Below are 60948 nucleotides of genomic sequence, written 5' to 3'. Positions count from 1 at the left end.
AAACGGGACCCTATTACTAAGCCTCTTCTGTCTGTCCGTCTGTCTGTCTGTCCTTCTGTCCGTCTGTCACCAGGCTGTGTTTCGAACGACAGTGATATATACCTACTTTTTATTTTTCCGTAAAATTATTAATGTTCCTCTTGTTGCAGGTGTTTGCAATTTCAATGGAAAACACGGTTGTTTGAAGTGCACAACGGTGGGTGAATACTCACACGTTTCCCACACGGTAGTTTTTTCTACTAAGGAAGACACTCCAAGAACAAACGAAAAATTTAGATTGAAAAGTTATGGCAACCACCATAAAGCAGATTCCCCATTACTGGAGTTACCGATTGATATGATAGAAGACTTTCCTGTTTCTGACTCATTACATTTAATTGATTTAGGCATTATGAAGAGACTCTTGATTGGTTGGAGGGATGGTAATTTCGGAACATACTTGACAAAGCTGCGGGCTCAAGAAATTGAAAATTTGAATACATTTTTAAAGAAGTGCAAATTACCAACTGAAATACACCGAGCAGTAAGGACCCTAGACTGCCTAGCTCATTGGAAAGCAAGTGAATATAGAACATTCTTACATTATTTAAGTGTTATTATATTACCAGATATATTACGTGAAGAGGTTGTTGAACATTTTTTGACCCTTTTTTGTGCCATCACTATATGTTCTTCGCAAAGTTATTGTAATTTTCTGCCACTTGCTCGAGAGATGCTTAAACATTTTGTGGAACAATATAAATACTTTTATGGCTCTCATTACATTACTAGTAATGTTCATAATTTGCTCCATTTAGTAGATGAAGTCAAAAAATTTGGGCCACTTCAAAACTTTAACGCGTATCCTTTTGAAAATCAATTATATTTAATAAAAAGAATGTTAAGACAGGGCAATAAACCATTGTCACAGATAGCCAAGAGGCTGTGCGAGAATAGCACAAGAAATCTTTCTACGATTGTAAAACAAACAAAAAATACTGTACCTACTGTAACTACAAACAAAAATGTCTCTGTGCTTCATTTTCAAGATTATATACTTTCTACAAAACCCAATGATAAATATTTCATGACACAAAGTGGTGATATTTTTGAACTGAAAAATATATCAAGCGGAGAAAACGATATAACTTTGTACGGTCAAAAAATAGTCAACAAAGATGTTATATTCGAAACGCCTATTAAATCGTCATATTTAAATATGTTCAAAGTTAAAAACCCTTCTGATTCCTTTAGAGTAATTGAAATAACCCCTGCTGAAATTAAGTGCAAATTAGTTAATATAACACATAACAATATAATGTACTTTCTGCCACTCCTTCATACAGTATAGACTTTAGGTAGATTAAGGCAATAAAAGATAAATTATTGATTCCGTATTTTTTATTTAAAAAATACTTTTCTAAAATCTAATAATTAATAAACAACTCCTATATATTATCTTAATTTTAAAATGTAAGCTGCTGAACTAGTTATTCATACAGTGAAAAAAACTATTTTCTAAAAACTTTCATATACAATGTTTGAAAGCCATAAAATAGAAATAATTAAGTAAATCAAATAAATCAACTTCTATTTAATCTCACAGGTGATTACCTATCATCATGTTTTTATTTTACGTACTGTGCTGTAACTGTAAGTAAGCGTACCTACTGTTATAATAATTATATGTTTTTTATGTAGTTTGCACTTTGTGTTGTAACATCATGATGGAACTCCATTGTAGTTACATTATTTTATTTTTATTTTTTACTAGTTCAACTAAACCTAAAACTAAACCTATTTATTGTTTATGTAATATCATAATTTATAAACAATAAATACTAGTGGATCTAGTGAAGAATAAAGAATTTTTAATTAAACAACAATGGATTTCCATCATGATGTTACAACACAAAGTGCAAACTACATAAAAAAAACATATAATTATTATCACAGTAGGTACGATATTTACAATAATATGTTTTTAAACTTATTGTAGGTAAACATCATGCTTCAAAAGCTAGTTAAAAAACAAACTAAATATCATATAAAAAACACAAAATAGATATTGTATAACGATTTCGAAACACAGAAAAACCTTACAATACCTAATATCAAAACGTTGTACCCGTATCAGTCACGTAGAAAATTTCGTTTCATCTCATAATACCAACTTCGCAAAATACCAACCACTCGCAAAATACTAACTTCTCAGAAGGACATCTTCTCAAAATACCAACCCCTTAATCCGTACTCCTATAAATTAAGCAATGAAACCCATGAAATTTTCATCTATTCTTAGTAGTATATAAGAGGTCGGGTGGGAGTTGGCATTTTGACAAGTTGTCATTTTGAGGAGTTGGAATTTTGCGAGGGGTTGGCATTTTGCAAAGATGGCATTGTGAGATAAGACGAAAAATCTTCAGTCTCAATACTACCTTACATACTAGAATAAACAGTGACTTAAGCTTAATCAACAAATACAATATATAATCAACAAATAGTATTTAAAGTATCAAAAACCATGATTGTTTCTGACTTTCCTGCTCTGTAAAATTTCTAGTTTTCTAGTCTTCTGTACCGTTTTTAGGTACGTCCTCTTCATCTTGTTCCTCTATTATTTCTTCATTGTTTGCATTGTCTTTCTGGTTTATTTCTTTTTCAGCATTTTCTGTTTCAGGTTTATCTGCTTCACAGTGTTTTTCATTTTCATTATTTATCTGATTTTCATTATTTATCTGATTTCCATTATTTATCTGATTTTCATTATTTATCTGATTTCCATTATTTATCTGATTTTCATTATTTATCTGATTTGCATTATTTACCTCATTTTCATTTTTAGCTTCTGCATTTTGAGATTCATCTTCTCCAGTATGTGTTTCATTTTTATCTGTTTCAGTGCTTCTTTCTTGTGATGTACGTCTATCATCATTTATCTCTTTCTTACTTGTTGATGTTTTTTTACGGTTTGTTGGGCATGGCTTTGATCGTTTTCTTGATGTTGAAGCTCTTTCACATTTAGCCAATTTTCTTTTGTGAGCATTTTTCAAAATAGTTTTAAAAAAGTTTTCATTATCCTTTAGTGTAAATGTTCCGTCCCAGAAATTAATCATCTCCCAAAAAAATGACAACACGTGTTTATAGCCCTTTAAGGGTACTTTTAACTCTTCACCTCGAGTTCCTCCACTCCATGAACATTGACATATGAATTTTTTTAGTAAACATGATGTCCACGAGTGCGTAAGCGCAATCTATTCCTTTTCCTCCTTTACAACATATTATGGAATAAGTGTGTTTTAAATTGTTTCTGTAGTTATTATCAGATAATTGTGTTTCTAGTGCATCGAGTTCTTTAGGACTGTCAATCGCTTTAATATGAAATGGACTATTGTCAATACTACCTAGTTTGGAATCTTTCAAATATTGTACTTCTTTGTCTGTACTACGCATTTCAGTAATTTGGAATACTGCATCTTCAAGTTGAACGGAAAAACTTGATAGTTTCTGTAGTACATTGTTCTGAACTTTGATTACAGTTTGTGTTTGCCCCAAGATTGCTGTGTTACTTTCTATAAGCTTCTTCTGATTTTCCAGCATCTGTTTTTGGTTATCCAAAATTTGGCTCTGGTATTCTAACATCTGTTTTTGGCTCACAGAAATGCTATCAATATCGATGCTAAAAGTTTCCTGCAATGCTGGGTTGTTGGTTTCGTAAGGAACATAAACATTTTGTGGTAATACTGTAGCTGAAGTAATTGTTGCATTTGTCAAATTTTCTTGAGTTTTCAAAGTAAAGCACGTTTTCGTTCTGAAAAAAAAATCATTCAGTAAGAAAAATTATATTTGTTTTAGACTTTCGCGCTTTGTACACATTATGTTTACATTCGGGTCTTAACGAGATACAATTTTTTTTTTAACCTTGAAATGAAAAAGAGATGCACTTATCTAGATTTGTAAGTGCGAGAGAGAATCGCGTCGGCCACGAGCGTTGATGCAGAGTATAATTAATTTTGTTTGTGTTTTGGAAAAAATAACATTTACAATATTTTGATTACGAAATAAGTCACTGAACGGGTTCTTATAAGTATTTATTTCTTACCACGATTTCTGCTACATCATTTAAATTGATAGTTGATGGTTTGTTTTCTGAACGTTTGGGTTTCACAATTTTGTCCGCCACAATATTTAAATTTAGGGCTGCTTGGTTCTCGTATCGCTTCTGGGGATAGTTATAGTTATCACCATCATCTGTGTCACTTCGATTTGTCATGTCTGTAATAATTTTTTCACCTTCGTCGTAACTTGAGATGTTGGACCTTTTTACGATGCACATCATTAAATCCCAATCAGGTTCTGGCTTGGAGTTTTCGTCATGTATGTACCTAAATAGTCCTTTTTTGGGATATTTCAGAATATTATTTTTTTCCCATCCCGATGGACATGTCATCAGTTTAATTTTTTTTCCTTCGACAGTCTGAACAATCTTGTATGGCATTTTGAACCTGAAATAACAATGAAAATAACTTTGGTATAAAGTAAGTAGGTATCTACGATTTTTTTTCCTTTTTCTTTCTTTCACTAGACAGGACATTAACCAGATAGTTAAATGATTATTTCACTAAGTTCCTATAAGTAGGTTACTTTAATTTAATATAAATAAACGATCACACTCACAGCCCCCAATAGGATTCTGTGTGTGGATGTGCCACGGACACATAAAAAGACAGACACAAATAATAGGTTTAAATAGTAACAGTTATCTACAAGTCAATGATCGTGATCGGAGTGCCTAAGTGAAGAATTAAATAACTTTTTATTTCTATCACATTCGTATACTTCTTATTTTAATATTGTACTTACGCTATAAAATCCTATTAGTTAAAGGCGTTAGGTGTCTATTCTAAACATTATAAACAATAAAAAATACTTACGAATGTTACATAAATAAAAAGTTATTTGAACTATAAGCAAAGACAGTGCCTATGATCTCATTTTAACTGTGACTAGAAATATGTAGAAAGGTACCTACTTATAAGAGATAAGGTAAACAATTCGAGTTAGCGGACAAAAAAAGGTACCTACTACCTTCGTTCAATCAGGGTGTCGGTGTCTTTGAACTACAAATCATCGCGTCTTTATTATTTTGTTACATAAACATTATCGAAGTACATTTTTGATTAGGTAAGAAATTTCTTAACAATTTCAAATATAAAAAGTTCAGTGGTAGGATCACTACCGCTGAACTATCAGGCCGGTCAAATATGCTTTAGAGATATTTCCCAATCTTAAAAGAATAGAATAATACAATAAAAGAATAGAATAATACAATTATTTGTTAATTAGGTAAAACAATCTACCTTATTATTATCGCTGATGTATGAAACAGAAGAGAAGAACTACAAATACATAGCAGCGTCCACGTGTGGTGTGCAGCAGGCGGGATGCGTCACGCGACAGCGTGCGTCGGCGCAAACGTCCCAGCGAGAACTGAAGACTGACTGAACTGACAGACAGCTGACCCGCGAGACGACCCAATATTACCGGCTGGCTGAAGTTTAGAAGGCGCCATTCGTGAAAACAAAAAATAACTAAAATTAATAATTAAAATTTTATATTGAGTTATTTTTGCTATGTTTATTTTTGTAAAAGAAAATAACACTATAGCCAAAGCATAGTGCAGAAAAAAAACTTGAAGCTAACAATTTAAGTTAAAACGGTATCTGTGATTTAAGTTTAAGTACCTAGGTACCAGCAGGTTACTTTGCGCCTGGGGTGACTTGAAGATTAGGGGTTTCATTACTTTGTAAGGAACCCTAATCCAAACATGTATAAATAAAGCTAAAATCAGTATTTTAGTCTCCACAGCAGGTAAATGTCTTCGATAAGTGTATAATTCCTCTCTTATATCAACCCAAGACCGTATAATACTCTTTACCACCGGCGTTGTAGTTCATCAAGTGTCATAATTGATTTAAGGGAAGACTGTAACTTTAAGAAAAAATCGCCATTTTGATTACTTTCTGTAAACATAACCTAAAAATTTATTGGTACAAAATCACTTTCTAATAACGATATATTTACATTTTTCTAATTATTTTTCTTAGTTTTATGTATATAATCACTAATAAAACCGAGCAACACTTGAAAATGACGTTTAAAACTATTTTAGGTTATTTGCATTTTCAAATGTTATCCTTTTATTCCTCTATGTCATAATTTTTTGAGGGCGCGTTAAAATTGAGATGAGAAACACGATACACTATCACAGTAAACTGGCAAGCGCACTAATAATTAACTTAACACTTCAAAAATACTTTAAATCCACAATACATTTTGTGATGAGAATATTGCAATGTCGGCACTGTCAGCAGATAAACGAAGCACTCATTTAGACAAATAATAACTTAATAAATTAATAGAATTCTTTTTACTTTAAAGCTTTTACAATCTGATTTTGACACAGAAAACTTTTCAAATGACTTATAAGGTATCAACGTACCGGTCTTAGTTCTAACTAACACCACTATAGATATGTTATATAACTCTAGGTTTCAACTTAACTCCATTCTAAAGGCGCTATAAAGTTTCAAACTAAAATTGACGTTCTTGTAACACCTCTTACACACTTCAACTAAAGGCTTTGTAGAACCACTATATAGGGATTCATACAGGCTTAGCCTGCAAAATTTTGTGCCAAAATCGAGGGTATAAAGGTGTTATTACACTCTATAACTCTCTTATAAGAAATACGCTACCTCTTAAATATCTAAGTAGAACCGAAATACATGTCTAATAAAGCTTGTCTTAACGCTAATATGTTTGTTGGGATGTCTCCACAGTTTCGCGAATCGTCAATAAAGTCACAAATGCCATAATACAGCTCAGAAATCGACATATAAAAATGCCTACAACAGCTAGAGGGATCCAAGAGAAGCAAAGTGCCTTTTACACCATAGCCAATTTTCCATCTGTTATTGGAACTATAGACTGCACCCATGTAAAAATACAGTCCCCGGGTAAGCGTTGCAAAGTAATTTCAGTAGGTATATTTAGTTACACTTGATTTGTCAGTTTTCCTACATTAAAATTACCTAGGTATAATTAATTCAGGTTCAGTCAGTTAGCTTTTGCCCTCAGCTTCGCCTGCATAGAATTTAGATTTATATTAGTATGTTCTACCATGAATTCCCATAGGAACTTTTTTCAACTGTTTTATGGAATAATGGGCCCCACACATTAACAGTTCGCCGGCAGGCCGTCGCCTGTCAGTTAACCGGAAAAGATCACAGACACACAGTTCCCCTGACGATTTTGTATCGACGGTCAATGCGAACCCAAAGTATGTGGCCGTTTGCCGTCACAGGTCTGCGTCGACAGGTATCGGCCGGACAGTCCGTGATCTCAAGGGCGAATCGAACACACACTAGCAGGTAGTCGGCCGGCGGCCTTTCGGTCCTAACCACGTGTCAGTTAACCGCCGACAGTTCTTTGTTTTTCGACATCGCGAAATTTATAGGCAAAATCAAGGCAAAATGGACAACAGGCCGCAATTTATTACACATTTTATAGAATTATACAGACGTTTTCCTTGTTTATGGAAAGTTAAGGACGATTCTTACCACAACAGGAGTTTGAAAGATGACGCTTACGCCAAATTATTAGCATATTATCAAACCACAGTACCTTCAGCCACAATTGATACGGTGAAAAAAAAAATTAATAATTTAAAAAGTACTTTCCGAAAAGAATTAAAAAAGGTAAGTGTGGCTTTTTTACCTATCTGGTTTATCGTGGGTTTATCCTGTCATATTTTGAATTTTTTTTGCACACTGGTAGCCCTGGGTACACAGTAGGAAATGTATTTGGAAAACTAATTTGGATCAACTTCGTATTTAGTTTAATTGTATCTATTTCTACATATTTTTAGTTTATTTTCTATCTAACTTTTTAGGTCAAGAACCAAAAGTCAGGATCGTCAGCTGACGACGTATATACATCAAATTTATGGTATTTTGACTTGTTGATGTTCACCGCAGATCAAGAAATGCCACGGAATAGTATAGGAAGCGACAGCATCGTTGATGAAAATGTAACAAATCAAAATGAAACAGTAAGCATTTTTTAAATATTTATTTTAATTTACAAAATTATATTGAAACGATACAGCTCCGTCATGCATAAAATATTCTTTGTATTTGTCACGATTTAATTTTGCGTTTTCACATACATTTCTGCTGTGCCCCTGTTGTAAACTGGTCAGGGGATTAACTTCGCTTAAATCTCCATGTACAACCCTACCAAAATCTAAATCTTCAGTAACCAGTGCTTGAGTAGGTAGGTAACCGGCTCTTTCTTTTTTCTTTAACAAATTGTGCAGGCAACATAAAGCTAAAACTATGTAATCAATTTTTTCTGGTTTCATATTGATTTCTGTATGTAAAACTCTAAATCGGCTAGATAATATGCCAAAAGCATTTTCTACTGTGCGTCGAGCTCTACACAAGCGGTAGTTAAAAATGCGCTCTTCACGAGTTAAATTTCTTTGTGGGTAGGGTTTAATAACATTTTCATGTAATGCAAAAGCATCATCGGCTACAAATACAAAGTTCATATTGTTTTTATTCATATTGTTAGGTGGTAAATTCAATTGCTCGTTTTGCAACTTGTTATAAAAACTAGTATATTCAATAACGCCTCCATCTGATACTCTTCCATTACAGCCGATATCAACATATAGAAATTCGTAATCTGCATTTACAATTGCCATCAACACAATACTAAAATAATGTTTGTAGTTATAATAGTAAGATCCACTGTTTGCTGGTTTTCGAATTCTGATGTGCTTACCATCAATAGCACCTCCACAATTAGGAAAATGCCATCGACTTTCATAACCTCTTGCAATCTCTTGCCATTCTTCGATAGACGATGGTAACTGAAAAAAGAACATAAAAACAAACTATTACTATTTTTCAGGTTTGCGAAGATTATACACAAATGCCATCGCCGTCTACTTCATCATCATCACAATCGCTGCTGCCGCCAAACTCGCCGCAGCCTTCCTTACAATCACGACAATCGACGCCTACAGTGTTATCCACAAATTCGTCAGCAAATAAAAGGAAAAGTGTATTACTTAATGAAGCTTATAAAGCCTTAAAGGATGACGATGAGTATGATGGCATAGGACTGAATGTAGCGTGTAAGTTGCGACGTATGAACGAAGAGCAAAGGTTATATGCAGAATTATTGATTAATAAAGTACTATTATACGGAATGAAACATAGGCTGCAAGAAGAAACTAGTCTTTCTGGTCTTGTGCCCACACAGTCGCAATTTACACGTTCTTCGTTTTTAACACAGGTGCCTTCAACATCTACTGAAACTATTTTACAGCGTCAACCAATAAACCCATCTTTGTCTCAGTCAATATTACAAGTATCTCCTGTGGATGTTGGAACTTCCGAGACGATTATGATTAATGAGCATTACAATGTACGTAATGACACTGATGATTTAACGCAGTATGTACTTTTTAAAAACCAGCAATAAATATTGCTGTATTTTTTTTGTCAATAAAGTGATTAACAATTTTTAATGTTGTTTTCTTACCTTTATACAATCCTTTAGCACTAAACAAATATATTTCGATGTTTCCGGGATAATTACACCCAGGGATTGAGGTGAAATTCTTGTAGGAAATTTTAAATCCTCAAAGCTTTGTCCTGTTGCCAAAAACCGTAAGGTTGCTATTAATCTCTCTTCTGCGTTTATAGACTGACGCATTTTTGTATTCATTTTACTGATGTATGGTTTAACCATGGTCAATAACATGTTAAAGGTCTCTGAAGACATTCGCAAGTAATTAAATAGATCTTCCTGATGCGATTGCCTCAGTTCACGTACTAACGTCATATGAGATCTTGATTCTCTTCCACGCAGCCAATTCTTCATCCAATATCTTCTTTCTGATGATGATAATAAAAGAAGTATTAAAATAGCACATCGTTTTTTTTTCATTATCACTTTATGAGCTGATACGATTTCAAAACTGTCGACAACTACGCGCAACTGTAAACGAACTGCCGACTGCCGTCTGCTAGTGTGTAGGTGATTTTTGCGAAGGGCGAACGATTGCCGGCACGCGACATTGCGGTGTGAAACTGTCGACTGCTGCCTGCTAGTGTGTAGACTCAGGGCCGTCGTTCGACCATTGCCGGCAGGCAATAATCGCTACAGTGAGTGAGCTATGCAGACCTTGGACGGCAGGCCGCCTGTTAGGACCAGAGACTGCAGGCGGACTGTAAGTGTGTGGGACCCTTAAAAAGTAGGTAACCCTAAATTGAATTCCAGACCATAAGATTTCTGGGTTCTTCTTACTCGATCACACACTCCCAAAAGCTTCCATAAAATTTTTTTTGTTTAAATATTCAATGTTGTATGTACACTGACAATTTTTATTTACTGCCTTATTTTTAAATGAATATTTCATACATTTTGAATAATATTTTAATGTATTAGGTGGTGATGATGCTGAGCTATTCCGAAACAGGAAAAGTTACTTTTCAATTAATTGCCAGACCATCTCGGGTCCAAATTTAAAAGTGCAGAATGTAGTAGCACGTTGGCCAGGGTCAACACACGATTCTGCAATATTTACAAACAGTCGAGTTTGTCAAGAATTTGAATCGGGCATATATGGGCAAGCGCTTCTGTTAGGTGACAATGGATATCCACTAAAGGTCAGTGACTTAATTTTATGTTACACTTTGTACTGTCACAAATCCATGATAGAACTCTACTAATATAATGTTTACACTAGTAAAACTATTATTTCAACACTACAAAAAGTCTCACTTATTTATTAAAAACATTATATATATTACGAGACGACCTCTGCGGTGTAGTGGCTTCCGCGGAACAAGTCCTTGTTTTTTAAGTCACCAAATAAGGTATAATATTTAGGTTACATAAGATATAATACTAGAAGGATTTTAGTATGAAACATAACTGAAAAAACTAATACAAGTCATAGTATTTATTTATTCTTTTTCCTATTTACATAATTATTCTAAAGATTGAAGCACAACTTGGGTAGCTACTGTTACTACATCCTTGGAGTCTGCATCTGAAATAAATTAATTTTAATTTAATTATTTTCCAGAACTATCTGATCACATCTTACTTAAACCCAGGGACTCCAGCACAAGAAAGATTTAACAAGAGCCAAATAAAGACACGTAACACAGTGGAGAGACAATATGGTGTAATTAAGCGGCGGTTTCCAGCTCTTGCAATGGGACTTAGGATAAAACTGGAAAGAGCTTGTAATGTAATTATAGCCTGCTGCATTCTTCACAACATCTGTGTAGATTTTGGAGAAGATGTGCCCCCTACCCCAGATGAACTAGATGAAGATACACTGAACAGGAGGATTCAGGATGGTCAAATTGAAAATCAAACATTGGACTTCGGTTCGGTGGCCATTGACAGAAGGAGTTTGATTACTCAAAACTATTTCTAACTATTATAAACTATGTAAAAAAGTTACTACCTGATACTTTATTTATTAAAGTTTTTAATAATTCCTGCTTCAGCCTTTCATTCTCCATTTTTATGTTGTGAAGCTCTGCACATTGCGTTTTCTGTTGCATTATTAAATTAGTTTTTTCTTGCTCCGCCCTCAGCCGCTCTGCTGCAAATCTGTTAGATGCTCTTTGACGATTTTTAATTTTCTCTGTCCTTTCATTAGCTATATTCATGTCTGGTCTTCTTCTATTAGCCCACGCCTTATGTTTAACATCGGTCACATTTTCTTTTATATCTATTACATTTTCGCTATTATTTTTTTTAAGTACCATTCTTGTTTCATTTATTTGCTTTAAATTTACAGCAATTTGTTGTGCTTCTTTTCCTGTTTTATCAGCCTCATTTGTTTTTTTTTGTATTGGTTGTTTTTGAGCTACAGCAGCAGTTTCTTGTGCTGTGTTTTTGTCTTCATCTACTAGATCTTCAATAGCAATAATCTGAAGCAAAAAAATAAGTATTTACTCATTGAAATCATTGAAATTGTCAGTGGATCAGGAGGTACTCTATTTCTAGGAATTGTGTTCATTACCAAGGTAAAGTATTTTTGCTGAGTGGATAAATGGATAAATTAATTAAATTCTATGAAAGAATAAAAAAAAGAAAATATAAGACACTTTAGATTCCCCAATAACTGGATGGAAGGTATGAAATATTACATATTTTACATACCTTGTCCTCTATAAGAAAACTTTCATCTAAATATTCAATTGTTGGTGAAGCGCTGGCAAACTGGTCATCTTCAGCTGAAAAAATATTGATGTAAATAAAATATTTGGTTGCCATAAGTATAGTACAGTTGTGGAATTTAATTGTTTAACAGGTAAACCATCATATTTGGGCGTGTAATCCAATTTGTGAAGAGAGCCGACGATCAATCGTATCCATTAGTATAACGCAATAAAATTAAAAAGCTGTTAACCTGCTAAACATTTAAATTCCACAACTAAACATTAAGGTGGCACACATATATAAGTCCATCTAAGCTACAAGCACATGCAAGACATTTGCATAGAATACACTGATAGAATGATAAACTTTTTTTAAATAAATGCCTACGGGGGCTCATCAAGACCTAAATTGAACTGCCCTGCTATAAGGTACTATCACCTAGCTATTTATTTATGAATGGAAAACTTACATAAAGTCTCGTTAGCAACAGCATCACAGTCATTAATGTTCATTATGCCAGTACTAGCTCGCCCTGTGATTTCTGCAACCAGCTCCAATATGGATTCTTCAAACTTTTTAGAAGGACCCCCGCCGGTGCCACTTACAGAATGTCTGTGGGCGGCTTTAAAAGTTTTGGCTTCAGACTTCAATTTTCCCCACAGCTTCTTTAAAGTCTCTGTTGTCCTGCAATTAGTATTTATCCCGAATAAAGTACTAAACTAACTTAAAGTGAAGGGAAAAAGATCATGTAGTGGATAGGAATTAAATGGGTTTGACTGACCTTATCATATCTCCACCAGAGTTGTGGATGTTGGTTATTTTTCTCCATGCAAGCTCTTTTTCTTTATTTGTAGCTGCATCGTGAGACGTCACCTTTGAGACGATGTATTGTCCCTCTTCGCGCAATAGTCGCACAAACCGTAATTTCTCCTCTGCCGTGAAATTGGGAGTTCTTTTGCGTTTTAAACTTTCCATTTTATTAAGGATAAACACTGACCTTTTACCTTTTAAAATTAAAAACCACACGATGACTATCTCTGTTGCCAAAAACACTAGACGATGACAAATTCAAACAGATTTTGTTTTTTTAAATAATATACCATAAACAATCTGTCATTACAATCGTTCGTCATTCATTTATCATTCACTTTACTAGGCAATTCCTTAATTTCGTCAAAGCTGAGACAAAACTGTTAGTGCAAACCAAATTTTATTTAGGCTGCTCTTAATCTTAGGTGTATCATAACTAGGACAAGCCTAACCCAAGTTTAGTGCAAACGGGCATAATTGGAACATGAGTTTTAATTATATTATAGAGAGTTTCATAGAAGTAATCCACTGCAGAATCGAGTGAGCTAAAACTCTGAAGCACAGACCAATCAACCTCACCAATGTCCCTATTAACAGCAGAGTAGTCAGCTTCTATAAAACGATATTTTGGTACCGGCAACGTAGCCATGGGCAGATAAGATAATTCGAAGGAGTTAATAATCACAAAGGGAGGTAATATGTCAATTGATATTAAAGGCAGTGGCGCAGGCAGACATTCACATAATTTATTTGAAAACAACAAGTCTAAAGTACGGTTTAAGTTATTTTTAATATTATTATACTGTTTACAGTTAATTGTTGATAAAAAATTTGTTAAAATCATGTTCAGTGAGCTGGTATTATTATGTAAATATAAAAAAAAAAGTCCTACCCAGTCAACATGTGGTAGATTAAAATCTCCAAATATATATATGTCAGCTACAGTAGAACAACAAAATTCTTGCTCAAGCGCATCAAATAAAGCTTGATAAGTGATAAGGGATTGATTGGGGGGCACGTATAAACCGCACAATATGTGATATCTGTTTAATGATTTAGAGTAAAACTTTAAAATGACATAATCAATGTTGGTTGGCATGCAACAACCATTAGGAAATAGTGTACTGTTTATGAGTATTCGCGACGCCTGTAAACCTCGGCGCACCGCTATTAACACGCCGCCACCGTCAGATTTGCCACTGAGTACACGATTCCTATCACAACGATACACGGTGTACCTCGTGTCAATAAACTCGCGATCTTCGATTTCGGGTATCAGCCATGTCTCCGATAGAATGATAATATCGTGAGAATCTGCCATTATGTTATTGTACAAAGTATTTAACTTTGTTCGTAACCCGCGATAATTTTGGTAGTAGAAGGATAGATTATTATTACTCATTTTTCAACACAAAATCAAATATCTGTTACCTACCACTACATTATCATGGGAGAAACTCGTCCTTAATCGCAACACGTAAAAAATCGAAGAAAAAGCTAACTGGATACCGTATTTAATTATTGTAAATAAAGGTACATTAGGAGTAGTTACTGTGTAATGTTTGCTATTATAATATAAAGTACAAATGAGAAGACACACTAAGAACAGCTATAACATAATATTTAATTTTTGTTTTTGTGCGCCGTAAGTCTGGACAAGTCTTTTTCTCCACGAATCGCGATGACAGGTGAGGAGACATCAGCCCTGGTGAGAATAACGCCATACTTGATCCATACAAATTTGACGCTATTGTCCCTGGCAATATCCCGGGCTCGGCGAAACAACATCTTGTTTTGCAGAGTTAAATGCTCATTGAGATAAATCCTCTGCGGTGATCCTTGTACTATATTGATTTGATCAGAGGTAATGCCTTTATTTAGGCGAACAGCTGATATAAAATTATCTCTGAGTATTTGAGAAGAGAATTTTACTATGACGTTCCTTGGCCGAGAGTTAGTGGGATTAGAATGAGGCACCCTATGGATTGCTGAGACATCGCCAGCAGAAAGTGGCTGTTTTATGATTTTTGCTATACACTCTAATATAGTTATTAAATTCTCCCCCCTTTTTTCAGGCAGATTACTTATTTCGAGATTACAGTTACGCGCCCTTTGTTCCATGGCATCAATTTTAGCTTGTAAGGCAGTAAGCTGGGGTTCGAATTTTAAGGAGTTTTGCTCTACTACATGGACACGGCTACTGAGTTTTTGAGTATCTTTCTCAAGGACATGGTATTTATCGCTAAGAAAGTTGATAGACTTTTTCATGTCTGTAAATTCATCTAGCATCTTAGCGAAATTTGCATCTTGTTTAGTAAACCATGTTTCCATCATTGATAACATATGATCTTGAAATAACTTGAGGTCACGCCGGACTTCTGAGGCCGTATCTTTCCGCATTGTGACATATTGAGGAGGAGATTCCTTGTCAATGAGTGATCCATCTACGCTCATATTTCTCTGCTCGGATCCGTCTTCATAATTAAAAGTGCTATTAGAAGAAGCCATCCTTGTGTTGCCTCTGATGCGTAACTACTCTGTACACCGCGCAGCGGGAGGGCTTGTACCGAGCGATAACACTAATTACTACGCGCACGCACACTACGATCGTATTATACACCTTTGCGTATTGAGACGGCGCGCGCGACAATGCAAAGCGACCGGTCTGCGCAAGCGCTTGCGACTGACTGTGATATATTTTTTAGTATCTGAATATTTTGTAATTACTATTACTATTATTTTTTACTATTTATATATATATATATATATTTAGAAGTAAATTTACCTTAAATAATTATTTTAATTAATTTTTTATTAATTATTAAGAGGCCGGGTGCCATCGAAATTCTCATACATACGTAATACCAAAATAATTTTCTCATACGAAAATAATTAACATGTTGGAGTTATTTTTCAGCTTAAAATAGTAATTACCTAGGTCCCTACGTAAAAATTTACTACAAAATATAACACTTAAATATTTTTCAGTATTTTTTACTCTTAAAAATATTTTTTAGTATCTGAATATTTTGTAATTATTGTTCATAACATAAAAAAATATTACAAAAATTCCTGTAACTATTTTCTTACGCCGGTTCTTCTCGCCGGGATAGTTCCCAAACCGGTAGTAGGCACCAGTGGTATCAACGTTCTGAAAGCATTTGTTACAAATCTATTCGGAAATCAAACAATTTTTATTTCCGAATAGATTTGTTTGTGTTTCAGGAAAATGGACACTCCGATCGCTCTAGTTATCGGGAAGGAGGTGACCCGTACGCCGGAGGGAACTCTGGTGGTCACTGATGATGTGGTCTTGCAAAGAAGTGCATCAGGGCGCATAATGGTATGTTATAAATAACACATTTTGAACATTTATCCCTCAGCATAGGCTACATTTTTAAAAGATAAGAAGTAATCATGGTGATCACGGCCTTTTATAGGTTAACATTCAAGTATGTAAATGTATTTTACAGAGTTATCGCCCTGAGCACCTCAGCGTCTCGGACGACTTGATGTTGTTTGACGCAATGCAGGAGGAGCCGTCCGAGGAACCTGTGAGCATGTTTCTTTTATTACTAAATTGACTAATCTTATTGTCTTTATTTCGCATGATCGGGCATGTGGGTTAATCCATACTAATATCTCATTCCTACTAAATATTGATTATTTAGTAGGAATGAAAATCAGCAATCATTTGAGTTGTGGGTTTAAGTTCTTATAAATGATTGTTAAGCAATTAACCGTTTTATGGGTGCTATGGGATAATGTGGTTGCATGTTTTGCTAGGATGTCGACGACGCACTTGCCGAGGCTTTTGCTGATTCGGGCAGTGAGGCGGAGGAGGATGAGGATATACCCGAGGAGTTCGAGGACGCAGAATCCGTCCAATCAAATGCTATATTTGATTGGACGGATGATTATTCCTTATTTCGGGGCGCTCAAGAGGAGTTCCATGAGAGTGATGGTCCCAAAATTGAGGGAACACGCTGTTAAGAATTGTAAAAGAGGTTGCCGCACTGGCCAGTAAGAATTGTGTTCTTAAAAAACGATTATTTTTGACATTGGTATATTGTCATATTTTTTCATTATTATTTCTGAGTCCAATGGCTTAACTTGTTTTTATTTTATTGCATTTTTATATTTAATATTTTCCAGTTCTAAATAAATATCCACAGTAAATTTTAGCCAGCATTTTAATTATTCCATTGACCCATTTAAGACTTTTACATGGTCGTATTCGAACCGGATTATTGTGGATAAAGATTGTATCCAAAAGGAGCCGATATTGAACGGCATATTGATTGGACCTGATTATGATTGGAAAAATATTACTAGAGAGCTGGAAGAATATTGATTTCACCACATTATTGGAGAATTATTGAAGAATTATCATTATTGTTGAACTGAAGACTATTGGACCAGGGTAATTCAGGGGTCTCAGCGGTATTTTTGATTGTATTATTATTATTAACCCGCTAATGTGGTAAGGCCTAATTTTTATTATTTTCTTTGTGAATAGGTAAGATACACATTATATTAATTGTATCGATAATTGTTATTTCATTGTAACTGTGACAACATAATATTTTCATTGAATTGATTATTACCATATTATTAGCACGGATGTAAAAAAAATACGGACGTAACCTTCTCTAATCACGAGTGAAGCCTAGTTATGGCCGCCCGTGTAGGACGTGTGCGTGATATGAGGGTTGCCATATAAATCATAAATTTCCCTACTTTTTAAATTTTGTATACTCAGACCAGTTAAATGTATTTTTTATACTGAAACATATTTTTATGTTTTTTTCGCTTCAGAAATGTACCTAAGCGGTTGTTAAAGATGTCATAATGAAAATATTATTTTTATGACACTATAGATAGAAAAATAACACATGTTACGTACAGAGAAGTATATTATTTACATAACATTATTAGTAATAATGATTATGTACAAACATTTACAATAATAAAATGATTACTAGCTATTTGACCTTTGCTCGGTATTCGATAAAACACGAATAAAATGACATGTTCTAAAAATAATTCCTAGCTAGATAGATTTATCGCCCCCGAAACCTTTAAACGAAACCTGTATACGAAAAGATATAAGATATTTAAGTCCCGTAACCCGTTTCATCAAACAATCAAGTAATGTTAAATAAACAATGGCTTGTTAAATTAGTTAACGGCCTGTTAGAGCTATCGAGAGTTCTACCATACCATGGTGTTAAATTTTATTCCTGGTCTAGAGGTCCATTCAATATTTTCATTCCTACTAGGTCTCAATGACGCTCGGGTGACTACACAAATAGAACCTTCCCTCCCCTACTACTGAAGGAAATCTAAGACAACAATTTTATCTATGGACGCTTCACACCACGTCAGTTTGACCCCGTGCTAAGTACCTGAAGGACTTGTGTTACGGGTACCAGACAACGGAAATATATTTAAGTAATACTGTTATACTATACATACTACACACCCATGACCCAGGAACTTTGAAAACTTTTTGTTCCGTCGGCAGGATTCGAACCCGCGACCCCCGGCTTGAGCTACCGACAGCCCACCCACTGAGCCACAGAGGTCGTCAAACAACTTTTGTATCCACTTTTGTAAATTAAGAAATAACAGGGGTGTAGACTATTTTTAGGAAATATATTTATTTTACAGATGTACTTACATAAGTATTTTGTTACACCTAAAAATATGTATAAAAAATAAATACACTCTTATTTCAATTAAAAAAACCACTTGTTAAATATAAAAAATATTATAAAGTTATTAAGTAAAATATGTCCATTTTCGGTAATTCTATAATACAAACTCTCAAAAAAACAATAATTTGTATTAGATTTTGCTTACTGTCTACACCCCTATTATTGTATTCCTGCCTAATTACTGGTCAATAGTATGCTAAATACTTACATGACACTAATAAAAGACAATAAAATTAATTATTTGATTATTTAAAAATAATTTAAAATTTTCCCCGGTTTGGGGAAAATTTCCCCACTTTGTTATGGACATTACTGACCTGTTGAAGTTGAATTAATATTTACATTATTTTATCAAAATACTTTAAAAATATGTTATCTTACCTATGAAAGGTTATTCCTTGATGTTTTTTGTGTAAGGTTGTATTGTTCTTGCACCATTTTACAACACAAGATGGCATATTTATTTTTATTTATGAATGACAAAGACGTGTCACCGCGATGCAGTCTATTTGCGTAATGGCGGTACGATCGGCTTATTACAGTGCGAGTGTGCGTGCAAGATGTGTACGTATGATCGCCTGGGCTTATTAAGGGTGCTTCACTCATTTCTTAATGGCGATCCGTCCGTATTTTTTTTACGTCCGTGATTATTAGGTAAAATATTACTAACTCGCTCGAGTTATAAATAAGTACATTGTAAATAATATTATTGTAAGTTGTCACAGAATTAATTGTTATTGGTTGTAGTATTAATTGCCAATTGTATATTTTCAGTATTTTGTTGATTTTATAACTACTCCCAAATGGCCGACGAGATGAAAACTTTAGTAAAGAAGCGCGCGGCGTATAAGGGCCGACTTACTATTTTCCGCAATTATGTGGAGCAGCACGCGGAGGTATCGCTAGACAGTAAGGGTAGGGCAGAGCTAGAGTTGCGTTTGCACAAAATTGAAGAGTTGTACAACCAATACGACGAAGTCCAGGTAAGTCTGGAATTATTATCCGAGAGCATGGAGGAACAACTGTCCGAGCGGTCATGTTTTGAGTCATTATATTTTGATGTTGTTGCTCGTGCTCGAGGGCTCCTCGCTTGCCATGTTAAGGATGAGTCTGTAAGAGAGAGTGCTCACAAAGTGAACGGTGGTGCGGTTAGATTGCCCACTATGCAGCTTCCCAAATTCAGTGGGTCCTACGATAATTGGTTAGAGTTTCGAGACACCTTCTCTAGTTTGATTCACTGCAACCCTGAAATAGATGATATCAACAAGTTCCATTATTTACGTGCCTCACTTGAGGGCTCCGCTGCTGTGGTCATTGAGTCGATTGAATTTTCATGTAATAATTATATATTGGCGTGGGATTTATTATGTGATAGATACAATAATAAACGATTATTGACTCAGAACCACGTCAATGCATTGTTTAATATTCCAACTTTAAATAAAGAGTCGTCGTGCAGCATTAAGAATTTAATTGATATTTTAAACAAAAATTTGAGAGTTCTAGAATCATTAGGCGAACCCGTTACACAGTGGGACACACTTTTAATTCATATTGTAACGAGTAAGTTAGATCAGAAAACGTATAGTGAGTGGGAGGAGTTCAGAGGTAGGATAGCGGATATAAATAAGATTAATTTCGATTCATTTTTAAGTTTCTTACGCAGCCGTGCAGATTTGGTTGAAACTCTAGAACTTTCACGTAATAAAAATTCATTGAATTATTCGAGTAAACCAAATTCTCAGCTAAGGTCTATGATTGGCGTGCAGCAACCGAAACCACTACCACCGACTCCATGCCCGCCGTGTCCGATGTGTAGCGAGAGCCATAAATTATTTAATTGTCCTAAGTTTTTAAAATTAAATAGCAATGAGCGATTTAAAGCGATGCCAGCTTTCAAAGTTTGTTTCAACTGTATGGAAAAAGGACATTTTTCTAAACAATGCAAAAGGTCAGGGTGTAGTATATGTAATAAAAGGCACAATTACAGATTGCATATTGAAAACTTTAAAAGCCGCCAAGAGACAGGTAATATTACGATTCCAAAACCTATTGCCCGCGATGTCCCAGACACGGATGTCCCGGTTGTGACATTGACATCAAATATGAATTTAGATTGTAATATTAACACCGAACAAAGTGACGTTATTTTGTCGACCGCTTTAGTGAATATTTGTGATATAAATAATGAACTTCACACTGTCCGTGCTGTCTTAGATAGCGGCAGTACATGCAGCTTTATAACAGAGAAACTTTGTTCGACGTTAGGATTGCAAACTAAAATGGTCGAAAGATCTCTTGTGGGTATTAATAATATAGAGTCCCAAATCAGTAAATCATGTCATGTAAATATTTCATCTGTCAATTGTGATTACAGATCTAATTTAAATTGTTTTATTTTACCATTAATTTTTAATAAGATGCCTCGTCATCACATTCATTTACCAGACCTTAATAATATTCCTAAGGGAATTACTTTGGCTGATCCAGAGTTCGTCTCGCTAAAGGACATTGACATTTTGATTGGCGCAGATCTGTTTTGGTGTATTGTTGGATTACAAAAGATCAGTTTAGGTAAAGGTAAACCTTTGATTATTGAAACTAAACTTGGATGGGTCGTTTCAGGCCAATATGATTATAATTATTCTACATTGCACTCTAATAATTATTTACAATGTAATGTAACGAATATGAATCCATTACGAGATAAATATAACAGGAATCGTCATTATACTCCCAGGAGGAATTGGAATGTGAGGAATTTCCAAGGATAATATTATTCGTCTTAGTGACGGTCGGTTTGTGTTCGCTTATTATTGAAAATGAATTCTTTTAGGGAGAGTCATTTAGTAGAGTTTTGCATTATTTATTTTCTTTAGAGCGTAGGTTACCGAAAGATAGAAAAATATTATATGAACTATTGGTTATTACCTGTTCTAACTATTATTATTAATGATGACGAATTTCGTTATGCATTACATTTAATTATTATTAAATGACAAGAGGAATATTTTCAAAGTTCCAACTATTATTGAATAGGAAAATTACCAACTAAAAATGTTATGTTGAAATTTTCAGATTATTTTCTTTGATTTAAATGTTCATTATCATTAAAGCATTCTATGTTAATACAGTCCACTCATTATTTTCACTAAATTATTATTATTATTTCTTTATTGAAGAAAGTATTATTATTATTTGATTATGAGCATAAGGGATTAATGCACGCTAGACCACTGGTGGGTGATCTAACCAGCAATACTTTTGTGAACGCTCTTAACAGATTCATCGCACGGAGGGGTAAGCCTATATTGATATTCATTCCGTTTATGGTACTTCGTTTGTTGGTGCGTACAAGGAATTATCAAAATTCTTAAAAGATAATTCTGATATTTTATCAATAATAATTTATTCTAATTATAAAATTACATTTTATTTCTGCGTACTTTCTACAATTTGGCGGCATTTGGGTAGCAGGTGTAAAATCAACTGAAAATCATTTTATACGTGTATTAGGCAATTGTAATTTAGCGTTTGAGGAATTAATTAAGTACCACATTAGCTTAAATTGACGGATATATTATATAAAATTTGAGACCCCTCACACCCTTGTCGTCCGATCCGGCGGATTTGAGTCCATAGACATCCGGACATTTTGTTATTGGTCTTGTGATCACTTAATTATAACCTGACAAGTACAAATTATCAGACCAGAACATACGACCTGTGTCGAGAATCCAGTTCATTGAACAATTGAAGCAGCATTTTTGAACACGAAGGAGCAAAGAATTTGTATCCGAGTGCAAATATACGTATTAAATGGCGTTCTGAAGGTCGATGTTCTCATATTATATGATGTATGATAATGGTCGTCGATTGATAGAGGATTAACGTACCACCTCTAAATGGAAGCTGGGACGCGTCGTCGCTGTCCATCCAGGCCGTGATGGTGTAGTGCGGGTCGCCGTTCTTCGAACGTCTTCAGGAATTATAAGAAGATCTTTTACGAAAATTTGTCCCCTCCCATTATAAATATTATTATCCTATTATGACCCTGACTTAAATGTGTTTAGCTTTTTACATTTAATTTAGGATTATTCTTCTTAGTTATGTTTATGTTGTTGTAGGATATTTGTAATTCAAGTTCATTATTATTTTCTGTTATGTATTTTTGGTTGAAAGTGTCTTTCAACGCCCGGGGGCATGTTAAGAATTGTAAAAGAGGTTGCCGCACTGGCCAGTAAGAATTGTGTTCTTAAAAAACGATTATTTTTGACATTGGTATATTGTCATATTTTTTCATTATTATTTCTGAGTCCAATGGCTTAACTTGTTTTTATTTTATTGCATTTTTATATTTAATATTTTCCAGTTCTAAATAAATATCCACAGTAAATTTTAGCCAGCATTTTAATTATTCCATTGACCCATTTAAGACTTTTACACACGCCCTATAGAGCTGTTCACTCAATTATTTGACGAGCCTCTCATGGAACTCATCGAGGCGGAAACAAATAAGTTCGCCGAAAATAAGATTTCGGCTTATTTTGAGACTGCGGCAGATTTACCGCCGAAAAGCCGGCTACATCAGTGGTCCGAGACCACGGTAGCCGAGCTCTACAGATTAATCGCGGTGATGATATTGATGGGCATGTGTGTACGGGGTCGAGTAGATGAATACTGGAGCACCGGAACCCTGGGCATGCCCGGATTCCGGACCATAATGAGCAAGGACCGCTTTCTGCTCCTAATGCGGTTCCTACATTTTGTAGACAACGACAGCATAAGCTGCCGTGGTCCCGAGCGCAAGCTAGCAAAAATTAAGCCGGTTTTGGACCATTTAAACGCCGCGTTTAAAGCCGCTTACACGCCTCGCCGAGAAGTCAGCATTGACGAATCGTTGCTGCTTTGGAAGGGTCACCTTAGTTGGATCCAATGCATTCGCACCAAAGCAGCACGATTCGGCATTAAAAGCTACGAACTGTGCGAGGCGGTAACCGGCTACGTATTAAATATAATTATTTATACCGGGAAGGGTACGTTAGGTACCACTGTTGACCATGGTTTCAGGTCATCAACAGCCAAAATAGTTCTTGAACTTTTCAAGGACTATCTTTGTAAGGGCTATAAGCTCTTTATGGATAATTTTTATAATTCAGTCACTTTATGTAGATTTTTGAAATCCCAGAGGACCGACGTGGTCGGAACTTTGAACCGCCGGCGTGTCGACTGTCCTCCGGAGATCAAAACTTTGCAGGAAAAAACGGGTGCAAAGAGGCGCTGTGGAAAGCCGACACTGTGGTGACGTTTCCGTTGTCGCGTGGAAAGACGTAAGGCTTGTTACCACAGTGTCGACATGCCACAACGCTAATATGGCTCCAGGCCGACGAGCAGGTCAGGACGTCGACAAACCGGAGGTTGTTCACGAGTACAACCGGTACATGGGCGGTGTTGACCTAAGGATCAGAAACTTTCCATGTATTTATTAGAAAGAAAACGTGGGATAAAGTGGTATGTCAAAGTCTTTCGCCGGCTTCTTAATATATCTGTTTTAAATTCCTATATTATAATATATTGCTCCAACATTGGCCAAAACAAAAAAATGACGCACAGGCAGTTTCGTTATAAGCTGGCAGAAGAGCTTTGTGCTCAGTATGGTGTAAACTCGGTGAGCCGAGCAGGGCCTCGCCATGCAGAGCCCTGTGTCCGACTCGACAAATCGGTTGAACACTGTCCTGAGCACAAAGAAGTTTCCAGAAGTTCTAATAAAGACGTTCGGTATCAACGAGGTCGATGCGCCCGTTGCGTGTTCAAAAACGTTAGGAAAAATTGTAATACAATGTGTGACCAATGCAAAGTTTTTCTCTGTATTGGTCAATGTTGGAAAGAATACCATAATTTAGACACCCTTTAATCTATTTTATTTATTATGTAGGTATTTGATATATATAGGTATAGGTATTTTATAATATTATATATTATGTATATTTTTTTTATAAAATAAGGGGTGTCAAACGAGCAAACGGGAAAGCAACTACCGTCGCCCATGCACACTGTCAACATCAGAAAAGCCACGCGAAGTTAGAAGTTACGCGAAAAATGCACGGTGGATCAAATTGCTGTGTGTGCTGTGTAAATATTCCACGTTTATATATATATATATATATATATATATATATATATATATATATATATATATATATATATATATATATATATATGTATATATATAAAAGTTCGAGTTTCTTACGCACATGCCCATTAGTATAGCTAAATTAATAATAGGCGAACTTGTTGTGTTTCACATTTAAGTGCTATTGGAAAAAATCCAGGCTTTTTTCAATTGGTACTAGCTTAAGTTACTACTAAAGTACTTACTAGTAAAACAAAAGATATTTGCAGAGCACCTAAACTTAATCCTGCACCGAATTCCTCAAGCACTGGCAATTCTATCAGTGGTAAAAAATAATTGTGTGACTGTTGATGATACAAATAATCATCTGATGATATTTTATCAATCTCCAAACAGTGTAGAGAAACTGTCAATCCGCCATTTAATTCTTGCAAGCAAGACTACAAATCCTGTTGAGTTTGTTGAATGTTGTAAACTGGTGATGAGTACAGAAGCATGCGAACAAGCTGAATTTTTAATTAAAGATCAAAATGACTGCCCATTATGGCATGAGCTAAGATATGGGAGAATCACAGCTTCTAAGGCATATGAGGCTGCACATTGTAAAGTTTTGGATGGTTCCTTACCGGAGAACATATTGGGAGCAACTAAACTAAAGGACACAAAAGCTATGAAACGGAGGCGATTTTTAGAAAGTCGGGTATTGACAGAAGTAGAGAAATTTAAACAAATAATAATATGTAAATGCGATTTGAAATTAAATGCGGCTCATTCTATAATGGGTGCTTCGCGATGTGGAAAGTACTGTACAGCATAGAAATGGAATCCAATTCAGAAAAAGCGTCGAGCCGTTATATTGACAAACAATTAAGTATAGAAAAATGCACACTGTTTTGGCATCAAGCCATTTTCTTAAAAATATGTACATTGCCAGTCCATTTGTTACGCTCTAAGTGAACACACGCTTCTCTCGTTTGAATCGGCCAGTGCTTCTCAAAGTTTATAAAATGTTCTCTTGCGCCAATTGTCGTGAGGAACATACCGATGGTCCAAGTTGCAGTGTTTGCAAATTAAAATACGATTTTCCGTGCTCTGGAATAACCGAGGCCGGATATCGCTAACTCGGTGAAAGGAAAAACAACTGGAGTTGTCTCAGGTGTAAATCTGTCTGTGAGAATTCCAAATGTGCATTCCACATACCTCCGAGCTCTGCATAAACGATAATTATAAATTCGTTGTGTCATGGTTAAATTCGATCCACCATATGGCCGAAGCAGATGTTTGTGTATAGCGAATGCTTCGTCACCAACAAAGAAATAAGGCATACTCGTTGTTCCCGTGAGACAATACAATTTTCCTTCGGTAGCTCGAGCTCACCATTTAAAATTGATGATCACAATGAACATTTCTTGAAAATGTGAGAGTCACAGTCTTTTCCGTAGCTACGAATATCAACATATGTAAAGCAGTACTCCGAATCTGCTACAGCCATTAATACTACTGAAGCATAGCCTTTATAATTATGGTACATCGACCCAAGAGGATTAATAATTCGTATGTGCTTCCCGTCAACTGCACCTAAGCAGTGCGGAAAGTTGGCCCTTTGTTCTAATTTTAAGGCAATCGATTCCCACATTTCTTTTTTAGGTATAGGTATACATTCAGATTTCATAATAGACCACATAGCTTGGCACACTTCTTTTACTATAATGCTTATGGTTGAGATGCCAAGTCTGTATTCGCAGTTCATATCTGTAAAAATATGACCACTTGCTAGGTATCTGAAACAATATAATTAAAATTATTTATATTATTACAGGTAAAGAAGTGATAAAGCGGTGGGGAAACGTTCGTGATTCATTTAAAAAATCTTGTAAAAAACAAAAGGACGTTACGAAATCAGGTGCTGGTGCTTCAAATGTAAAAAAATATGTTTTCAATGATCAGCTACAATTTCTCAACAAAGTTTTTAAGGAACGTCCCACTACTGATAGTCTGACACAGGAAATAGAAGATCCTCAAACAATGGAAGGAGATACACCAGAGATTGAAAACAAAAAAGAACAATTGGAAAAATTTTAAAAACCCGATAAAGAACTGGGATCTCGTAAACGGCAAGCAAAGGTGGATCCAATAGAATTGAAAATGTTGAAAAAAATGGAAATAGAACCAGATAGACATTTGTGTTTTTTCAAAGGAATTATTCCATCCCTAAAAACTTTTACTGACGATGAAGTTATACAATTCCAGTTGGGAGTAATGGAATTAATGTCGAAAATTAGAAAGCAGAGATGCTCGGTACAGTACCACAGAAACCACCCTGATACGACTCACCATTCACAACCAATACATCAAACATTTCGTCCCCAGTTGCCTGTTTCATTTCAAAATATACCTCCACAATCTCACTTTTCACAAACTATTGTTCCACCATCATCACTACCGTACCAAATTGTAGGTACCACTAAATGTATCACCAATACAATCAACTGTACCATCACAACAATTGCCTCCGACTTCTCCAACGACTTTTGCGGCCCAGTTTTATCGTGTTTACGGCGAAGAATTGTCAAACACTCCATCTCCATATTCAATAAATTCTTCTACAATTGATTCCATTGATTTCGCGGATGAAAATATGTTGTAACAAAATAATATTTTTTTCAATAAATATAAAAATTAAAAAAATAATTGATTTTTACTTACCGAATTGTAACGGCTAACATTTCGACAGGCTGAATGCAGTTTCTCATTTTTGTGTCCTGACGTTGCAAAGAGTTCTTCAAACGGTTATGTAATTCGTCAAAAGAAGTTATAGACATTCTAAAGTACTTGAAAAACCTGTCTTCATGTACTCGTAGATCTGGGAATAATGTATAGAATGCACCTAATTCTTCTCTTTTCATATTAATTGGATGAACCCAATAATTTCTTGATTTTTCTTTCCGGCGCAGATATTTTCGTCTTCGATATAAAAGCCACATTGCAATTATTTGTTCACGGTCCATCTTTGAAAGTATGAACGAGACTGTACTCTTGTCGGCTCTCTGCCGCCATCAACCGGGATATGTGAGCTCAATGTGTTACCGGACAGTCGGCATCGGCTAGCCGGCAACCGGGACATATGAAAAGGCACTAAGGATTGTAAGTTATCACGACGAAAAAGGACGGAACCTTAGTACTTATCATGAAATGCTGTTTCCTAAACAGTGTAACAGAAAAGAAGAGATGTTCCAAGTATCCTCCGGTGGATGGCAGAAAATTCGCAGTTTTTAAATATTTACGAAAAATTAATAATACCGGCTTACTTCATATAAATAAGCCCATTGCATGATTGGTACAAAAGTGTTTAAGGGGAGACTGGACACTAACATTTTTTTCTGTTTTAAAACTTCATATTGCACAAATGGAAAATTATCGTAAAATGATATTTGAATTCTCGTAATGTTTTTAAAAACCTGTCTAAGGGCGCTTTTAGTGTCACGCGGATTTGCTCACGCACGCGGGATTGGCCCGCATGCGTAGCATCCGCAAAGAACAATTTCATATAGGTATCTATTGTAAAGCGTGATAAAGGCGCTGTGCGGGGCGTCACCCCGGTGCGGGGTATCCGCATGCGTAAGCGCTGCCTACAACTTCAGTGCCCATTTTAGAGTCGAGCGGGGCGCACGCGCCGTATTGTACTACCGAAATGAAAATCGATACAGAACGAGTAATCATTGAAGTTCATCTGCGGCCCGTTTTGTGGGATAAACGCAATGAATTATACAAAAACAGGGACGCGAGGGAGGCTGCATGGAGAGATATTTTGAAGGAATTGGCACCTAACTACGAAAATTTGAGCGAAGAGGAAAGAAAAGTGGCGGGTATGTGTTTGGTTCATTATTTTATTTATACAAGCATCATTACTTTATTAATATAAGCATAATTATTTAATTCACAAATAACATCAAAAACCTTCTAAAACCTTTTGAGTTTAGTTAATTAATTATATATCGGTGTTGCCAGGAGACTTTTCCTTCATTGATAAAGTAATCTGCAAATATATCTCTGATATTACTTGCCGACGTATTACTACTTTCAGTCTGCTGCCTGGGTAGTGGTCCCGTAAAACCATTTGTGACAAATGTATGGCTGACCATGTAGCCATCCCGTTTCCTTATGAAATTGTGAAGTACACATGCCGCCTTGACTATTAATTGTGCTAGATCTAACTTGACAGTCATGGATCTGTGAAATATTCTAAATTTATTTGACATAATTCCAAAAGTGCATTCTATGTACCTTCTAGCTCTGGACAGACGGTAATTAAATATTTTCTTTTTGTAAGGTAAATTATCACGAGCATAAGGCCGCATCACATGTGATGATAAACCAAATGCCTCATCTCCCACTATCACGAACGGCAACTTTGCTCTTACACTAGATGGATAAGCTACTTCGGGGCAAATAATAGGCAACTCTTGCGGGTCAGGGATACCCAACGTGTTACTTTCCAGTTTCGTATACAATTGACTCCTTCTAAAGATGGTTGAATCGGCGTTGCTTCCACTGGTACCGACATTAATATATGTAAAATTATAATCAGCATCACACATTGCGAGGAGCACTACAGAATAATATTTCTTATAATTAAAATATAGTGATCCACTGTGCGGCGGCCGAATCACTCTTATATGTTTTCCATCAATAGCACCCAAGCAATTAGGAAAATTTGTATATGTGAGAAATCCCTCTGCGATTTCTTTCCATTTGATCCCATTAAGCTGTGGAATACATTCAGACTTTAGTTCAATCCATATTATGTAACAAACTTGTCTTACTATTTCGCTAATTGTTGCAATTCCAATCATATAGGAATAGTGTAGATCAGTGAATGTATTACCAGTTGCCAAATATCTGAAAACAAAAACAATATATTAATAATATGATAACATAATATATTAATAATGCTGACATCAGACATAAGACAGCATGCACCGCTCGAATTTTACTTCAGAAGAAAAATAAATACCCTTAAGGTGAAAGGGCACGGAAGTAGCTAGCGCTAGAAGTTTTTAATTCGTTTTAACTACAGTACTATAGCTACGTTAGATTTCTATGATTTGCCGAAAATGTTATCATAGGGGGGTATTTATGCAGTTATGATTTCATATGAAAAGTTCGAAGTATAGTTATGTATCTCATATCTGCTAAAAGTGGCCACTTTTAGCAGATTTGAGACACATAACTATGCTGTAAATATTTTATAAGAAATCTTCTTTGTATAAATTAACCCCTATGGTAAAATTTCCGGCAAATGAAAGGAATCTAATAAATATATATAATATAATATAATAAAATATCGTTTATTTCAAGTCCTCCTTCATGAAGGTTGACAGATGCAAATAAAGAAAATTTTTGTTAAAACAATTAAAAACTTACAGCGCTAGTGACTTCCGGAAGTTTTCACCTTAATTTTGATGATGGCAAATTTTACTGTAACAAATAAAAAAAATTCCCGATTCAATCCGGTGTTTTTCCAAAAATCCTTAAATGAAGTTCTAATTATTTTTGTAAAAAATGAATTATTTCCATTCAGTAAAATTTGCCATCATCAATATTATGGGTACTTTTCCTTCAACTGCGGCCTTATTTTTCCACTCTGTATAGGTATATATATATTGCTTGATTTATCTAATGCTTCATGAGACAGTGTAAAGTTGACAACATGTGTGAATTAATGAGGGCCTTTAATCGAATGCAGTTAAATTTCCAACTAATATCAGATTGTACACACGGCCACAGATCAAGCTTCCCAAAACCAGTATAAACAGGACTCATGCGTTGTTTATTATCGTAGACGACTCGCCGCCCGGCGAGGCCCTAGCAAGTTCCGTTTATTGGTACTGGTTTTGGGTAACTTGATCTGAAACTGTGTGTACTTTTGCCACTTACTTATTATATTTTGTCATTTCAGACAAGAAAATACAACAACGCTGGCGAACAGCAAGGGACACTTACCAGAAAGACAAGATATCTGAAAAAAATCAGCCATCCGGCTCTGGGAGTAAGAAGAAGAAATATTCTTACTATGACATTTTGACTTTCTTAGACAGAACAACGGAAACTGCTGGAGAAGAGTCACTCTGTGAAGAAATGTCTGAACAAAGTAATTTAGAAACACCTAATGAGTCCACGCAACCAGGTACTTCACGTCAAGAAAGTTCTCAACTAACATCACAACGTAATTTAGAAACACGTAATGAGTCCACGCAACCAGATACTTCACGTCAAGAAAGTTCTCACCCAACATCAAAACAAAAACAAGTAAAATCTAAAAAGCAAGCACCATCTGAATTTGAGGCACAGTTATTAGAATGCTTAAAGTCTAATCAACTGGAGCTAGAAAGTGAGGATTTGGCTTTCTTTCAGTCTCTGCAGCCTTCATTAAAAAGATTCACTAGATATCAAAAACTAATGTTCAGAACAAAAGTGTTAAATATAGTTATCAAGATTACCAAACCAATAGTATAATCCAGGATACTTCGAGTCTTAACGACAATGCTATTAGTTCTGCTGCAGTGAATGACAATGAAACTCTTATTTCGACTGAAAGCGGCTTGTTTAATATCACGTCTTATGACGTAATTTATACCCCAGCAACAACATCATCTACAGGCGAAAGAAATGTCAACGCTCAGGATACAAATTTACAAAGAAATGAATGATGTAAAATTTGATTTTTTAATTTATGAATAAAACTCTTTTTATTAAAATGAGTACGATTAACTTTTTTTCTCCAGTTTCTCTCTAATTGTTTGTTTAGTCATATGAGTGCGGTTGTACACACGGCACAGATCAAGTTACTCAAATCCAGTATAAGCGGGACTCCGACGGGTTACCTAAGTATGATAATACGCAAGGCGCGAGTTCCATTTATGCTGGTTTTGGGTAACTTGATCTGTGGCCATGTGTACTTTATCAGATAAAAAAAAGGATTGTGTATGTAGGTTGAACGTACCAATCCCAAACCAATTAAGGACTTTTTTTGACTTTAAATTACTGTCATGTGCAAACCTATAACTTTTATCTATATTATAATAAGTAGCGTGTGATGAAAGGTAGGAATGATTCCACTTTAATGGTGACATTTTATGAGTGAAATAATATTATTTTATGAAATTTCAACAATTAATAACCAATGACGCGTTACTTTACGATATTTCAAACAAAAAATCATTATTATACCGTTTATTTAGACTGGATAATTACTAGAACATGTGTTGTATGATGTCTCAATAGTTGACCACGATGGTCAACTACCGAAAAAATCATTGATTTGATTTTTGTTTAACATTTTTGCAGTTGACCAGAGTACATGACAAAATTTTTTTTTTGCACATGTAAATAACAATGCTCAAAAAAAACCCAAAGCTCGGCGGAAATGAAATGTATCACAAATTATAACGATTAATGAGTTATTAAATACTGCATAGTTTGAATCCTCGAAATATTTTTCTAAAAGTGTGAAATTGCTATTCGAAACTGGTAGGGGTGACATTAGTGGTTTCTAGTAAAATGGTATTAAATCATTGAAAAGGGTGTTTAAGCATACTAATTATCCAGTTAGAAAAGTTAATATTAATTCAAATAACTTCGTCCCGTACAATAGTCTCATACGGGCGGCGGCGGCTACCTGATAAAGTACGAGAATACATGACGGTAAGCCTGTTTTTAGAGGTCTTTGCGGTAAGTACCTATAAGAGTGAGTGAAATAGCAAGTCATCTGCTATTTCACTCACTCTTATAGGTTCGGGTATTCTCGTACTTTATCAGGTAGTCGCCGCCGCCCGTATGCAAGTCATCTGCTATTTCACTCACTCTTATAGGTTCATGTATTCTCGTACTTCAGGTAGCCGCCGCCGCCCGTATGAGACCATTTTACGTCTCGCTCACGTTTATTATGTGAGTGATACAGGATACTTATGATGCGCAGTCTTCCGTTGTACTTCGTTAGATCTGTGCGTTTTTTGTATCGTCAAACCGGCTTTGGTTTATACTTCATTCTGTTAACTACGACTTTGGCACGATTTTTGACTACGACAAGCATTGCGATTGGTTATTGTTTAAAGATGGCTAGATGTGTTACGTGTGATCGATCATTATACCGTGGTGTTCGGAGACACGTTCTTACGCATCATTTTTTTGATTCCCGGAGAGATTTCGTTGAGCGCATTTTCCAGAACTTGCAACCGCTACAGGAGGTAAGTCAATCTTATGTATAGTATGATAGATATAAGCAAAACTGTATATATGATAGATAGATATACGCTATTACTTAAATACAGACATTAAACAAGTAACAAAATACAGCAACATTATTACATTACGTTAGTGTGGGCTAAGGCAGCCTTTCGACGGCTTTCTTCTAGATAACCAGTATTATAATACTTATGTAAATGTGCATGTAGCTGAGGCACTGTCTTCACATTCTATAACCTAAGATTTCGTGACCGTATTAACCGGAGACCGGAGTTTATTGTTAGTGAAAGTAGTTAAGTAACGAAATGTTTGTTTGTTTCAGCTTGCATTTGATGGAACGAGGTCGATATGCCATCCTTGTTGGCATAGAATTGAGCAATCCTTACATCAGCGACCACGTACTCCACCTATACGTCAAGTGTCACCGAGTCGTGCAGCAATCCAAGTTCCGGGTTTCACTAGAGCGGCAAACACTTCCCGTCGCTGTATGATGGAGAGTTGTAATAATGTGCAACTCCGGCAAATGCCTAATTCAATTAAGGTATTTTTGCTCAGTTATTACCACCTGTACATACCCCCACTTGCGAGGATTTGCGAAAATCATCTTCGAAATACTGCATTGGAAGACATGTCTCAGAGTGTGTCTCATGCTCAAACTGATTTTAATAGTGGAAGTTTCGGAGACATTGTACGTATGTATACATTAGCACTAGAAAACAGATGCAAATTGAATTTTAACAATTTGGATGAAATAACAGCAGAAGATTTACATTTTTGGACTGGCTTGAACCATGAAGAGTTCAATAGCTTATTTGATCAATTACCGACTTTGTCCCGCAGATCTTTTTCTGCTCGAGAGGATCTAGGTATATATTTAGCTAAAATAAGAACGGGTGAACCCAGTATACGACTGGCAACGCTTTTTAATAAATCAAGACAAAGTATAGACAGAAAAATTAAATTGGCGAGACAGTGCCTTAACAATGATTTTGTTCCATTACATTTAGGGCTAGATCACATTAGCAGATCAGAAATAGTCGAAAGAAACCGAATTCTTCCCAACTACATCTTTGGGGATGACCTTTGGACAAAAGCATTAATAATATGTGACGGAGGTTACATTTTCATACAAAAAAGCTCTAACTTCTTCTTCCAAAGAGAATGCTACAGTCTTCATAAATACACAAATCTAATCAAGCCTTTTATGTTGGTCTGCGGTGATGGACATATTTTAGATGTCGCAGGTCCATACGCAGCCACTGCCTCAGATGCTGTAATCATGCGGCACATTTTGGAAAATCCTGATGGCCCACCTGAGGAGGCACCAATTAATTATTATCTTGAACAAGGTGATACGTTCATTGTTGATAGAGGTTTCCGGGATGTTATTCCTCTGCTTGAGTCGTGCGGCTATACAGTCCATATGCCCCCAACGAAAAGGCGCGGTGAAACACAATTAACATGTGAAGAAGCCAATAAATCTAGATTGGTGACCTTGTGTAGATGGGTTGTTGAAACAATAAATGGAAGGTTCAAGCGTGACTTCAAAATGTTTAGATACCGGGTATTTAATACAGCTTTACCTACCGTAATGATGGATTACAGAATAGCTGCAGCACTAATAAACGCGTTTCAACAGCCCTACGAAGATAGCCAATATACAGAACAGTTTATAGAAACCATAAACAGGAACATGAATAGGCCCAATCTTTTGGCTGACTATGTTGTTGAGCGCAACTTAAATCGCCAACGAGCAACCTTTGTGCGCTTGGAAGTTAATGACCAGACATTCGAAGATTTCCCCAGACTGACACAAGAAGAACTAATATTGTTTGCCGTGGGAACATATCATTGCAAAATAGCACGTTCCTATTGCAGTGAGCACATAAAACGAACAGGTGTTTATGAAATTGAAGCTTACAGAGATCCAGTACTTATGACATTGAATGGTGAAGAAGGAGCATTGATAAGATGCCGAATTCAATCTAGGCACGTTAGAAGTAGAATTTACTACACATATATATTGTATAAAAATGAAAATAGTAGATACGCTATTTTAGAACACTATTGTACATGTATTCACGGAAAGAGGACATTGGGCAGCTGTGCTCATGTGATGAGTATTATATATTACTTGAGCTGGGCCAGATTTCAAAATGACTTTATTCATCCTGGACACACATTGGATTATGTAATTCTAGATTTAGAAAATGAATAATGTTTAAAATAATAAAATGATCCATGTAACTAACTTTCTGTGTTTTCTTTTCTTTTAATGTAAGAGGAATTTCACAAAGTAGAAAAATATTTAAGGATGACCATATGTTATTCATTATTAAACATCTATTTTAACGATTCAATATCCTTTTACTAAAAAGGGTAATATGACCCCTGCAGATCTTCGAATAGCAATTTGACACCTAAAAAAATATATTTCGGTGATGCCCCCTATGCAGTAATTAATTACTCATTATAACCAGTTATTTCAGATATATTTCATTCGCGCCGGGCCTGGGTTAATTTTCCATAATATGTGAGCATTGTCCTTTACACATGACAGTAATTTGAAGTCAAAAAAGTCCTTTACTGGTTTGGGATTGGTACGTTTATCCTACCTGTTCAAATCCCTTTCCACTAAATCATAGCAGGAAATTAAATATTTAAAATTTTAAACTTACCTTAATGTAATAGTGAGCCTCTCAATCGGTTGTATTGTAATCCTTCGTAAACTGCTTTTTTGTAGCTTATTCTCAATTTTACACAACAGTTCATCAAAAGAACGAATGGACATTCGAAAGTAATTTTTAAATTTACGTTCATTATTTTGTAGTTTTCCAAAGTGTGTAACAAACGCCCCAGCAAGAAGCCTATTTTCAAGAAAGGGATCAACATGTACTCTTGTCTTCTTGTTTCGTCGTTTGTAAAGTATGTAAGCGACAGATATTCTTTTGACATTGATCATTTTTGAACACGTCTATACCGTTACGCAGCCCGTAGAAAACTGAAACTCATGCTGCGTATGATCCGCAGCGTGAAATTTTACGCATGCGGTCCAATCCCGCGTGCGTGAGCAAATCCGCGTGACACTAAAAGCGCCCTAACGCGACGCCACGCGGATCGATTTGGACGCGAAAAAATCATCCCTGCTAGATGTATAGGAGATGGTAGCATAAAAAAATATATTTATTTTTATACCATTTTGTCGGCAATATTAATATGTGTATTTATGCCGAATTATGACTTTATATAGGCCCTATAGTCTTTGAGCAAAACTACGGACAGACGGACGAACAGACAGGCAGACTGAAACTATAAGGGTTCCTTATTGACTAAGGAACCCTAAAAATTATGCAAGATGTCTAAATATTATACAAATTATAACCTTTATATTGTTTTAATTTTATTTAACTTAAGTATAGAAACAGGAACTTTTCCAAAAATATGGAAGGTGGCGGCTGTATTTCCTATACATAAAAGCGGCACAAAATCTAACCCCTCCAATTACCGCCCTATCTCTCTTTTGTCCAATATATCCAAACTCCTAGAACGTATAATAAACAAAAGATTGGTGTCGTTTCTAGAAAGGAATAACATAATCTCGGATAATCAATTCGGTTTCAGACAGGGAAAATCCACAGAAGATGCTGTGACTTTACTTACAAACTCAGTTGTTAATAATCTCGATAATGGGCATAAATGCATTGGAGTCTTCCTCGATCTTGCCAAGGCATTCGGCTCTCTTTCGATCCCTATTTTATTAACCCCTCGTCTGTCGGACGCCATCTAATGGCGTATTTAAAAACAGGCGTGCGATGGGGGTTGTCGTTAAAACCAGAATAGAAGAATACTGGAGTACCACCGCTAACATATTCTGCACCCCCGGTTTTGGCAAACACATGTCTATCAACAGATTTCTGCTTATAAGTAAACTTTTACATTTTGCCAACAACGAAGACATGTGTTCGCCAGGACTGGATGTTTCCGAGGCCAGACTTTTTAAAATCAAACCAGTACTGTCACATCTTAATAATAAGTTTCAGTCATTATATAAGATGGCACAAAATATTGCTCTCGACGAATCTCTTTTGCAGTGGAAAGGTTGGTTAGACATTAACCAATTGGTTCCCAATAAAGCTGCTGTTATGGGGATTAAATCTTATGAGATTTGTGAATCTCAAACTGGCTATTTATGGCGTTTTGAGATTCAGGCTCATAAGAAATCCCCACAACAACAGCCGGAAGAGCCATTAAACGCATCCACGCCTTCAATTGTCTTAAGACTTACACATGGTCTTGAGAATAAAGGATACACATTGTGGATGGACAATTTTTACAATTCTCCAAGTCTTGCTCGGCGTCTTAAGGCTTCGGGAATCCATTGTGTTGGAACCCTACGAACAAATCGCCAATTTGTTCCGCGGGCTCTGCATGATCTAACAAAGAGGAACATGCGCAAGAGTCAGATCACTGGCCTTACATCTGGAGACGTCGATGTCATGGTATGGAAAGATGTTAACCGAGTAGCTATGATCTCTACATACCATGGCAATGCTGTAAAACAAGTCCGAGAGTCCACCAAACCCATCCTGATATTAGATTATAATATCATGATGGGTGGGGTGGATAAAAAAGATCAAATGCTCGCAATGTACCCCATTGAACGAAAACGAACGAGGGTGTGGTATAAAAAATTATTTAGAAGATTATTAAATGTGTCAGTTTTAAATTCGTTTATAATTCACCGTCATTCGTCCACTCTTACCCATAGGAACTTCCGTATAAAACTTAGTTGAATCCCTTCTTTCTAAACATTCCTGTACCGCTTCACTTATACCTGCTCCTCATTCTGTTGCACAGAGTACTTTTTTATAATATGTAATTCTGTTGTGACCACACAGAACGTACCTGTCCATCTTACTCACCGCATAACCGAGTATCCCTTACAGAATAGCTATCGCAAGCGGCGGTTGTGCAAAGTGTGTAAGAAACGGGTTCACACGTACTGTGTTGGTTGCGATAAAGCAGTTTGCTTAGATCCTTGTTTCCACCGTTTACATACATAATTTATTTTACGTAATATATTTTACAAATATATATTATATACATATCAATTTTTATATTCATATATTAATATATTCATCTGTCTTGTGTCTTTATACATAATTTATTATTTACGTAATATATTTCACAAAACCATATATACATATTATTTTTTATATTCATATTATATATTATATTCATCTATCTTGTGTCTTTATTATATCTATATGCCACACCCTCGTTTGTTTACGTTCGACTTTATATCAAAATTTTGCAATTTTTGTGCCGGCAAATTTTAAAATTTTACAATATTTTTTTACCCCACTGCGTCATTTTGATATACCTACCTAGTATCACTCTCACGCCTAAGACGAATCTAAAGGTACCTCTCAACCTCAAATCCGACAAGCCGTTTAGGCTCTAGAGCTTGCCAAAGAAAAAAAAATCGGTTGTCTGTAAAGTCGGTTTACTGACGATAGTTGAACGTGACAACTACCTTTGTTGAGTTGAACTTCATAATCTTTTATAAGTAAATTTAGTTCCGCGATTTGATAACAGATGTCGCTGTTAGGCCTCTAGATCGCGCTATCGCTTACCCGACAACATTTGGTATATGTAATTCAATGGAATAAATTCTCGTCTTCTCGCTGACACTCACTGGTTGTTTTATTTATTATTATTACCGCGCTCTCGCTTGCACTTCAAGCCTTAAATGGAACGCCTTTAGAGCTGTCAGCGAGGTAACGCCGCATGAACTGTCATGTTTTTCAGGCGCGCGAATTATAAGACGTTATCACGTCAATATATTAAACCTCCTCCTTTTTTGGAAGTTGGTTAAAAACAATCCTCCTTCTGATGCAGTCGGGTAAAATAAATTTCATTTCATTAATTTTCATCTTTGTGCATATAAAATATTAAAATGTGACAGTATTGTATTGATGTGGCGTATCCATACTATGCGTGCATTGCCTACCATATGATTGCTACTTTTTGTAGTGAAATTGTTGGTTTTTAATGTTCATTTATAAAATGATTTTGTATGGCAGTACGCCTTTTTTCGCATTTTTTAACTTGTAAATATCTTCAAATTGTAGAATTTAAATTTATATTACAAAAACATACAACAGAGTTAGCTTCGTGATACAAAATCTGAAACCAGTTTTTTAACGGTTATTTTCAAGTGCTTAGTTTTTTGTTTGTATATTGAAAAATAAACATCTCTGAAAGCTGAAACTTTGTTTGAGATTAGTTTATAAACCAAACTATACAATGAGTGTGTATTTTTTGCCACTGGACTCACAGTGTTCTTGGAATTAAAGTATCAAAACAGACTGTTTTTTTGTGTTACGCTCGGGTCGCCCTAAGAAGGCCAGTGATTGTAAAGCTTGTATTATTAAAAAATTGTATGAAAACGTGTTGGTTTTTAATAAAATATTGTAAAACTGTATATTCTTTTGTAAATGAAATAAAATAATTTTGAATGAATGGTTTATTTTTTAAATAACATACGAAATATTGGCGTGTATTGACTTTCACCTACTTACACCTTAGGATTAACAAAATATTGTAGGGTAAAATAATATTAAATTATATAAATTATGTTAGTGTATATCATACAGATTCTAACAACATAAACTGAATATATATATTTCATACAAAATTAGGGAGTTTTCGTCATTTTAATGCGACGGGGCGCTATTTCCAGTCCTAGGCCGAAATCTGTCTGACAGTTACGCCCGAAGATGTAATTTTAAATTTTGACGTATGAGGGGTTAAAAAAGCTAGAATGCTACGGCATAAGAGGCAATCAATTACATTGGTTCGAAAGTTATCTGTCGAATAGAAGTCAACTCATTCAAATTAGCGGAGTTAAAAGTAACATGTGTTCTGTTCAATATGGCATACCACAAGGAAGCATCCTGGGTCCCTCGCTTTTTCTTCTTTATATTAATGATATATCAAGCCTATCTCTTAAAAACTCAAAACTTCAATGTTACGCAGATGACACAGCCATTATTTTTTATGATGAAACATGGGAGCAAGTCCGCAAGAGAGCTGAAGATGGCATGGCTGCTCTATATAACTGGTTAAACTTTAATCTCTTCTCCCTTAATACTTCCAAAACCATTTTAGGATGTTATTGATACGTCGGCATCTGATCTCCAAGAATCATCAACTTCAACAGCATTGCTACATTTGGAAAACAAACGTCTCACAAAGCTACTACAAAACAAAAAAAAAAAACCGTCAATAGACTAATAAAGTTACGAGCTGCGCGGGAGTCAAGACGAAGGCTGTTGAAAAAGACAGCAAATTTAGAAAATATTTTAAGTGAAGTAAAATGCAGCATGAAGCTGAAAGACGAAGAACTAGATTTATTATCAAACATTGAGTGCGACAACAAGGATTTCTTAAAATAAGATGAAGAAAAAAACAGAGCATCGAAAGTTATGTTCTAAATAAATATTTAAACACTCAAATATTTCTGAATTAAGTGAGCACGTGAGTGAACAAGGTCCATTTGATAACCACTTAGTACTATTAATAAAGGCATTTTTTTCTTTATTTAAAGGCTTGTGTCGAAAACGACAATGCCAAAATAAAAGCAATTTCTTTTAGATACCTTGAAGTGAGACTTCACTATCTCATGAAGTCTGTGTCACAAAAAAGTGAGTGTATAAGAAGCCTTCACACCAAATTGGTTTTGTTTAAGGGACAATAGGGTCTGTTTTTATTAATAAATAAGCAATTGATTGTGTATTTTACATTTTGTTTCATTTTCTACCTTTTTTCCTTATGTTATAATAATCAGTTTGTTTCTATCCTTTGAGTATGGAACCCTACAAATTGAAATTACATTTGATACATACAGATACACTATGACTCAGCATTTTTTAAATGTTTTTTTGAAGGTTCCATACAAAAAACGACATTTATGTCTATTTTTGCTTTATGTTAGTACGGAACCCTTCGTGCGCACAGCGCGAGTCCAGCTCGCATCTAATAATTTGCCGATTTTTTAATTTAATACGAGCAATCCGGTCATCTAAGCAGGAACTAAGCTTTTCTTGGGCCCTTTTTAAAACAATTCCTTGAGCCGAAAATCTCATATCCTTAAAATCTGTTTTTTCTAATACCTAAATTAAGACTATTTTCGGTCAAATAGCTTGTTATATTTTAATAAGTTTTATAATGAAAGTAGATATTTAATCATCGATATTTCTTACTATTTCTATATTCGTTCTAAGGATAATAATATTATGTTGTTTGAGACAATAGAAAATGTAATAATTTTTCCTTAAAGATAATATGAAAAACCTTTGCATATCTTTTGGGAATAAGTTCTAGGATTGCAACATTGGCAGTAACGTGTTGACTATGCAACATAAATTTTGCATAGTCAACACGTTACGTCACGGGACCGCCGCGCCGCGCCGCACTCACCCTTAAGTCTAGGTACTTAAGGGTTCTTGTTTGTTATGATTTATGTAATTCAGTACTTAGTTTATTGTTTTTAGAATACTAAATTATTGTAACTTAACTATTTTTGACTAAATTAGATGGTAGTTTTAATATTTAAATTTGATATCCCAAGGCTACGTTCGCTTCACTTGGAGTGGGGGTGGATGGGTAAAAATTGTGTATAAATACCCCAAGAGCGCAGTATGATGCGAATTTTGACGGAAGAACAATTGTAAGAGGAATCTCTGCCCGAAAGTATACCACTGTATAATATTGTAGAATAAATGTATTTGAAAGTCATCATGTAGTTTCTTATCACTAGCGAGTTCTTATCGCTAGATGTGCGAGCGCAGACCGCCGCGTTCGGTCACCTTGCCGCTACAGTCGAAAATTCACCTTCGTACGTTGAACCCGTGTCACTTGCTGCCTCGCCGCGACCTTTATTTCTTACGCGATCTTAGTATTTTTGGGCCGCGTTAGTATTGATATGTGGTATTAATAGACTATAATCCTTATATCTTTCTCCTTCTTAATATATGGTGTGGTTAAAAATGTGAACTGTATACGCATATTAAATGTGTAATCACTAATAAACTAAAGTTTTTGTGAATTGTGTTAAGTTATTGACTCTGACTAACACTCGTCTTCACTGTCCCGGTGTGAGTGAAAGTGACGGTGACAAAAATGTGACGCGCCGGGCGCAACGTGCTCCGGAGGCGCGCGATTACGCGGACGTGACGGATCCGACACGACAACGTCGACGAACTTTAAAATCAAAGTTCCACCATTTTCTCCCGACGCGATGACCTGGAGTTGTTCGCGATGATCGAAGGTCAGTTTAACGTACAGAAAATAACGGACGACCACATAATATTCACGGACGTGGTCACAAATTTAGGTATTCACTACGCCAAGTCGGTCAAAGATATTATAGTGGCACCTCCTTCAACGGACCGCTACGAGAAAATAAAACTAGAATTAATTAAAAGACTTTCTGCGTCCTACGAAAAAAAAGTAAAACAGCTGCTGATTCACGAGGAGCTTGGCGACCGGAAACCGTCTCAATTTCTACGCCATCTACACCACCGTGGTGGACATTCCGTGTCAGATAATTTATTGAACTCTATATGGACTAAGCGGCTTTCTCACAATATCCAGACCGTTAGTTTTAATCTATAAGTAATGCAGATATGCAGATAATAAGGACACAGAGACTCTAAATTCTCTGGCAGAAGGTGCCACGAAAGAATGGAAGGGATGGTCGCATGTAATCTGACAATTTACTTAATAACTAGCTACTAAGACTAATACGTATACTAAGTTTCAGTTAACGAACCATGCCCAATGCTAATTTCAGTTTTTTTTCAGTATTGGATAGATGTATTTCAAAGCGAAATTAAAAAAGAAAGTTGCCGAACAATTGAATACACTAATATAATTCTATGAATCAATCGATCGATTGGAAGTGCCGAATGTGTACTATGGAAACTCTTTTATTAGCTCGCATTCGTGCTGCCGAAAATCGCACAGGAGGTGGCCCTAGTGACGCTACTCCTCTAATAGATGTAGAATTATTTTTTTAAAATTTGCTTGGGATGGACTATAGGAGCGGGCTCCCAACTGGATCCTTTTCCTGGTGTAAGTGTCTTTATTTTTTTAGATCAATTTTTGTCAGGTTCATTTTTTAGCTTTTATCTAACTCTATTGGTATTGTGCTAGCGCCCGATCAAGTACCTACACCAGAGCTGTCACCAGTGCATGACACAAGATGCTGAATAATTAGAACCTGCACCTGCACCAGAAAGATCTAGTCGACGACGACGTAGCAGGCGACAGGCAATGACCCAACAAATGGCTAGAGAAACTCTAGTTGACATATCAAGAAACGGGCTCTTGGCAGAACAAAGTAAAGCAGAGCATCTGGGTACAATTGCTCAAAGTCTTAATAGACATGCTGAAGCCCAGCAACAAATACTGGATAAATTAAATGAAATAGTATCAGCGTTGACAAGGTAAGAAAAAATTTGTGCTCATGAGTCATGACTACATCTGATCATTATGCTTATTACTCCCAAATTATCATTCCAAATGATGTTATACAATAAAGCTAATAATTTGAAAGACATGTCATGCAAGAAATAACATGTTTAAAGAAAACTTACAACTAACTTACTAATTTTAATCAAAGAAACCATTTTGTCTATCCATACTTCCATACTAATATTATAATTGCGAAAGTGTGTCTGTCTATCTGTGTGTCTGTCTATCTGTCCGTCCGTCAGTCGGTCTATCTGTTACTTCTTCACGCTCAAACCGCTGAACCGATTGTGCTGAAATTTAGTAAAGAGAAACTTTGAGTCCCGGATAATGAAGGGACGCTTGAAAGAGAGCCTGACATGTACGAAGAAAGACAGCATCGAGAAGAATATGACCAAGAAAAAGAACGGAATAGCGACAGTGAAGAAGAATCACAGCAAATTGCTAACAATGACGAAGAGCTGCATAACACATTGTTTCGATGTTGCTACTTGGCCAGCACCAATGCCTGATAATTTGAGGAGAGTTGAATTTTAAGACGAGAAGTGGACACTATCAGAATAAAGATGGCCCATTTTTAGATACTGTGGAAAGATCTGGAAAAAAATGGTAAAAAATTCAATTTCTGAGTACCATTTCTTCAAAAATGAAGAAATGGTACTCAGAAAATGGATGGTACTACGCACCATGAAAAAAAAATCAGAGATTTGTTAACTGATTTAATTCGTGGTGGAAACTAAATTTAAAAGTGTCAGAACACGAGAATTCTGAGAGCCATCTTTCCTGTTTTGAAAAATGGAAAATTTTGGAAAATGGATTGAGGCTGCAAAAACTATCGACCACGAATATTAAATGGCCTTAGACCAAGAAAAGAATTGGCGTGACATTTTAAGTCGCCTTTTAGATGTTATTCTTTTTCTGGCACACCAAAATCTTTCTCTTCAAAGACATAGAGAAGGGATTTTCAGACAATAGAGGGAATTTCTTGGAATTAGTTAATCTATTGTCGAAATATAACTCAGTACAAAAATATTATATGCCTTAGCCTAATTGAACATGCTATCGCTTGGACAAAAAGAAAACGCGTAGATTCTGATCTATCCAAAGACATTTAAAACGAGTTTATCAGTCTTTTGGGGAAAGAGGTGAAAAATAACATAAAAAAAACTATTTTAGTTATAATAATATATATTATCATTTTTATTTTAGTCACTATACTGTATTCTTTGTTTGTTTATACGTAGGAGAGCCATGCTTCAGCACGAATGGGCCGGCTCGACCGCAGAAATACCACGTTCTCACAGAAAACCGCCGTGAAACAGCGCTTGCGCTGTGTTTCGCCGAGTGAGTGAGTTTACCGGAGGCCCAATCCCCTACCCTATTCCCTTTCCTACCCTCCCCTACACCCTATTCCCTCTAAAAGGCCGGCAACGCACCTGCAGCTCATCTGATGCTGCGAGTTCCATGGGCGACGGAAGTTGCTTTCCATCAGGTGACCCGTTTGCTCGTTTGCTCCCTTATTTCATTAAAAAAAATCTTTACCCCGCATACTACTTTTAGTTTATATTTTCCTCTCTTGCAGGGTTGTTTGGAAGAGATCGCTTATAGCGATAAGGCCGCCCTTACCCACATTTATGTTTTCTTATGCTTAGTTTAGTAACATGATCGTATTTATTTTAATGTGAGCAATAAAGTATCTATCTATCTATATATCTAAATATTTCGGAATTCTTTTTGATAGCACTTCAGACATATCATACGATCAGACGAGTTATGTAATCACTAATCAGATACGTTCATATTGAAGGTAATGATGTTGAAGTGAAAGAATCTTTTCTAGGATTCTTCCCTATAGTTGCGGTAGCTTCTATTGTACCCGCAACTCTGCCTTAAGCGATGAGTGGAGCACCATGGGGTTTTAGTGGGTAGACTGCAGGAAACCCACATACCCCGGCCGATATTCCCAGTTTGCCGGGGATGCGTAAAGCATTTCCCCATGTTAAAAAAAAAGGATTCTTCCCTATATCTGGAAAGACTGCACTGAACTGGCTGGATCGAACTTACTGAAAATATCCTTACGCAGTTGAAGGGGGGTGATAACTTGGGTCTTGGACATATATACATCTATGTCAGGAATAAAGATACGATAACGCTGCAGCTATGGCTGGAGTTCATGGTGGTGTACAAGCAATAATCAAAGAACACAAGGATCTGAATATAAGGCTTTATTATTATTATTACATTTCGCACAGGTACACTAACAATAAATAGAGCGGGTTATCCCAAAGAATTATTAAAAACAAAAATTAAAAAAGACGAATGCATTGTACTGCATGATAACAATAACATAACTTTAGAAAAATGGAATAACAAACGGGAGGTGCTGTTTCTTAGGCTTACTACGACTACGACCGTTAACTGTAGCTCTCACACAAGGATAACCTGTGTCGTGAGAGCTGATAATGATTAAGTCAAGAAGAATAAAATCGGTACCACCACCTTAAAAAAACAATAAATATCTTATTGTTTTTTTTTATAGCGACTGAACTGTGTGTGAAACATGCAAATATAAAAATTTATCCAATGATCAAGGATATTTTTGAAAATCTGCCGTCAGATTCTGGTAGACCTATACATATTTTAATTAATAATGACACATCTGGGTTAGCAGGCATAAGGGAATATTGTTGCAATTGTCTTGGTTGACGCACACTAGTATGCTGTGCAGTGTGCTCATATAATGAGTAAGTAATGACCATAGTTTGGTATCTTGGATGGGCCAGACATGAACAAAATGTAGCTGCTCCTGCAGCATTCTTTGATGAGGTTTTCATAAGAGAATTATTATCAAATAACCGTTTGTACACTGCTGATGACTATATTGAGGTCATGGAGTCATGTAGGCGTAAAAGTAAATTTACTGTTACAAGGATGACCAAAGAAGACTTTCAAGACAGTATAACCAATCGTAAAACAGTCATTAACAAACAGAAGATTTCATGGTTATCAACTTGTGAAATTTGCATATGGAAAGAAGAACCTGTAAAATTTATATGAATGAGAATTTAGCGGATCCTGAGCCTAAAATTATCGATATTTTCAAAGGAACAAAGGGTCGTAAAACAAATATCGTCTTCCAGACGGATCAACCAGTTCTTTATTCTAGAGGTCGTGAATTGTCCAGCGCAAAAATCAAGGATTTGAAAGAAATTCTGAAGTTAGTACCACAGGATGCTAAGACATTTTATAATTTCTTGAAGAATGCAAAAAATGCAAAAAGTTAGAAAAAATAAATATTTGAAATCCAATTTGTCACTCAAATATGCCATAAATTATGAGTTCGATTTTTTTTTCTCCAAATATAAAAAAAAATCTCTGGCTTCATATTAATCTGATCTATCGACACGTCCTATGCATAACTCACTAAGTGCCAATTGACGAGTTATACGATTGTTTCATTTTCGTAATCTGTGGCCTCGGTTTTATAGGATAGACTATTAAAATAATATTTATTTTTCATTTTAAGCCGCATTTATAATAGCATAAATGTGCATCTTATAATAGTGAGAGCCGCAAATCTAGCTATTTGGTAGACCCGTATTTATGCGCGGGGATAGAGCGAGGAAGAGAGGTGCGGGCGGGAGGGGATCTACCTGTTAGTCAGTTATACCGCGGCGAGTGTAGTGCACAGGCGTAGCGTGTGTTCGTTAGCGAATACGTTGTAATAAGTTGATTTAAAATGAGCTCTGAACGAATGCGCTTTAAAGAAAATTTAAAAAAGGCTTGTGAACGAAAAGAAATGTCGCATAGTGCAAGTTACCACCACGGAACCACGAAAGCAGGTTTTTATTGACTTAAATATTTTAGTTTGTGTTAGTGATTAATTTATTTATTTACATGTCCGTAGCTTAATTCATTTAATGAAGGATTTGTTAATTCTTTGTGGTAATAATAAAATGTGTTTTAATAATTATTTTAATTAGTTGTCAAAACCCAGCGCAAAAGTGTTTAACTTCCGCAGTTAGATCCTTTTGCTTTGGACTTTTAATAATGGATTTTAACTATGTGGTACTTATCTATTTATGCGTTGAATTGACGATTTAAAACTATAATCTAACTACCACTATACGAAATATGCGTTGGGTTGACCGTTCATAACTTAAATCTAACTACCACTACATGAAATATGCGTTGGATTAGTCAAAAATATTTATTTATATCTGCCAATTGTAGAGTTTTTTGAGGGATACGTAATTACATTGAACTCTTTAAGTACCACTACTTCTATCTTATATTGCTTTATATGTATAATAAATTATCAGCTGTAAAGTATTTTTTTTTTTACAAAAGTATAATATGATTTTTATAATTAATTCTTTTTTACGTTTTCTATTTTCAGAATCACCTGTACCATATTTTACCGAAGAAGAAAGGACGTACTGGGAAAACAATAATAATATTCTTGAAAGTAGTGATTCCGAGGATTACACAGTACAGGAAAATGAAAACCAAGCTCTTAATGATAATATCTCGACTGAAGATCCTATAACAAATACTTATAACGAGCAACAAATACATACTAAATTGGCTACTAATAGAGACCAGAATCTAATTCTAAATGATTCTACAATAATTGTTAATAACGACCCATTACTATCCTCAAATACTGGTCCAGATTCATGTATTGTCGCTTTAAATAATTTAGACTCTTTCTTGCAATCACCAGTGATGTCATCAAATAATGCCCCAACTTCGTCTATTGCATCTTTACTAGATATAAATGGAATAAATTCTATTCCACCTTCGCCTTTAGATAACGGTACTCCCGGTACTTCTTTATTGTCAATACAAAGCCCTCCGCCTATAACAAGCGCTCCCAGATCAAGAATTAATAATAACGTAAACAAGAAAGATAAAGGACCCCCAACTTCGTCTATTGCATCTTTACTAGATATAGATGGAATAAATTCTATTCCACCTTCGCCTTTAGATAACGGTACTCCCGGTACTTCTTTATTGTCAATACAAAGCCCTCCGTCTGTAGCAAGCACTACCAGATCAAGAATTAATAATAACGAAAACAAGAAAGATAAAGGACGAGGTCGTAGAGTCCACAAGGATCAGTGGAAAGATGTCAAAAGAAAACTGAATAGAAATACTGGTAAATGTTACTTCAGTAGAGATGGTACTGAGAGACCAGGTAGAATTATAAAAGCGTTTTGTAATAAATGTAAATTCCACTGTCCGCAAAAGTTTACTGATGAGTTAAGGAAAAAAATATTTGATAGCTTTTGGAGCATCGGTAATAATGTGAGACAGTGGGATTTTATTTCCAAATATTGTAAGAAAATTAACAAGCGTAGAAGAACTACAGAACTTCCATCCCGGAGACAGTACACAATCACTTATAGTTTACCCATTGTAGGTTCTCCTGTCGATCCAGTACCTGTGTGCAAAGTCATGTTTTTGAACACGTTAGGCATTGGCGCTGGTATGGTTACAACGGCTTTGAAAAAAATTGAAGATAGTGGTGGTATTATAACAGCTGATGCCAGAGGTGGGCGTAATAATCGCCAATTAGTGATAGATGCTGAAATGATCAAGAGCGTGTGTGATCACGTTAACAATTTTCAACCAGTAGAATCGCACTACGTTCGCAGCCGTACTTCCAAACTGTATTTGGATGAATCACTGTCTTACAGCCGTATGTTTCTTTTATACAAAGAGTGGGTTGTTGACAACAGCTTATACTATAGCAATCCAGCCAAAACTTTACGTCAATATAGGGACATCGTGAATACTAATTTCAACTTAGGTTTTCATGCCCCACGCAAAGATCAGTGTGATGTATGCCACGTCTACAAAAATTTACCAAAACCTGTTCCAGAAACTGAATTCAAAACGTATACTGACCATATAAGAAATAAGGAAATAGCCCGAGAGTTAAAAAATAAATATAAAGAGTTATCCGTTAGAGATAGTGATAAAACACTTACTACTACTTATGATTTTCAAAAAATTCATGGGATACCACATGGACAAGCCAGTATTTTATATTATAAGAGAAAATTGTCAGTTTACAATCTTACTTTTTACAGCCTTGGTAAAAAAGAGGGAACATGTTATGTTTGGGATGAGACGACTGCAAAAAAAGGCGCAACAGAAGTGTCAAGTTGTGTTTATAACTACATTAAAGAACATAATCAAAAAGGGATTATAAATTTCAATTTTTTTAGTGATAATTGCGGAGGTCAGAATAGAAACCGGATCGTATTCTTAGCTTATTTGTATGCAGCAAAACATTTTAATGTAACCATCACCCATACTTTTTTGGAGCGTGGACATACCCAAAACGAAGGGGACTCAGTTCACGCTCTCATCGAAAGATTTGCTAAGAACAAAATGATATATAGTCCAGATGACTGGTATAATATGATTCGATGGGCCAAACAAGATGATAAACCATATCATGTTATTGAAATGCAGAATCCCGATTTTTTAGATTTTAAACAGTTTTTGTCTGGCGCTAATTGGGTCATTAATGCCAAAGGTGAAAAAATGATGTGGTCACAAATTCGACAGCTTCAAGTTTTACCAAATGAGACTGATAGGATTTATTATAAGACTGATTTTTGTAGCCATGAATATGATTGTATTATTTTGTACACCCATCGCCAACTGAACACTAGACGTCGCCGAAAAGAAATCGTTGCTGACGGTGAACAGTGTTCAATATCTAAAGCTTATTTCCACAAGTTTTCAGTACCTAAGAATAAATTTCAGGACTTGAAATATTTGTGTGATCATCAAATAATACCCGTTAAATACCATAATTTCTATCAAAGTTTGGTTCCTGGAGGCGATGATGAAGCTGAATTAAATGAAGACTGATACTGATAGTATGATATTTAGTTTTATCAAAGCCTTATTAATAATAGTTAAAATGCTGTGATACAGTAGTGATTATCTGATATCTTTAGATGATATCTTATTTTTAGTGAGGGAGCCTTAGAACATTTTTTTTTGTGATTACTAACAAGCTAATTTTTTGTGAGTAGCTTAAAAAATCAGCTGGTAAGGGTTCCGTTTTAGGGTACAGAGTCAACCAAGTTTTGTTGATTACAGAACCCTAAAACGGAACCCTAACCAGCTGATTTTTTGTACATTGATAGATTAATAGCTATATAATTTAAGAGTAACCTTGTCCTACAAATAAAACAATCCATATTTTAGGACCATCAAGTCAAAGTATGAAATCCTTTCTATGTCTGTTAGCTACCACTCTCGAGATTTTTCGAAAATAAAAATGTTCGTCTTATCAAAATGTAGCTACTCACAAAAAAATAGCTTGTTAGTAATCACAAAAAATTTTGTTCTATGGCTCCCGTACTATTAATTTTTCAAAGTTCAAATAGCTCTAAGTCAGATAGAAATTATACACTTTAGGCATAAGATTTTTGATACAATAAAACAAAGTTATTAGATATTATAGGCTTGTAATAACATTTTTAGAATTACTTTTTTGTTTTGTTTTCTTTTGGAAAATAAAGTACAATACCACTCAGTTGTTTTATTGATATTATTAGTAGTAAATGTAAGCACTTAAAGGTAAAAAATACAAATAATTTAGTTTTTCTATTGATGTATTCCCAAGTATAACCCATAATGTGCCACTTACTAAAATACGGTTAGAGTTAAGTTACAGTGCATAACCATCTATCAGGCAGTAATTATTATTTTTGTAAATGTTTTTCCCATGTATAACTACGTATGTGGCACATTCACAAAAAAATGGCGCCTGGATTCCAGAGTAAAACTCTTTAAGTGCTGTATTTTATAATCCGAAAGAAATTTAAATAAATTGGATGCAATATTCAAAAATACGTTCAAAAAGAGCCCTAGGTGCTGATTTTCAAGTCATTAGCTACAATATTGAAGATGCTATCGTAATATTAACTTTCATTCGGCTCTCCTGTACAACTTGACTTTTCCAGTTAGTTAGTTATGCATAGGATGTGTCGCTATACTTCATAGGAAAATCGTTATAACTTCTAAACTATCTGGCTTAGAGCATTGAAGTAAAGAATTTATTTAAGATAAAATCCTCCTCTATCTTTTTAAAACAAAAAAGAACTAGTTTAATATGCAAGATTTTGCACAAAAAGCCATTAATTAAAAAATACAAAATTTTTTTTCTTAAACTTTGGTTTTTCTATGTTTAATTCCACGAAATTTATAACATATTGCCTGTGTAAGCGTAGTCCACAAGTTTAGCTATCAAATGAGACCTTTTTATATTTATAGGATATTTACATGAGAAATAATGGTCAGGTTAGTATGAAAGCCCGCGAAAAACTAAAATGGCTGCCATTTTACAACCGTGAGAGAGAAAAAATGTGAGGGCCAATTTGTCGATAAAATATGCCATAGATCATGACATTAAAGGATCGGACACCGGTGTCGGGACACATTGTATAAAAAAAACCCGCACCCCGCATGCGGACCCTATCGACCAGTGAAATTGCGCCCTAAGCGTCATAACTCATAAGATATAATAGCCTATAGCCTTCCTCCATAAACTATATTAAACATTGACTTTTTTTTCAAATCGGACCAGTACTTTCTTAGCGCGTTCAAACAAACAAACACACTCTTCAGCTTTATAATTATTGTGAATTTGTTTACTTTGCGCTAAGCGACCCTCTTCATTTAGAATGAGCACCTCCATGCATGTCCCGCCATCCAGCAGAAGGGCTTTGCGGCTGGACGAGATCGACTACTACGTCAATCGTGGCAAGTAATTTAAATATGTAATGATGTCGTTACTTTTATATTATTCAGTCACCCTCTCAGTAACATTCGTGTTTTATCTTGCCTGGACCCTGGCCTCGGGCGAAGTCTCATCGATTGTGGCTTCGCCGGAGGACTGGAGGTCTAAGGGACTTTTTGAATTTACGTGGGAGCGCTTTCATTTGTAATCCGGTGCCTCCGAATGAAAGAAGGGAAGCGTTCCGGTCAGAAAACGTGGGGCCAACACATATTTTTCCGAGTCCGTATGAGGCTTTTGTCGCCATTTGGACTCCCGATTTTGTGGAAAAAATAGCAGCTGAGACCAATCGAGATGCTCAACAATTAACGGAGCGGAAAATACATGAAGGCGCTCCCAGACCAACCAGCCGCATCACTAACTGGAAAGATGTGACCGCAGATATTATTTATGTGTACTTTACCTTAATAACATCAACTGGCATTACGATAAAAACAGACATAAAAGAATACTGGACAAAGGGTGAATTACGTGGAGTCCCTTTTTTTCACGATACATGAGCTATAATCAATTTTTATTGATAAATATGTGTCTACATTTTGTGGACAATACTATTATAGTCTATAGACCCTATCCAGACCCTAACCCGCCCGCAAGCTAAGTTGCACAAAATTCAGCCCGTGGTACAACACCCGAACAGCCGCTTTCAGCAGCTGTACAACTTAAATAAAAATATTGCTTATATAAAACCTACGAGGTGTGTGACTCGTCCACCAGATACCTCTGGCGGTTCAAGGTGCATGCCGGTAGAGAGGAAGGCGCAGCAAGGATCCCTTAAGATTTGAGTTACACATCAAATCTTTTAAAAATGTGTGCTACTCGTTGGATCTCTATTGAACCAGCAGTAGCGCGCATTCTTGCTCAATGGGATGAACTCAAACTACACTTTGAATTGACACAGACGGCGGAAAATTGTTATTCATCTTTAATTGCATAAAAATAAACCTTATTGCTGCTGCAGAACCCTTAATGGGCGAGTCCAACTCGCACTTGGCCGGTTTTTTCATTAAACAGGCAAGCCCAGATGACATTTCTCTTGAAGAAAAAAATGGAAGATTTAAACTTTGAGCGTCCTCTTTCTCGTGATACAAATATTACGAGGTCTGGGTCACGAGAATCTAATAGTCGAAATGAACCTGAATTTTTCGCTTCAAAGAGGCAACGTGGTGCGCAAGATTTATTATTTGCAAAAAAAAACAAATGGATGAAGCTTTTTCCCTAATTAAAAACAGATGTAACCGCAAAGAAAATGAAAAAGAAACAAACGCGTGTGAATTTTAATATCAGACTAGTTTTAATTAATGAAATTGATAATATTGTTTTCAAATATGTTTTAAATTCCAGCTGTTTAGTGAGGCCATCTGTCAAACATTGGTCCAGTATGTTTTGCTACAATCTCCAGTTGTCTTACAAAGAAAGGAGCAAAATTCAGTCAATTCGCAAAATCAAATGCTAATAATAATTGATAGGAACTACAATAAGCTCTGGTTCTTGGTTGTCTGTTTGAGTTCTTTAATAATAAAAACAAATATTATATAAAGTGTGTAATGTGTCGAGCTAGCGTACGGTCACGCTCCACGTTATGCACACGCAGCTAATATTAATTATTAATTAATATTTTTTCTGATTGCCGCTGCACGTTACCATGGCACTCGTGGCAAATGAGTTTCTGGCGTTCATCCAGCACGCCATCGACACAATGGACGAGATCAGTATACTGCAGATCTGCAAGTCTTCGTTCACTAGCGAGGAGATTGCCCAGGGAAAGCAGTTGCTGTACGAGACGCTCGGTCAGAGCGCGAATATGCCACCGCGACGGAGGGATGGAACTGAAAAAAGCGTGCTGGATATAATATCCTTGCTGAAGCGGACGGATCCGGATGAGGTGTGTGGCGAAAAAACTGCACAAGCTGCCGCCCGTGACGCTGGACCACGTCGACGTCGTCACCCTCTTAAAGGACATCAGTTCCTGAAAGCAGAGTTGGCCGAAGTTTGAGGTAGACTGCAGGCATCAGAGTCTACGATCAGCGATCTACGTAATGAATTATCACAATTAAAGAGTGGTAATTCAATATGTAGGTCACCTGATGCCGCGTTCGTCACTCGCCGTCGTGGTGAACAAGCTATCACGTTCAGCCCGTCAGCACTTTCAGACGGGTCAACGCACGAGCACGTCATCGCCGCCACCGCCGCTGCCCCCGCCGCCCGCTCCCCGCCTACAACGGAGCCGCGGCCGAACTACGCAAGTGTCGCTGCTTGCCACCCGCCTTCTCCCCCGCGTTCAAAACACAAAGGGAAAAAGGAGGCTCCCGCAGAAGAGTGTCCTCTCTCCAAAAAAAACCGAAAGTGCGATGATAACGGGTTTATAAGAGTGGAGAGGAAGAAAAAGAAACCCGTAGGCTTATCACGTAAAAATAGCGACTAACAAACAATCAGCAAAAATCGCGCGATAATCGCGCGATCGATTGTTTAAGTGGTATCATATAAGCGATCGCTCACGGATCGCTGGCTTATTGTTTTAATGCACTTTTGCGAGTACACTAGCGCCAAAAACAATTTAGTAGCAATCAAAGGAACTATTATTAGAATGTCAAATCAATCGTCAAGTAAACATTGCATCGGTCATGTAACATGTTTACAAGTTTCATCACTGTCGCGTTTGTTCACACTACACAGAAATACTCTTGTGTTCATGTTAGATACTTGTGTTTGTTTCAACAAAATAACTTTCCTCCTCGCAAAGTAAGTACTGTTTATTAATAAAACAGGTACCTATATTTGATTATTTGATTATATTTTGTAAAATAAATCTTCGATATTTCAGAAATGTCGACTAGAGTGTCAAATGACCAATTAGAGGCGTTGCTGGAGTTCCTTACACAACATCCTGCATTAGCCAAAGGAGTGGGCCTTGGGTCAAGGTCAAAAGCGACTATAGATAAACTGTGGAATGATCTTGCACATCAGCTTAATGCCTTTGGCTCTGGGTCTACAAAGTCTGGAGAAAGATGGAAAAAAGTAAGTATCCTTAATTGTCACTTTATTGCCTCTCAATTTACTTACCTCACTGCTGCATCATATTTTTTTATTTTCGTAGCTGGTCTGACCTTAAGCACAAAAGTAAGGCACGGTTGGCTAAACGGAGACGGGATGCTTTGGGTACTGGTGGTGGTCCTGGTAGCCAAGATGATCTTACCGAAGTGGACAAGAAAATCTTGGCTATCATTGGAGAGCCGGCAGTGTTCGGTGATTCTGAACACAGAATTCCTTTATCTGTAAGTTTCGACAATGACTTATAAATGTCACGTTTTCCTATTCATAACATTCTTTTAACATAATATATTTTTATTTTCCAGCACAGTGAGGCTGAAGAGCAAGGGCCATCGAGTGAATTACTTTCTGTGCAAGTTGCTGTTCCTCATGGTATATAATATTTAATTTGTAATATTATTAATGTGGTATCTCATAGTCTTCAATGTATAAAAACTACTTTGAAATGTTACAGATGAGGTAGAAATTATACCAATAGTGAGTTCTTCTCCTATTGTGAACTCTCCTTCACGCAGGGGTCATACAGCTCAAGTTTGTAAGTAAATAAATATAATCTTTCATTAGTTGTTTATTTTCTGTAATTCTATAAAAGTCGAAAATTTTATACTCATGATACCTGTATTTTTCAGATACAGCTTACGTAGAAAGTGGTCCATCAATTTCATTGAATAATGCTGATACTGATCATGATAATACAGTTCCCCAACAATTACCGCCACAAGCATTTCAAACAACAGCACCACAAACTCGTAAGATAATCTTCACTACCCAAAATTTATTATATAATACATTTATTTATTCTCAAACTATTGTATTTAGTTCCAATATTAGTAAAATATAATTTTTAATAATTTTTTTACATTATAATTACAATAATTTCACAGAATCTGACAGAATCACAAGCCCAGTGAGCCGACCAATTGCTGATCGCCCTCGTCGTAGGATAAGAACAGATACTAATATTGCAAGTATGTTAAAAAAAACAAAATTTTAAAGGTTTAGCAATTAGTAGTTAATCAATACACATATTTTACGCCCTCCAGCTCTATCACTGCCCTTCAACAAGAGATTTTATCTTGATTTAGTAGTTATAATAGAGTATTTCTTTATAGTATTACTATATGTATAAACTTAATAAATTAATACTCCTCATTGTTTTAGGTTCATCTAAAATCACCCCGGAATGGCTCAAAGAATTGGAGACAAAAAGGGTCGAAGCAGAGTCCAAGCTTGCCAATGCTGCATTAATAATGGCAGAGTCATCTAGGGTGCAAGCAGAAACAGCACGTACACTAGCTGGCACGATGCATGCACTTCTGGAGCTTGTCCGTCAGCAAACTGAGAACACACGGGTACTGCTGGAGATGACGAGGGCTAATCAGAATCAACAATAATAACTATTGACGATTCTGATTAGCATAAACAACTGTTGTTTTATTTTAAATATAAGTTATACATTTTTGCTTTAGAATCTTTTTGAGATTGTGAATTTAAAGAAATAGGTATTCTAATTCTTGCCACTCAATACATTTTGGATAGTGCAAAAAACTGCTGAAATCACACCCAAAAATACCTAAAAAGAACCTGGAAACGTTTCAGCGTAATGGCAAAAGTCTTTTTGATATTAGTGCCTGTAAATGTAAGTACTTAATAAATTGTACTTGCCCAAAAGATCGAAAGGTATCGAGAAAAGAATGCGACTTCTTATTAGATCAACGTACGTCTCGAAAAATGTTTATTGGTAAAGTCGATATCTCCCATACCAAACAAGCCACAAAAAGTCTAAAAAGGAAGCTTCAAAAACAAAAAATACGAAATAAAACACGAATTCTATAATCGCCAAAACTTGTGACAGGTATAGAGTATCAGACAGAGCAGGGGCAGCTATAGCTTCAGCAGTTTTGCAAGCCACCAGCTCGTCTGTGCCAGTAATAGACAAAAACAAGTTACGTAGAGAAAGAACAAAAACTAGACAAAAAATTATTGCCAGTGACAGAGTTTCGCAGGTGCCCGATTTTGATGGTCGTAAAGACAAAACTCTTGTTACGACAAAAAAGGGAGGGAAATCCTATAGGCAGCTTATTATGGAGGAGCACATATCATTAATTAAAGAACCTGACTCTAAGTTTTTGGGACATATCACTCCAAGTTCCGGCTCTGCCAAAATAATTGCAAAAGCAATTACTCATTATTTTTTAAGAGTAAATATATCAACAGACTGTTTGTTGGCTATTGGATGCGACGGTACTAACGTTAATGTCGGTAAATATGGAGGAATCATACGAATATTGGAAAAACAATTAAATAAACCATTGCAGTGGATTATTTGCCTCCTACATATGAACGAATTACCGTTTCGGCATTTGTTTACATACATTGACGGCGGTACGTCGGGACCTGAGACGTTCAAAGGGCCAATTGGAAAACAACTTAAAAACTGTCATAATAAGCCTGTGGTTCAGTTTCAACCGATCCCCTCAGAGTTACCAGATTTAACAGCACAAGATTTAAGTACCGACCAATCGTACCTCTACAGCATAACATCTGCTGTTATTACAGGACATTTCTCAGATGATTTAGCCAATAAATCGCCAGGCAAGATGTCTCATGCCAGGTGGCTGACTCGAGCCAATCGTATTCTTCGTTTATACGTTTCTACAAAAGATCCGTCTGAAAAACTCCAAATTTTAGCGACTTACATAGTTAAAGTTTATGCTCCGACTTGGTTTGCTATTAAAACTCATCCTACTAGCAAAGATGGAGCACGACACCTGTGGAAGCTAGTGTATGCTTCTAGATACTTAACGACGGATCTCAAAGCCCAGATAGATCCAGTCATTCAAAGGAATGGTTATTTCGCTCATCCCGAGAATTTGTTATTGGCAATGCTTACTGACCCCCAAAATCACATTCGTGAGTTAGCAGCGCGTCGTATTTTGAAGGCTCGGGCCAATATACAAAGCAATGTCCGTTTATTTCAAGTTCCCGAACTGAACTTTAATGCAAGTTCTTACATCGACCTCATCAACTGGCAGCAGAACATAACGGAACCTCCAATTCTCAAGACTGTAAGTGACGAGGATTTGCAACTGTTTGTCGCACAAAAAGAAGAAGGAGAACTTCCTCTGCTACGCCTACCATGTCACACACAAGCAGTCGAAAGAGCCGTTAAGACTGTCTCTGAAGCAGCACGTTCTTTATGTGGCAAAACTCCAAGAGAAGGCTTTATTAAGGCTCAGATTGAGTCTCGCAAATACATGCCTAAATTTGACAGTAAAAATGATTTTTTGGTTAATTAAGCAAAACTTTTTTTCTAAAACTGATAGCAATTTGTAATTTTTTTTCTTTAATATATATAATACGTTTGTATACTTGTGTTTTAATTTAAAATACACCAAATATAAATTTGTTAGGTACCTCCAGTGTTAGCCTCAAGAAAAGTTGTTTTATTAAAACCCTTTCTTAGCGGATACCTACGTCATATCATCTACCTGCATGCCAAATTTCAGCCCGATCGGTCCAGTGGTTTGGTTCCCTACCCTCCCCTATTCTCTTCCCTTCCCATCCCTACCCTCCCCTATTACCCTATTCTCTCTTAAAAGGCCGGCAACGCACCTGCAGCGCTCCTGATGCTGCGAGTGTCCATGGGCGACGGAAGTTGATTTCCATCAGGTGACCCGTTTGCTCGTTTGCCCCCTTATTTCATATAAAAAAAAAAAGAATTTGCAGAACATGTTATAGTTTATATAGCAGGTTTTGTGGTGAAAGCATTGACAAATCAAAATACAATATAAAACCCTATGTGCAATTTCTTTTGTATCCTGATGCTAATAGTCTAAGCGATAAGTTGAGAATGGCAAAATATAGAGATAAGGGTCATAAAAATATGTGCGATAGCTCATTAGATTCGGGAAGACGTCTAGAAAAATGTATCGGAAGCGGGTATTAGCACACAAAAAATTGCAAAGTTATAAGCAAATATGATGATAGAATGATACATTCAAAACATGCCCATCCCCGTTTCACCAGCTTCTTAGCATGCGAACTTAGGCTCGAGTGAAAGGACTAATAACGTTGCGGCTGTTATTTTTGGATTGCTCCCCAATAAAAACGAAGAGACATAAATATATACGTTTCTTTGAACTAATCAAAGAGCATCTTGGGGTCAAAATTGAATCTCTAAAAAGTGACTACGAAATCGCTATTATGAATACAGCCAGAAAAGTAAATCCTGATGCTAATGTTTATGGATTTTTTTTTTTCATTTTAAAAAAGCGATTAAGAAGAAAGCGAAAGCAATTGGAATGGACACTACAACTGAAAACAGAAAAATTGTAAGGATGGTCTCGAATCCGGAACCCGGCAATTGTATTAAACGTACTTGGCTATATTAGAAATCAGTTTAGAAAGCCCCGAAATGACATTGACAAAAACAGTGGTGGAACATTTTGTTATACGCTTTGTCCGCTAGATAAGTTTTTTTCAGTTTATCAAACCGCTATATTTGCATTTTTAATTAAAAGTTGATTTTAAACAAAAGCTCGCTGTTTTAAATCTTGTCAAACACTAACCGAAAAACCGCCCTTAGATTGGACATTTTTATAATTAGTCAATTGTATAATTGGTCTTTTTTTATCATTGGACATTTTTATGATTGGACGTTATTCTAAATGGTCATTTTTCTAACTTGACATCATGGTATTTTGGACATTAGTCGTGCAAAAAATCGTGTAGGTGCGCAAACTAAACTTATACTAGTGCTTAAGATATTACTATTACTAAAACAAATTCTATTACTATTACTAACTATTACAAAAACTAGAATGAGCTAGTGCATATTAAGGAAATGAGATTTAAGTTTATGTTTAAAAATATTTATTGAACTGGCTCGTCGAATATCTAGAGGCAAAGTGTTCCAAAGAGTAGCAGCACGAACAGCGAAAGATTTAGAATATAAAGAAGCAGAGTACAGAGGGACCTAGAGAGTGAGATTGCTTGAAGAATGTTAGCTGGTGAGTATCATGCAAAAATTTAAAGCGGTTTTTAAGGTAGGACGGGGAGGATGGAACAAAAAGGACGTTGTACAAAAGAGAGAGGACGTGACAATCTCGACGCAAGCGAATAGGAAGGCAACGAAGCTTCCTCCGAAATTCTGTAATATGATCGTATTTCCGCAGGCCATAGACAAATCTGATGCAAATATTCTGCAGTCTCTCAAGTTTATCTAAAAGTTCTTCGGTAATATCAATGAGTCAGATGTCTGCGTAATCCAATATTGGCATAAGCAATGTATGAACCAATGCAATTTTAGTTTTTATTGGGAGAAAATTACCGAAGAGACGAAGAGATCCACTTGCATGGAATAACTTGCTACTGACTGCGTT

The 60948-nt window shown here is 35.9% G+C and overlaps 9 protein-coding genes and 1 long non-coding RNA gene across 10 annotated transcripts; 6 read left to right on the top strand and 4 right to left on the bottom strand.

Moving 5' to 3' along the window:
- Positions 1-2546: 2546 nt before the first annotated feature.
- Positions 2547-4252, bottom strand: LOC121736219 (uncharacterized protein DDB_G0288805-like). Its single transcript, XM_042127307.1, has 2 exons — positions 4082-4252; positions 2547-2789 (listed from the first exon to the last, which is right to left on the bottom strand). The coding sequence occupies exons 1-2, from the start codon at positions 4250-4252 to the stop codon at positions 2547-2549; spliced, it is 414 nt and encodes a 137-aa protein (XP_041983241.1).
- A 1972-nt stretch (positions 4253-6224) lies between these two features.
- LOC121736218 (putative nuclease HARBI1) lies at positions 6225-11506 on the top strand. Its single transcript, XM_042127306.1, has 4 exons — positions 6225-6249; positions 6822-6998; positions 10504-10724; positions 11147-11506. The coding sequence occupies exons 1-4, from the start codon at positions 6225-6227 to the stop codon at positions 11504-11506; spliced, it is 783 nt and encodes a 260-aa protein (XP_041983240.1).
- On the bottom strand, positions 7692-9949 carry LOC121735775 (protein ANTAGONIST OF LIKE HETEROCHROMATIN PROTEIN 1-like). The gene is made up of 2 exons (XM_042126699.1): positions 9595-9949; positions 7692-8917 (listed from the first exon to the last, which is right to left on the bottom strand). Exons 1-2 carry the CDS (start codon positions 9934-9936, stop codon positions 8117-8119), a joined length of 1143 nt encoding a protein of 380 aa, XP_041982633.1. The 5' UTR covers positions 9937-9949; the 3' UTR covers positions 7692-8116.
- A 4615-nt stretch (positions 11507-16121) lies between the features above and the next one.
- On the top strand, positions 16122-17043 carry LOC121736217. The gene is made up of 3 exons (XM_042127305.1): positions 16122-16393; positions 16524-16604; positions 16837-17043. Exons 1-3 carry the CDS (start codon positions 16280-16282, stop codon positions 17041-17043), a joined length of 402 nt encoding a protein of 133 aa, XP_041983239.1. The 5' UTR covers positions 16122-16279.
- A 6216-nt stretch (positions 17044-23259) lies between these two features.
- LOC121736211 (piggyBac transposable element-derived protein 4-like) lies at positions 23260-24104 on the top strand. Its single transcript, XM_042127299.1, has 2 exons — positions 23260-23806; positions 23959-24104. The coding sequence occupies exons 1-2, from the start codon at positions 23260-23262 to the stop codon at positions 24102-24104; spliced, it is 693 nt and encodes a 230-aa protein (XP_041983233.1).
- A 2192-nt stretch (positions 24105-26296) lies between these two features.
- On the bottom strand, positions 26297-33090 carry LOC121736209. Its single transcript, XM_042127298.1, has 3 exons — positions 33080-33090; positions 27610-28038; positions 26297-26684 (listed from the first exon to the last, which is right to left on the bottom strand). The coding sequence occupies exons 2-3, from the start codon at positions 27909-27911 to the stop codon at positions 26297-26299; spliced, it is 690 nt and encodes a 229-aa protein (XP_041983232.1). The 5' UTR covers positions 27912-28038; positions 33080-33090.
- LOC121736208 lies at positions 28490-31419 on the top strand. Its single transcript, XM_042127297.1, has 2 exons — positions 28490-28769; positions 30863-31419. The coding sequence occupies exons 1-2, from the start codon at positions 28595-28597 to the stop codon at positions 31417-31419; spliced, it is 732 nt and encodes a 243-aa protein (XP_041983231.1). The 5' UTR covers positions 28490-28594.
- Positions 32897-35365, top strand: LOC121736207. Its single transcript, XM_042127296.1, has 3 exons — positions 32897-33149; positions 33470-35024; positions 35349-35365. Exons 1-3 carry the CDS (start codon positions 33018-33020, stop codon positions 35363-35365), a joined length of 1704 nt encoding a protein of 567 aa, XP_041983230.1. The 5' UTR covers positions 32897-33017.
- A 1594-nt stretch (positions 35366-36959) lies between these two features.
- On the top strand, positions 36960-38218 carry LOC121735859 (piggyBac transposable element-derived protein 4-like). Its single transcript, XM_042126824.1, has 2 exons — positions 36960-37990; positions 38026-38218. Exon 1 carries the CDS (start codon positions 36960-36962, stop codon positions 37938-37940), a length of 981 nt encoding a protein of 326 aa, XP_041982758.1. The 3' UTR covers positions 37941-37990; positions 38026-38218.
- A 406-nt stretch (positions 38219-38624) lies between these two features.
- Positions 38625-39036, bottom strand: LOC121735860. Its single transcript, XR_006036928.1, has 2 exons — positions 38888-39036; positions 38625-38679 (listed from the first exon to the last, which is right to left on the bottom strand). It is a non-coding gene; the product is annotated as an uncharacterized LOC121735860 (long non-coding RNA).
- Between the last annotated feature and the right edge of the window lie 21912 nt (positions 39037-60948).

The sequence above is a fragment of the Aricia agestis genome, chromosome 18 (assembly GCF_905147365.1).
Source record: "Aricia agestis chromosome 18, ilAriAges1.1, whole genome shotgun sequence".
NCBI classification, from domain to species: Eukaryota; Metazoa; Arthropoda; class Insecta; order Lepidoptera; family Lycaenidae; genus Aricia; species Aricia agestis.
This window is presented reverse-complemented; position numbering and strand designations above follow the sequence as displayed.

Excerpts from the sequence above, each read along its gene's own strand:
- LOC121736208 (XM_042127297.1), top strand. The coding sequence starts at position 28,595 with ATGAAAATCGATACAGAACGAGTAATCATTGAAGTTCATCTGCGGCCC. Across the intron at positions 28,770-30,862 it reads AGAGGAAAGAAAAGTGGCGG|ACAAGAAAATACAACAACGC; the intron begins GTATGTGTTTGG and ends TTGTCATTTCAG.
- LOC121736218 (XM_042127306.1), top strand. The coding sequence starts at position 6,225 with ATGAGAAACACGATACACTATCACA. Across the intron at positions 6,999-10,503 it reads TGTAAAAATACAGTCCCCGG|GTGGTGATGATGCTGAGCTA; the intron begins GTAAGCGTTGCA and ends TTAATGTATTAG. Across the intron at positions 10,725-11,146 it reads ACAATGGATATCCACTAAAG|AACTATCTGATCACATCTTA; the intron begins GTCAGTGACTTA and ends ATTATTTTCCAG.
- LOC121736211 (XM_042127299.1), top strand. The coding sequence starts at position 23,260 with ATGGAACTCATCGAGGCGGAAACAAATAAGTTCGCCGAAAATAAGATT. Across the intron at positions 23,807-23,958 it reads AATTATTTATACCGGGAAGG|AGGACCGACGTGGTCGGAAC; the intron begins GTACGTTAGGTA and ends TTGAAATCCCAG.
- LOC121736207 (XM_042127296.1), top strand. The coding sequence starts at position 33,018 with ATGGCTAGATGTGTTACGTGTGATCGATCATTATACCGTGGTGTTCGG. Across the intron at positions 33,150-33,469 it reads ACTTGCAACCGCTACAGGAG|CTTGCATTTGATGGAACGAG; the intron begins GTAAGTCAATCT and ends TGTTTGTTTCAG.
- LOC121735775 (XM_042126699.1), bottom strand. The coding sequence starts at position 9,936 with ATGAAGAATTGGCTGCGTGGAAGAGAATCAAGATCTCATATGACGTTA. Across the intron at positions 8,918-9,594 it reads TGCTAAAGGATTGTATAAAG|TTACCATCGTCTATCGAAGA; the intron begins GTAAGAAAACAA and ends TTCTTTTTTCAG.
- LOC121736209 (XM_042127298.1), bottom strand. The coding sequence starts at position 27,911 with ATGGACCGTGAACAAATAATTGCAATGTGGCTTTTATATCGAAGACGA. Across the intron at positions 26,685-27,609 it reads ATGTTAGCCGTTACAATTCG|ATACCTAGCAAGTGGTCATA; the intron begins GTAAGTAAAAAT and ends ATATTGTTTCAG.
- LOC121735859 (XM_042126824.1), top strand. The coding sequence starts at position 36,960 with ATGGGGGTTGTCGTTAAAACCAGAATAGAAGAATACTGGAGTACCACC.
- LOC121736217 (XM_042127305.1), top strand. The coding sequence starts at position 16,280 with ATGGACACTCCGATCGCTCTAGTTATCGGGAAGGAGGTGACCCGTACG. Across the intron at positions 16,394-16,523 it reads GTGCATCAGGGCGCATAATG|AGTTATCGCCCTGAGCACCT; the intron begins GTATGTTATAAA and ends TGTATTTTACAG. Across the intron at positions 16,605-16,836 it reads AGGAGCCGTCCGAGGAACCT|GATGTCGACGACGCACTTGC; the intron begins GTGAGCATGTTT and ends ATGTTTTGCTAG.
- LOC121736219 (XM_042127307.1), bottom strand. The coding sequence starts at position 4,252 with ATGACAAATCGAAGTGACACAGATGATGGTGATAACTATAACTATCCC. Across the intron at positions 2,790-4,081 it reads ATGATGTAGCAGAAATCGTG|ATAAATAATGAAAATCAGAT; the intron begins GTAAGAAATAAA and ends AATGCAAATCAG.